Here is a 72,089-nt window from a genome sequence, read left to right as displayed (position 1 = left end):
GGGTTCTCATCATGGGAACAGGATAAGCTCCGCAAGGGGGGCCCGCATGTCACTGAGTAAGCAAGACGTAGGTGTCGTGTCTCTTGTGATCCACGCTAGGTTGGATCTCAAGGGGTTTCCGCTAGGTGAAACGGGATAAGCTCTGCAAGGGGGGCCCGCACGTCACTGAGGGAGTCTGATGTGTCTTAGCTAGGTTTTCATCGGTTTAGTAAGGGATTGTACTCGGGGTTACTCCACCCGGGACACTCCGTAAAATGAATCAAGATAATGATTGTTTGTTCAACGCTAACCTAATGAAGATTTGACTATGTATGATACGATATGAATGTGATTATGATATGATGTTAGCCATGAACAAGTTGTGCAATAGAGCAAGATATGAATGATATACTGACGACGATCTTAGATTTCCCTAATCGTCCGGTTTAGGATAATATGTTATGTTTAGGCCTCGATGCGTTTAGCGAATCTTTGCATAGCGGTCTTAGGTTCCCTTAACCGCCATGACACGTATGATGTTAGTAAAGACCTATGACAAGTAAGATGAACCTATGACGGATCTAGTATGCACGACCGTCTAGGAAAGCATGACCACACACGTATAATCAACTGTCAGGTTGTATTGTAGACACTTGGTGACAGTAGGTTTCCCCCGAGGTTACCTATAGCCTTGGATTAGGTAAAACTCACTGAGACATTAACTCTCATCCCAATCCTTATTTGTTTCAGATAAACAGGTGGGCATTGCAAGCTCGTAGCCGGATGGATAATCAGCAAGTGCTCGTTCGTAACCGCTGCAGGATGTTTTACGGATTCAAGGATGTATCACTATGTTTTGGTTATAAAGTACTGTATTAGTAAATGTACGAACGTGATTGGTTGTATATATTATTCATTCGAAGATTTATTGTTGTAAATTTTAATGTATCCAGTATCAAGTGAATGCACATGCTAAACTTCCTAGGTACGTTTAGTATGGGTGTTACATTTGGTATTAGAGCAGGTCGATTCAGATCGTGCCATGGGTCATTAAGTTACAACTATGGTAAGGGGACCATTGGGTTCCGGGTAAATGTCCTAGTTGTTGATGTTAGTTGAGCCTGATCAACTCAATATAACATTCGACAGTTAAGATGGATGCTTGAGAGCTGAATAGGACCCAGGAGGAACGAAGTATGTGATGGAGATGAACTGAGAAATGTGAACTCGGAGTAAGAATAGTAAGAGTCTAATCGTGCCAGATGGTGGCCGGTGAACTAAGCATTCGAAGTTTGAGTCCTCCGGAAATGCAAAGCAGTGTTAAGATGGAGTGTTCCGACAACGTTAGGTGAGATGTTAATGATACTTCGTATACCCGAAAGAGAAGAATTTGAAATTGGGCTTCTTTTGCTTTTCTTCACTTTACTCACTAATGAAGAATAAACAACAAAAGGTAGAGGGGGTTATGTGTGTTAGACATTGAAACTTTTGTGACTTCCCATTGAGCTCAAGCAAATAAAAGACACTTGACATTGCCATCGACAATTCATCCAACGATGAACATCAACAAAGTACTTTGTAACACTTCAAAGGTGCTTTGATGAAGTCCATAGACCGGTGAAACACTCAGATCACTTTGTGGAGGTAAGAGTAGATAATTTCATCAATGGCAAAAAATGGTGGATAAGCGCAGAAATGCTGATGTATGTAAACTGAAAATAAAGACTCAAAGTTATTTGCAAAAGAGAAAGAGAATAAGAGAGAAATAAGGTTATGAATGTTGGGAGTGGAAACCACTTGGGATTTATTTATAGACATATTTTTGGTTAATGTTAGACTCCTATTATTGCACTAAAAATATTATTCTACTTAACCTGGTTCTCCAAAGCACGAATGGTGGACACACAACCATAAATTGGATCAGATATTACTTTGAACAGGACTTGGTTGTGTTTGTTAATAATAAAAATGAAGAATAATGTAACTTTGAGTCTTTATAGTCATCAATATAGGCACCATGGAAGCTGATATAGCGCAAAACCTCCTAGCATTGTATTTTTTAGTATCTGATGTATGCTGTAATAGCTAAATAGCAGAGAAAATCATTGTACATTAATTGTACATTTTCAAGTATAATAAAATCATTGTGCATTTTGACTTGCCATGTTTTACAACCCATACCTTGAATGATAATCTTAGAGTTCTCATTGAAAACTGATTGTATTCTACACTAATCCCTAGCTTGTTAAGTTGATAAGCTATGTGGTCTTTGGTCTGATATTTCTATGTAATAAATCTCTTTTTAGGTACTATAAACAATCAAGAGATTTTACTATAGTAGTAGGAACGCGAGTATCGAGGTTTGGCGACCCGATTAGAAGGAAGAATCAATATTTAATATGTTGAGCAGGGATATTTAAAATTCACAAATATAAACTGCTTGAGGACTGGTGTTACAGAAGAATCGAACAATTTAAAAACGCATCATATGAAGGAGAGTAATGCGAACCAATTTGGATTTGAGTTAGTAGTTAAGCTTTGATATTTTGACTAAGATAAGTAATTGAAAGGAACTTTATTTTGATGGTAACCTTAAGATGTCGATGTTTAAATATATGAATGTCAACTAAAGATTTGTCTGAACATTGATAGAATCTACCTTCTAATGTTTGCTAATGTTAAAGTGATTGTCTCTGATAGCTTTCATGAATTTGACAATAGTTAATAGCATGCATTGCAACATCAACAATGTAGCACTGACACTTGTTTCAACACTGACTTGACACCGACACTTGTGGCCATATTCAATCATTTCTAGTTTCTTCAATTATTACACTTGACACCGACACTTGTGGCCATATTCAATCATTTCTAGTTTCTTCAATTATTACCGGTGTCTGTGTTTGTGTTAGTGTCAATGTCGTGTCTTTTTCTGTGCTTCATAGATTAAAAATCTCTTTAATATCACCATAACAGTTGGAAGAGTGTTATTTAATTACTATCTTTATGTTGAACCTTGGTTTCATGAAATATGATTATATTTCAATTGAGGCATTAATGCTAGAATTTAGGACATAGAAATTATAATAGTCCATATATTTTACATTTCATATAATCCAGAAATTTTACATTCCATCAAGAGGCTTAACAAAGGAAAGCAAAGCGATATAAGCATTATCCCTCTGAATAATGCTATAGGGGATAAAGGATGTAATAAAAGAAGGAAAAAAAAAATGGAAATTCATTGACGACGATGGTGAAGTAATATTATTGAATACTTGGTGAATCATGCTTTGTTCTTAATCATCTTCCTCAAAATGAGACATCCTGGAGTTTTGAAAAGGCTACAAGCTCTGTGATGAAGGTGTTGTCTCCATTGTGAGGCCAAAACCAGGGTTGATGTTGTTCATGTTCATAAGGTTGGTGGTGGAAGCAGATGAGTTGTTGGAATATGCTGGCTGCACAAATTGAAACGGCGGCTGATATGGGGTTTGAAGAGTACTTGCATTTGCATATGCAAGCCTCTTATTCATCAATTGAGTTTGCATCATTGAGACCTCTGCTTGCATAGCTGCCACCTGAATCAGCCATAAGGTAAGTTATTCATCTTACCGAAAATATTCTGCAAATGATTTATTAAAGGCGAATAGAAGCTGCAAAACTATAGAGATAGATAAATATTCTACTCCACCTGTTGCTGCAAAGCAAGAATGGTGGACACACAACCATAAACCGGATCAGCTAGCCTAGCTTGAATCTCACTCTTAGAAGTCAGTTCATAAAACGAGGATGTCTAATTACATATACATCCAAAGCTCTATGAAACTTGATAACGTAAACTTCAATATAACTTTAATACATTCATTCAAACCAAGTGTGGGTTGTGAGCCTAACTTCTATATTGTCATCTTTAATCGGGTTTTGATGGTATATTAAATAGACTTGAATCTCACTCTTAGAAGTTAGTTCATAAAACGAAGATGTCTAATTACATATACATTCAAAGCTATATAAAACTTGATAAAGGCGAGTTCAATATAACTTTAGTACATTCATTCACACTCAGTGTGGGTTGTAAGTCTAACTTTTATAATGTCATCTTTAATCGGATTTTGATAGTATATTAAATAGACTTAAATCTCACTCTTAGAAGTTAGTTCATAAAACTAGGATGTCTATATACATATACATCCAAAGCTTTATGAAACTTGATAATGCAAATTTCAATATAATGTTAACACATTCATTCACGGCTAGTGTGGGTTGTGAGTCCAACTTCTATATTGTCATCTTTAATCGAATTTTGATAGTATATTAAACAGACTTGAATCTCACTCTTAAAAGTTAGTACATAAAACGAGGATGTCTAATTACTTATACATCTAAAGCTCTATAAACTTTGATAACGTGAACTTCAATATAAATTTAATACACTCATTCGCGCCTAGTGTGGGTTGTGAGTTTAAATTCTATGTTAATCTTCAATCGGATTTGTATAGTATATCAAATAAACTTGAATCTCACTTCTAAAAGTTAGTCATAAAATGACGGCGTTTAAGTAAATATACACATCCAACTGTTCTTTTACGTACGCAATCTGAAACTCTAATACAACTTTACGATACATTCTTTGGATAATGTAGGAAACGTGAAGGGGTTAAGAGTACTCATGTATAGTGCATACATGGCTGTTATAAAAAGCATGAAGTCATTCTCAAAAGCTTAGCTTTTAGGAGGAAAAAAAACGCTTATAACTTTTACATGCCAACAGTTTCACTATACCAGAATGAATATTGTCAGCTGATTGCCTTATGATGCACTCATTTATATATCTTGCTTGTGATGTATAATCACTTTAGTCATATTTAAGGGCTTTTGCCCATATTCATTATTCTATTATCTTTTTTTAAAAAAAAAAACTTTTAAAAACTCATTATAATGTTATTTCTTTTTCTTTCTTTTTTTAAAAAAAAAATACAACTGCAAAGAGATTGTTTTTACCAACTACTTTTGATATATATATATTGGGTACATAAAAGTTTAGACTATGGAAAATGTGAATTTCTCTTCCCACTCCCCACAGGCCCACACTTCTCAGAGATCTCTCGTTTGTTCAAATTTTAGAATACAAACGTGTAAAAAAGGTTCTAGAAACAACCCCTTTTTACACGTCTAGATTCTAAAATTCAAAAAAAACCAGGGGTCTTTGAGAAGTGAGGTGGTGAGAAAAAAAATTCACATAGCAGATATGCATGCATGCAGAGCCAGGGAGAATATGTATAGTCCATCAACAAAAAAATTTGGATTCTAAGAATAATGATGTTCACACTTCACTCAATGCTAGGACACACTAGCAATTTATCAATATAACCTCATCGAAAGTTAACTGCCGATGGATTTTAACCGGCGGCGGTTAACTGTCGATGGCCATTTACGTCTTTTTCTGGTGTGTTTCATCCTTGTTAGAAGTATACAGCAATTTTCGAATTCTAATCCATGTCAAGCCCAACTAGATTATTTTTTATTTTTTTGGTCTTTTAGGTTTAATTTAGTTTTTATTTGTGGGTGATGTAATAAGTATATTTAAGTTTTATAGGGATAAAAATATATTTAAGTCTATATTCAATCATGGACAATCCTTTTTTTTTTGTGTGAACCAGATATCATATGTGCGTAATATGTGCGTAACTGCATAAACTAATCTCTCAAGTCGTGTACAACCGTATGGGTGGAAAAACTCTTCCTCACAATCATGACCAATCTTGATTAAGACTATTATAGGCCTCAATTATTAGATGCCAATCATAATGCATTTAATCTCGGTGAAGGTCTACTATCATAAGCCTCAATTATCTTTATTTTCTCAACAAAGAAAAACATAAGATGTCTTTTATTTTTCACAAACCCTTGAGACATTGATGCTCAAGCCCAAAAAAATAGGCAACATGATTTTAGAAAAGCACATGGTTTCACTACCTTAACAAAGCATGGTGCATTTATTGACAACATTTTTTCTTTCATTAGAAGCTCAATTGTTCTTGGGAAAAAAATGTTGCAACATGGGCTTACATACTATTTTGATATTGTGATCTACAAAACTCACATTCTCTTAACATTAATCTCTTACGCATATAGTAAAGCCTATATCAACACAATTAAATTGAAAACATCTATGTGCATGTTTGGAAAACTAGCATCACTCTTTCTAATGCTTTCATACTTAAGTTTAGTGTATGTTTGAATTGATGAGTGATTTTGGTATAATCATGGTTTTCATTATGATGTTGGTAAAACTATACTTGCAGTTTAATAAAATCACGGTGCCACCATGATTTCACCAAAATCACCGTCAATCTAAACATCAGCATTGGACTTGAAACAGTGCAACCGAATCAGCATTGGACTTGAAGCAGTGCAATCGCAAAGCCAACAGCGAGATTGATACTTAATGGAAGTTCGTTCGCTGAGCTGGTAAAGGCAAGATGGGAGAGTTGTTACTACTAAGCTATGAAGCACGGAGACTCCTCGGATTAGTCGTGTCCCGATGTCGAACATGTCTTGTTGTTTTTTGGATTTCCAAACTGTTGTATTTGGATTTCCAAATTCTATTATCTACCGAAGTTGTTACTAGGTTGAGTCACGACCAGGTCGCTCTCTTTAAGACGTTTCGTGGCACTACCCAAAGTTGTGCAAGGTAGACTATCAACCACGCCGCCTCCAGGATAAAACAAGCCCAGATACAACTGTGCGGTTAACTACTGCACTGTAGAAAACCGTTCGAGAATTACACCTTCAAATATGGTACTAAGACCACTCTTTAATACTGAAACCACTTTAATATGGTATTGTTACCACTCTATTATGGTGCTAAGACCACTCAAATATGGTGTTACCACCATTTCTCCTCAAATGAAATTATTGAATAATTTTTATATACCGTTAAGATCATTCTTGATTCCGACGGGACATTGTTTATTTCAAATAGGGACTATGATCTTAAAAGTACTCTTTATTCCGAAGGGACATATATTATCGAATTCTAACCTTAATTTCTCCAAAGTATCAATATGGCACTACGACCACTCAAATATGGTGTTACCACCATTTCTCCTCAAATGAAATTATTGAATAATTTTTATATACCGTTAAGATCATTCTTGATTCCGACGGGACATTGTTTATTTCAAATAGGGACTATGATCTTAAAAGTACTCTTTATTCCGAAGGGACATATATTATCGAAGGGACTATGAACTTAAGACCATTCTTAATTCCGAAGGGACATTAAACCGAAAAGGGACTATGGTCTTAAGAACACTCTTAATTCCGAAGGGACAGAAAGGAGTAGAAAAAGGAGAAGGACTTGTCAAACGCAAAATTCAAAAAGAACTATGTGATGTTTAGAGTTAAGCAACTACCTCAAGTGAATGACTTTGCATATGCCGCACAACTTTAAGCACTGCTTTGCATATGCCGCAATAAATGTATGCCCCTGCCTCACCAATTTGATTCACGCCCAGCAGGCATCAAAATCCCACAACATACCCTAACAGACAACCCACAAGCGGACCTGCACAACCAGCCTCACACAGGAAAAACCAGCAGCCAAATCACTACTAGTGAGAAAACAGAAACCAAAATGTAAAAACTAGTAAAAACTAGTGTAACATACTTGTTCACTTACAATTGAGATTATTACTTCAATTAGAAAGATATTATCACATTTATCCATAACTATCTAAAACTTTTATGTTTACGCCAAAGTCCAATTCAAAACAGAAATGTGTGAAAAAGACGCAAGAACGCGAAACAGGGAAAGCTGTCACTAAGTAACTCACTGTAAGCGAGTTTTTAGCCATAAGCGAGTTCCTTCCAGAGAGAACTCGCCATAAGCGAGCTTCAAGTGAGTTTCCTCCTGTTCTTACGGGTTTTTCACCATTTTTTAACTCCAACTGTGATTCCCCAAGACCCAAATTCATCCCCAAAGTTTGTTTATACATTTATGTACTTAAAAGGCAATCAAAACCATATAGAACTTGAAATCAAAACATCATTTTAACCCAATTCAACAATTTCAATAATGTTTCACCAAAACTCTCAACAACAACTCAATTCACACCACAATTCCGTAATTATGAAAATCCATGGTATCAATTCATCAACAACACATCTCATAACAACAACAACAACAATTAACCATGAATTCATCAACAATCCAACAACAACATCGTTCTTCATCAATTTTTAGCAAAACACAAAGTATGCCCATATATACATCTTAAGCATGTAATTTCAACATCAACAACTTAAATTATTATCAAATTCACATACCCAAACATTACATCAAAGTAAGAGCACGAATTTCACCAATTAAATTCACAATAATCACTTTTCACAATTAAGCACTTATGGGTTTAAGTAGAAAAGATATTATACTAAAAGATTATGAGAGAATACTAGCCCCCTTACCTCAATTGGATCACAAACCTAGTTAATGCTTCACTTTAGCTTCAATTCCTTGAGTCTCTACCCTCTTCTTGCTCCCAAGTTCTTCTCTCTTCAAAACCCTCTTTCTAGCTCTTTCTCTCTCTACCTCTCTTGAAATGTTGTGAAAATGAACAAATGATTCTAGTGACCTAATTTTCCTCAATGACTAAGGTTTAAATAGGCTCCTCACTATTTGCTGTAACCCTTTATGTCTTAATGGGCTCAACACACTCATTAATCAATTCAAAATGTTTCTACTCACTTAACGGTTAAAAATAACGAAGAGTTACGGGTTCTTAATTAATTACCACAACCCACTAGTAACTTAGTAAAATTAATGGTTCCCACTTGAAACACTAAAAATAATCCTCACAGTGAAATTACTAATTTACCCTTGCTCACACAATGACCAAAATACCCCTAAGTTCAAAATGACCAGAATACCCTTCTAACACCGAATTCTAATAATACAACCAAAATACACACAGAGACAATTAATCATATACGAGCACATACATACACACATAAAAACAATTAAAATAAATCTAGCGAAAATCGGGTTGTTACATCCAACATCTATATTTTCACTTTTGATCACTAAGGCACTCCTCACCTATAAATACGAGTGGTTTTGAAGGTTGAAAGTAAGAGTTTTGAAAGCAAGTATTCTCTCAAGTGAAAATCATCACTACATACAAAGCTCTTCACAAACAAAGCAAATTCCAAGCTCTCTCATTATATCTCTTAGATCTTTTCTTTCGAATTTTCGTATGTAAATTTCAAACAAGTGTTGAGAATTTATTTGATCCAAACCAAATCTCATCTTACAAAGTGTATTGTAATTCTTAAGTCTATCCGTAACGATAGTCTAAGAAAGAAGTGTAACAACCTTTCTTGTGCGAATGCAAAGAATTGCAGAAGCATGCCGAGGTTGATAATACATGGTGTAACGGACTGATCTAGTGTGATCAGGATTTTATAGTGCTAGTCAGAAGTTTCTGTTAGCAAGACAACTATAGTGGATAATCTCACACGAGGTGTAGGGACTAGAAGTAGAAGTAGCCGGGTTTTGTGAAGCGGGATAACTCTCTTGTGTTATTCTTCTTCTCTCTCTTTATTTAAAGTTACACAATACACACACACACACTATCACACATATATTAATATTTATTAATCTACAGAATATTCTGGTCCTAATTAATCACTATCAAATTAATCCAGAGTTCTCTGGTCCCTAATTAATTATTAATATTAATATTAATCTGCCTCCAGAACATTCTAGTCCAAAATAAAACAACTGCTTAAATATTTAACTGAAGTTTAAATTCAGCTTATAATATTATTTTATCATTCTGTCTTATATTAATCATTCTCCAAAACATTCTGGTCCTTGTTAAAATAATCTTATATTTCAACTTAACATCATTTTTGTCATTCTGTTTATAATCATTCTCCAGAACATTCTGGTCAAATCAATTAATTGTTATATACTCTAATCTTGTTGAACTAACATACACCAAGAACTTTCTTGAGTATATAAATCTAAACTTTAGCTTTCAAGAATAATTTTAAAAGGGTCACAATTCAAACCCCCCCCCCCCCCTTGTTGCGACGTTTATTGCTACTTCATCCTTCCCTTAGTTTTCTAGGCAAGCCAGTGTGCATATTTCACAGCTACAAAAGAGGAGGGATTTATGTTAGAGTATTTGTATAAGCTGCCATTGTGGTTGTATCTCAAAATCCTCGTCAGTTTCGCTCTGGTTTAGATGAAGGTGTTCCTTTCATTTTTGTCGGATTCAGGTAGCTCATTTGTGACGTGGAGCGAGATCTTATGATGTGTAATCTTGTATTTTATCGGCAGTTCCATGGTCAAATTTCTGTAGCTTTTGTATTGTGTTGGAGTTGTGGTTTGCTTGTATTTGCGATGCTATCCTCTTTCTTTAGCGAGTTTTTCGGTCGTCGTTTGTCTAGAAGAAGTTAGGGAGGTCATTTTTGTTGGAACAAAATGTGTTTAACATTGCCACGTTAAGTTTTGATGATAACAAAGTATTAAAATTTCAAATGGATATGCTAATATTTGTTCAATTGTGCAGGACCATAGGCTAAAATTTATAAATATTAAAACAAAGTATTGGTTCTGGAAGAACAATTGAGAGAAAAAGAAATTAAAGAGAAGCAATGTTGCAAGTCAGAGTCTGAAGACCATCAAAAGCTGACTGTCAAAGTCTAAAGTCACCAGAGTCTGAAGACCATCAGAGTCTGGAGTGAAGAACCTGAAGTTAGTTAAATAATTATTTGAAGACACAAGTGTGCAGAAGGAATAGAAGACTGGAGCAACGATTATTTTCTGAAGAATTAGAAAGCACTAGATGCTTATCCACTGAAGAAAGTCAGAGTAAGGACAATAGTACAATTGTACAACCACTATTCCAACATTTCTTGCGCATAGTACAAGCTACAGTTGTGTCTTTGCTGGTTAATTCTTCATACAAGGAATGATTTTCAAATTATTCCCTCCTAGGACATTAACCAAATCAAGCAACAGATCATTGGTGATTGATCAAGCTTCAGTAACGACTCTTTGATGTGATGGCACCTCTACAACGTCTCTTTCATACCTCTATATAAAGGGATGAAGACTTGAAGTTTAGTAGAGACTCAACAACATTTTTAACTGTGCCAAAACTCTGCTGAAATTGTTGTGCATCAAACACTTAGAATGTCTTAATAACTTTCATATCTTAGAAATTCTAGAGTCTTAAGAGTCTGATTTGTTTTGTATTATGAACACTACTGATTGTATATCAAGTGTTCAACCAAACTTATTTATGTGTAATTTGTTTGTTTATAAGTCTCTTGCTTTTGTGCTCGAGCATAGGAAATCTCTTGCTTGTGTGCTTTGAGTATTTGAAGTCTCTTGCTTGTGTGCTTGAGCATTTGTAATCAGATTTGGATTATAGTGAAATCTCCTTGGAAGTGCAAGGGGGACTGGACTACTTCCGGATTGTGGAAGGAACCAGGATAATTGTTTTGTCTCTCTCTCTTCTCTCTCTCTCTCTCTCTCTCTCTCTCTCTCTCTCTCTCTCTCTCTCTCTCTATCTTTACTTTATCCGCTGCATTAGAATCTGAACATTGCTCCAGAATCTGAACTCTATCAGACTCTGGACTTAGTTTAAAAAGAAGAAAAAGCTAACACAATTCAACCCTCCTTCTTGTGTTTTTCTCACCTTCAATTTTGACTCAGTAGTAGCTTGTTTTCAGTTTAATCTCATGGTTTTTTAACTGGTGTTGTGATATTATATCTATGACTGAAATCGATTTGCAAAAACTGATCCAATGTGAAAGATATTGAGCAAGTGGTCCATATTAGAATTTGTCTCCTAAACTATACCCTACAACCTTCCTTCAGACAATTTCTCTCCCTCCATATTTTATTATAAGCCGTTTTAGAAAAAAATATTTTGATTTTATTATAAGTTGTTTTACAATTTCAATATATCATTAATTATTTTTTTATCATATCCTTTGCCATTTATTCGTCTCTGTTTTTCATTCTTTTAATTTATTTTTCTCGTATCATTAATGAACGATAATTTCTCTAAATAAAAATGAACCATAATTTTGTAAAATCGTTTATAGTTTCTCTTTTCAATACAAAATTAATTACACTTTTTTATATGTGTGAAAATGTAAAAACAACATATAATAAAATACAAAAGGTGTAATTTGCTAAGATATTATATGATTGAAAAACATTTAAATACTATAATAATATGTAAAAGATTAAAGAAAATAAAATATATTTTACGATTTTTTTTTTCAAGTAGTTTAATAGGATCCCAGTTGACCTTGTAAAGAGTAGAAAAATTCTGGATTTGAATTGACAATGACTCTTTTATATAATTTAATTACACATCTGTTAATTGTTAAACAGGGAGGACACAAAATAAAATAAGTAAATGTCCAAAAATAGCAAATGACATCATGTGTCCCAATTATGGACAATTATATGACCTGACACGCGTATTTATATTTATGGTATATGTCACTATCAACTAACTTAAAACTTACGGTCAAGTGAAAACATTTCTATACATTGACTTCATATTTGAATCACAGTGTTGAGAAAAGTTCATAGAGTCTAAACTAGTAACAAGGGGACATAGCTAGTAAAAAACAACAAAAGCGAACAACCCAACAAGGTAAAGAATTCAATATTAGATGAGCAAATACACACACCACGCACAATTTAGCAAATTTGTCTACGAACGTGAAACTAAATTAAAAAATTAAAAAAATAAAAAGTTATGTATAAACTTATAGTAACAAATCCAGATTTTGAGAGCGGCAAATAAACTCGACCGCCAACACATAACCAATTCATTAACAAACTCATTGTGTCCAATAATGAACTTTAAGAGCCATTTCTAGCTAATAATCCAATGCCAATCTCATATCAAACCCACAAGGTGGCAAAAGAATATGTTATGCGTCCGTGAACCTCCCGCTTCGACGGCGGGGTGTGATAGAATGTTTGATTTTATGTAATTATGTTAGTAATTATGTTTGTTATTATTTTGTAATTACTCTCCATTATTTTGTAATTACTCTCCTAGGTTTGACTCTACCTATTGTAATTATATATACTCTTGATCATTATCAATGAAAGGCACGGAATTGAGTACCTTTAATTTTCTAAAAAAAAAAAAAAACGGTTTTGACGTGTCCGTGCTTAATATCAACATGTTTGGGTTTATGCAAAAGAGGCGTAATCCAAAATGAGCATCTTTGTGTGTTTTGCTATGGGGAAATCGAAATTGCAAGCCACCTATTTGCTAGTTATTGTATATGATATATATTTGTTACAGTTGCTATTTCATATTTCATTCATTAATAAATTTGGTCTAGAGATTATTATTGAAAGATGAATACGAATAGTAATCCATTGTTTTTTGCCATGCAATATCATTTGTGTCGGGTCTTAAAAATTCTGATGTGGCACTCTCCATATTGCATTTCTACTTCTAGCAAATTCTTAGTGTAATTTTCTAGTGCTGCACCCTTTTCCTATCAACACAAATTAAATCCCATTATATTCTACCGTTACCATGATCAAATGTTATTCAATCCCTATGATGTTTCTATCAACACCATGCTCAAAGGTCATTTTTGCCGTGCACAACTGTGATGAAAATACTATCCATGCCCTCTTCTTTTTTCTTATCTATGCTCAAAGGTCATTTTAGTAGTGATAATTTAATACAATGTGGGATATGATACAATATACATATAAAAACTAGCATAAAGTATGGATTAAAGTCGTTGAAAAGTAGCAAAATCCTGGATTTTAGGATTTAAGTCGGGATTTTGACAACAATGGTTAGAATATCCGTTGCCTTACACTTCACCAAAAAGAATTGCATTAAAGTAGAATAAGATCGGACGAAATAATGAAACTGATTAATTGCAATAATATTTCAAGAATAACACTATTAAAAATGTGAAGATATAATAATGACCTGAGAGTTTCAAGTTTGGAACTATTCTTTTGTAGCAAGATAAAACGTCCTCAAATCCATGGCAAGTTGAATGATCTCAATTAAACACTAGAAAATAACAAAATGAGCTAGTGTCTTTTTACATTATATAAAAGATTGGAATCCGACATCATGAGATTAAACACTTACATTATATAATCATCGTTTATGTAATTTAACACAAAAGAGAAACACATTACAGAAGCTCCAACACATCCTTCTTGGTTGTGAGTTTACACATAAAAAGTTATCATCAATGGTATAATATATGATATATGACCAAAAGAGTAATATATGATAAAAGAAAACACACTATCAAATTAGATGAAATTTATTTACAACCTACCAAAATACAAAAAAATAAATAAAAACTCAGCAGAATCATCAAAACTAAAAGCACGTAGCCACTATTAATCCATAATCAACATTAAAATCAATTTCATTATCCTTTGCCACCTTTTTTGTTGCTGGAGCCAGAACTTTGACACGATCACCGAATTTGTAGGAGAGGTTTAAGGTACCCTTGGATTTGGCATAGGGTTTTTTCCTAACCTGGTAACTGATTTGGTGGCCGGCAGCAGCAGGGTTATCAAGAAGTTCCTTGAGAGGGATATAGACGGTGCCGATTGTGGTATTCCATGGGAGGAATTTCTTACGGGAGATGAGCTTGACTTTGAGAAAGATGTCATAATATTTAGCTGGAGATTCGTTGACAGTGAACTTAACGGGGAAGTTCCAAACGGGGTTTCTTCCATGGTAGGTGGTGGTAATTTTTCGGTTGAATGGGTCATTGGAGATTGAAACAGCAGCGTATACAAAGATATTAACATCTTTGAGATCTTCTGCGGATATTATGTTGAGTTGTAGGGTTCTATAAGTCATGGAATAGGATGAGTGAGTAGATTTTTTTGTCTCGATCTTCTTTTTTTCGAGAGGAAGCTCGATGTTCTTCTTCTTATTATTATTAATAGGCTCCATGATCTTCTTTTTTTGGAGAGGAGGCTTGATGTTCTTCTTCTTCTTATTATTATTATTAATTGGCTTCCAGCACAAGATTGTGCAGAACAGTGCAAAGCCAAACACCAAATATATAATCATCCTTGTACCCTCGAATCTGACACACGTACACCAGCAGGTAAAACCAGAGAGAGAGAGAGGGAAAGTAATACGGGAGAAGAATAAAAGAGCTTGTTTTTATAGGGTTTTGAATAATGATGATTTGTGTGTGATTATTGTATTTATAAGGTGAAAATCTTTGTTGAGGAAACATCCTTGTATGTTCCTTTTCCCTCAAAAAAAAAAAAATCCTTGTATGTTCCTTTCTTATATCGTGACAAAGCCCAACCAAACATAATTTTAGAAACAACCAATCAAAAAAATTTGTTCAATTTAATAAAATAAAAAAATAAAAATAAAATGGTCACGTTCTCTCACGTTGGATTTAATTTGTTGGTTCTTCCTAAGACAATATCCTTATTTTTCACTTTCTTATTTAAACAAATCCAATTCTTATCCCCCACATAATGAGGAAACAAATAATTAAATAAGTAGCAGAAAATCATTGAAGACAAAAAATGTCTACACTCTGCACCACTGACATAAAGCACAACTATAGGATTTTCACAACTTGACCTTTAAAGAGATCTTCATAGTTAATATTTCAAGTATTAGCAGCCTCCCAACATAACTTTTGCTGTTTGGTTGTGTGTATTATCATATTTGAATAAAATATTCTTCCTTTTGCCTCTTCAAAACAAAATTAAAAAATAGGCTAAAATATGGTATTGGTCCCTGCAAAATGGGTCAGCTTTGGTTTTAGTCCCTCCAAATTTTTTTATAGTTTTTGGTCCCTGCAAAAATAGGTCAGTTTTGGTTTTAGTCCCTGCAAATTTTTTTTATAGTTTTTGATCCCTGCAAAAATAGGCCAGTTTTGGTTTTAGTCCCTGCAAAAATTTTTTTATAGTTTTTGGTCCCTGCAAAAATTTTTGTTTTTGGAAATAGTCCCTGACCCCAATTATGTGATGATTTGTCACTTTTGTGCATATGTGGCATATGTGTTTACTTAATAAAAAGAATATTATTTTTTATAATTTATATAACAATAATTATTTTTTAATTAAAAAATAATAATAAAACAGATACAATAATTATTTTTGGTTTAAATGTGTAATTGGTCCCTGCACTTTTTTTTGTTTGGCATTGGTCCTTGCACTTTGTAAAAATATTGGCATTGGTCCCTGCACTTTTTTTTGTTTGGCATTGGTCCCTGCACTTTGTAAAAATATTGGTATTGGTCCATGCACTTTGAAAAAATATTGGTATTGGTGCCACGTGGCATGAAATGATTGGGACCAATACCAATATTTTTCCAAAGTGCAGGGACCAATACCAATATTTTTACAAAGTGCAGGGACCAATGCCAAACAAAAAAAAGTGCAGGGACCATTGCCAATATTTTTACAAAGTGCAGGGACCAATGCCAAACAAAAAAAAAGTGCAGGGACCAATGCCAAAATCTGTTGAAAGTGCAGGGACCAATTACACATTTAAACCTAAACCATTATTTTTTAATTTATAAAAGTGACAAATCATCACATAACTGGGGTCAGGGACTATTTCCAAAAACAAAATTTTTTGCAGGGACCAAAAACTATAAAAAAAATTTGCAGGGACTAAAACCAAAACTGACTTATTTTTGCAGGGACCAAAAACTATAAAAAAAATTGCAGGGACTAAAACCAAAACTGGCCTATTTTGCAGGGACCAATACCATATTTTAGCCTAAAAAATACCGTTCACGAGAAGTTTGAGGAACCGGATCCTCTCCTTCAAAACTTGTACCGTCTCCGATCCTTAGCCATTGGATCAATCTAACGTTACACATATTAAAATACAAAATAACTCAAAATTCTATTTGTTTGGTTGTTCAAAATTTGTAAATCTGAAATAACTCATTTTTTCCAAACATAAACTTAGCCTCAACATGTGACCTCAACGAAACTTACACCAGCGATGAGGGATTTCGTCGACGGTGACGAGGGAATACAGGTTAGGAAGGAGGAAACTATTAGAGGAAGAAGAGCATAATAAAGATAGTTCATCTAGTTTACTTGCATCTCAAGTTAACTAGTTTAGTTTTCTTACTATAGTTGATTTAGCTTGTACTTAGGCTTATTGTACTTTACATTTTGCCTATAAATACATCATGTAACTACTTTCACATCTATGAGAAATGAGATCATTTTCACACTTTGCATTCCATAACATGGTATCTAGAGCTTTTCTTCTCATTTCCATGGTAGAAGTTTGTTACAAAAGTTAGTTACGATCTGTTTCTTCATCTTCTTCGTTGTTCTCCATTGATTTTTACAGAAACCTTCACGGTTTTCTTCTCTCTTCTTGATTCTCTCGTTGATATTGCATTTTGATGCAATTTGTTTCTCCTCTGTTCTTCGTATTTGTGCTTCGTTCTTCAATATGCCTCGCCAAAATCAACCTGATACGGAATCGGTGTTCTATGTTCATCCAAGTGAAGGACCGAATTCAGTGCTCGTTGCTCCTCCTTTGGATGGATCCAATTACCTCGCATGGAGTCGTTCCATGAATCGAGCTTTTGGTGCGAAAAATAAATTGAAGTTCATTGATGGATCCATGGAGATTCCAGATGAAGATGATTTGGATCACAATGCCTGGGAACGTTGCAATCACCTCATTCAGTCTTGGATCATCAATTCAGTTACGCCTCAAATTGCTCAGACTTTAGTTTTTCGTGAAAATGCCATTGATGCTTGGTTAGATCTCAAAGAATGCTTTTCCAAAGTAGATCGAATTCGCATTGCTACACTTCGTTCTAAGATCAACAATTTGAAGCAAGGTTCAAAATCAGTGTTGGATTACTTCACTGATGAAAACTCTTTGGGAAGAGTTGAATTCTCATCGTCTAATGCCTCACTGCACTTGTCCACATCCCTGTCGTTGCGCAACCATGAGGGAAGCTCGTAATTTCAGACTTGAAGATCAACTTATCCAGTTTTTGACTGGCTTGAATGATCAATTCAATGTGATTAAGACTCAGGTACTTATGCTTGATCCACTCCCTTCAATTAACAAAGTTTACTCTTTAGTTATCCAAGAGGAAAGTAACAATTGTTCATTACATTCCTCCATTGATGAACCTTTATCTGTCATCAATGCTGTTGATTCACGTAAGCCTCAAGGCAGAGGGATAGGTTATTTTTCTGGATCCAAGCCACCTAGACATTGTTCATTATGTGGCAGGAACAATCATACTATTGAATATTGTTATCAGAAGCATGGATTCCCCAATCCAAATTCTCAAAAATCAAATTCTTCTGTAAATGCCTCAAGCAGTTTTGATGAAAATCAGGCTTAATCAGGAAGTTGCAATGATGCATCTTCATCATCCACTACCAGTATTTCTCAAGAGAAGTATGACCAGTTTCTTAGCCTGTTACAATAAGTGAATTTGATTCCTGCACCAACAGCTTCTCCTCCTTCAACTACTAACTATGTTCATACTTCATCTGCTTCAAACTTTATCTCCAAAAATGAGTCAAGTATATCTCCTTCTATCTTTTCATGTTCCATATCCTCTAAATCTGATATTTGGTTGTTAGATTCTGGTGCTAATGAACATATAGTGTCATCTTCACATTGGTTCACCTCATTTCACAAAATTGCCCCAAAACCTGTCAATTTACCTATTGGATCATCTGTTCTAGTTGAATATATGCTGGCACTATACACTTTACACCTCACCTTTATCTTGATAATATTTTGTTTTCACCCTCATTCAACTTCAACTTAATTTCCATTTCTAAGCTTTGTTCCTCTCTACATTGTTTTGCCACTTTTCATGGCATTAAGTGTTTATTACAGGACCTTCATTCCCAGAAGATGATTGGTTTGGGTGAATCATTTGCAGGTCTCTATAGACTAGTTTTAGATTCTACTGCTTTTCCTTTACACAATAATTTTTCAATTAATCATGTTTCCACGAATAAAACCTTAACCATTCCTTCTTCTGCTTTATGCCATTTCAGATTGGGACATGTTTCTCATAAGAGACTGTCTCACATGACCAACCTTTATCCTTCATTAACCTTTGATCACAAAGCCACTTGTGATATATGCCATTTTGCTAAACAAAAACAGTTACCTTTTTCAAATAGTTTGTCTATTGCTTCCAGCAAATTTGAATTGTTACACTTTGATATTTGGGGCCCTTTGTCCATTACTTCTATGCATAATCACAGATATTTTCTTACTATCCTTGATGACTATAGCAGATTTGTATGGATTGTTTTGTTAAAAAATAAGTCTGAAGTATCACAACATGTCAAAAACTTTAATACCCTCATTGAAACTCAATATCATATCACCTCTAAAACTATTAGAAGTGATAATGGTCCTGAGTTTCTATTGAATTCCTTTTATGATTCTAAAGGTATTTTTCACCATAAGTCTTGTGGTGAGACACCTCAACAAAATGGTAGGGTTGAGAGAAAACACCAACATATTCTCAATGTAGGTAGAGCTCTTCTTTATCAGTCCAAATTACCTGCATCTTACTTGTCATATGCTCTCCTACATGCCACCTTTATCATCAACAGAGTTACTTCCCCTACACTCAACAACAAATCCCCTTATCAACTGCTTCATGATAGGGTCCCTGACATTGATTCTTTCAAAGTTTTTGGTTCATTATGTTACTCTACTTCACTTCATTCTCATAGAACCAAATTAGATGCCAGAGCCAGAATATCTGTCTTTCTTGGTTATTATGTTGGTTTTAAAGGATTTTTCTTGTTAAATATTCACACTAGGGAATTCATATCTCTAGAAATGTCAGTTTTCATGAGCACATTTTACCTTATCCCCCATCTTCATCCTCAATTACTACTGATTGGGATTATCTTCCATCTGAAACTTCCACTACAAGCAACCCCTCTGATGCTTCATCACCGGCCACTTCCACCTCCTTTCATTGACATTGACCCTCCTCCTCCTGATAACACTCCCTCCCCATCACCCATTCCTCCACCACCCATCTTGAGAAGATTAACCAGATCTGTTAACCCACCATCACATTTACAAGATTATGTATGTAGTCTTAATAATGCTTCTTCTTTACATACTCATGATGTCTCTTATCCCATTCATCATTATATGTCTTTTACCAATTTGTCACCTTCTCACTGTGCTTATTCTTTGTCTCTTGACTCCCACACTGAACCTACAACATATGCTGAGGCAAGCAAATTCAGTTGTTGGAATCAAGCTCTGCAAGCTGAAATTACTGCTCTTGAAAACACTAGGACATAGAAACTGGTTGATTTACCACCAAATGTCAAGCCGATTGGTTGTAAATGGATTTACAATATCAAGTATCATGCAGATGGCTCCATAGAAAGATACAAAGCAAGATTGGTTTCCAAAGTTTATAATCAAATTGAAGGTTTGGGTTACTTTGACTTACTCCCCAATTGACAAACTTACAACTGTCAGAACTGTTATTGCTTTGGCATCTATCAATCATTGGCACATTCATCAGCTGGATGTTAATAATGCATTTTTGCATGGAGATTTACATGAAGATGTTTACATGCTTGTTCCACAAGGTATCACTACTTCCAAACCAAATCAAGTTTGTAAACTAGTGAAATCACTTTATGGATTGAAACAAGAAAGTAGAAAATGGTATGAGAAGCTCACTTCTCTACTTCTACATCACAACTATACACAGTCTACTTCTGATCATTCATTGTTCATCAAAAAAACTGATACTTCCTTCACAACATTACTTGTTTATGTAGATGATGTGATAATTGCTGGTGATTCATTATCTGAGTTTCATTCCATCAAAGCCATTCTACACTCCTCTTTTAAAATCAAGGATCTTGGTCAATTAAAGTATTTCCTTGGATTAGAGGTTGCTCATTCTTTTCAAGGTATTTCTCTATGTCAGAGAAAATACTGCATTGATTTTCTTACTAACACTGGCTATCTTGCTTGCAAGCCTGTATCTACTCCATCTGACCCCTCTTGCAAGTTAGATAATGATTCTAGTGCTCCTTATTCTAATGTACCATCATATAGAAGATTAATAGGCAGGCTCATCTATCTTACTAATACAAGGCTTGATATCACTTTTACTACACAACAATTGAGCCAGTTTTTAACTTCTCCTACTGAACAACATTTCACCGCTGCCACTAGAATCTAAAGATACCTCAAAAAGTGTCCTGGTCAAGGTTTGATGTTCCCTAGAGACTCATCTCTTTGCTTAACAGGATACTCAGATGTTGACTGGGCTGGATGTTTAGATTCCAGAAGGTCCATTTCAGGCCAGTGTTTCTTTCTTGGCAAATCACTGATCTCATGGAGTACCAAAAAGCAATTGACTGTCTCCAGGTCCTCTTCAGAAGCTGAATATCGTGCTTTAGGTGCAACTACTTGTGAGCTGCAGTGGCTTCTTTCTCTGTTAAAGGATTTACAAGTTCCAATTGATAAATTCCCTGTGATCTATTGTGACAACCAATGTGCTTTACACATTGCAGCTACCCCAGTATTTCATGAAAGGACCAAGCACCTTGAGATTGATTGTCATTTGGTTAGAGAAAAACTGCAAGCAGGCATCATGAAGCTTCTCCCTGTTTCTTCATCTGATCAGCTTGCATACTTCTTCACTAAACCATTGCTTCCTCAACCATTCAACACTCTATTATTCAAGCTGGGAATGTTGAATATATACCATTCTCCAACTTATGGGGGACTATTAGAGGAAGAAGAACATAATAAAGATAGTTCATCCAGTTTACTTGCATCTCAAGTTAACTAGTTTAGTTTTCTTATTATAGCTGATTTAGCTTGTAATTAGGCTTATTGTACTTTACATTTTGCATATAAATACATCATGTAACTACTTTCACTTCTATGAGAAATGAGATCATTTTCGCACTTTGCATTCCATAACGGAAACAGAAGTCCTCCACCTAGTTACTGCTGCCACCCACAATAGCGACACGACTATGCCGATGTGGGTACGTGAACGAACTTTAGAAATATGTAGGAATTATATTCTTAAGCTCAACAACTGAAATATCCTTCCTATATATACCAAACAAACGCCTGGTTTTATAATTTGAATTGCACTACCCAAAAACAGGCACATCAAAGATGGAATCCACAAACACAATAAAACCCCCAAATTCCATCTATTGTAGTAATGAGAGTGCATATGTGAGAAAACATAGAAACTTAGAGGTGGCAGCAACAATTTTCATAGGTTAAGAGTGGAGACCTAGAATGGAAGAGGAAGAAGCTTCTAGTTGAGTTGAGTTGCAATATCCCACCCAAGTTATTTGAGAGTATTAATGTTTAGGATTTTTTTAATTTTGTTTTTAGTCTTTTTAATATTTGTATCGTTAGATTGATTCTGGTGCGTTTGATTTGTTGAACAGTATGTATAGGACAAAACAAAATAAGACAGAATAGTACAAATAACACATGATAAACTCTTATGATATTGAATAATTTTTTGTCATAGACGATTTTTGGTGGAAAAAAACTATTTTTGTATTTTAGATAACTTGTGTTGTTTTTCGAGTTTAGAAAAGTACCTATTATCAAAATCGAAATAACCACCGAAGATATTACCTAGTTGAGTCATGACCAGGTCGCTTTCTTTAAGACGTTTCGTGGCACTACCCGAGTTTGTGCAAGGTAGACTAACAATCGTGCCGCCTCCAGGATAAAACAGCTCAGTTCACATATTCGATTACGTAGTGCACTGTAAGAAATATGGTACGAAGACCACTCAAAACCGAAGGGACGAAAGAAGTATAAGACAGAAAGAAGGACTCGTCAACACAAGTCGAAGGAGGGAGAAGAGAGGAAAAGCACAAGAAGCATCAACTGTGAATTTTTGTGTGTGAATGTACTGTGTGAGCTCTCTATTTATAGAGAAAATTCACAACTAATAAGTGAAAAACTTTGGGAACAAGTAATTCACATATAAGATCTACAAAAGTGTCTCAATAATTCACATATTAGATCTACAAAAGTGTCTCAATTAAGTACCAAAATATATTATATTATGTACTGAAATATATTTCAGATCAAGCACTAAAATATATTAGATTGCATACCAAAATATTTCAAATTGTGTTCCAAAATATTCTAGATTGCGTTAAAATATATTTTAGCAAAACTTGGGGACTAAGAAAGCACTTTCTAATGATTAAATTAATTATTTAATTTATCATTTTCAAATAATAAAAAATATATAAATTATTTAGTCCTTACTTTGTTCACTTAATTATGCACCTCATTAAAGGTACACCCCCATTATATAAACACTACTAATGTAAGATCTATCCGACCTGGGACTTTCACTTTTTTCAATTCACATTACATTAGTTCTATCCATTTTGGAAATTTGTGTTTGGTCAATTACTCAATTTTCACATATGTTCTAACAACTTGTATGTGGGACAAAAAATTGTGTTATAGTTTAGTAAGGGAAAAAAAATGTCTCAGAAATAGAAATAGTGTTACAAATTAAACATTGTACAAAGAATAGGAGAAGGAGAAAAATATCTCTATAATCGAACCCCTCAGACTAAAGCGAATCAGGCCGTCCTCGTGAGTTTAACTCAGTTGATATAGACAATACATAAGATATGTAAGGCCCGAGGTTCAAACTCCGTCCATCACTAAAAAGCAAACCAGGCCAGCCAGCTTATTTGACATTTAATTCAGCGGTTAGCAGTTAGCATGAAATTCACGTTTTTAGTCACAATGGGGTCCGTCGTGGCATCTAGTTTGTTTCCTACAAGAAACAAAGTTACGTGGTGCCGTTCCATGATCTGTGACTAGTGACTACGACTCTTCCTACGTTTTCATGCTTTGGTCAAAATTTGCAAACTACAATCCATATTCTCCTTTTCCTTTCAATTTCCAAACCCAAACTTAATACTACAACGTTTTTTTTTTTTTGACAAGATTAATACTACAACGTTGTTAGTATTGTTTGTATTTGAGATTCATTTAAGAGCAAGTAGTTGATTGTGGGAGTTCATTACTCTAAATATATTTTGTCTTTATAAGAAATTTGGTTCTTATGAATCACTAAAGTTTATTTAATGAGCTGACTTATAATGTTTATTCATTCAATCTTATTTTATTTTTGAAGAAATTCAATCTTATTTTATCTTGGTTAATTGATACTCCTTTTTTTTTTTTTGAAGGATGGTTAATTGATACTCCTTATCAATCAGCTTTGGTAACTCCTCATCTCAACCATCAAGTCATCTTTATATTCCAATATGTTTATAAGGAGTTGATGATTTATATTTTATTATATATATATTTTTTTTTGAAGAATATTATATATTATTATATATAAGGTACATTTGATTTTCTTAAAAATAAATGATTGGATAATACAACTCAAATTGTACCACGTTCGATTTAAGAACTGGTAATGTGATTGGATAAAAAAAAGGAAACAATGACTAGACAAAAATTAGGTTTCTTGTCTCTCACTATATTATGACATAACTTTTCCTCTTAGTAAGTTATCTAAATTATTATCAGGAAAAAAAAAAGTTATCTAAAATATTTACAAAAATCTTTTTTTTTTCTCCTTATTGATTTTGTGTGGCATCACTTTGAATAAACCTCTTCTTGTTTATTTTCGTTTTCTTTTTAAAAAAATATCTTGTTATTTTCAATAAACTTCTTCATTGTTATGTTTCAGGCGTGTCCTTTTCAAGGATTTAGTTTATTTTCGTTTTCTTTCTTCCTTTTTTTTTTCCTCATGTAACCAAGAAAATTTAGGAGACTAAAATGAAATGATATAAATTTAAAGAACCAAAATGATACTTAAAACTAACTTAAAGAGAAAAATATGGATATATATTAATTTAAAGAACCAAAATGATACTTAAAACTAATTTAGTTTATTTTATTTTATAAGAAGACTATATATCATTTAAAATAAAATAAAAATAACCAAAAAAATAAAAACAAAAAAACTATAGTCGTTGTATAAATTGATAATTTAATTTAATACAACAACCACCACCTTGACACTCGTGTCATTGATACAGAGAAGAAGAGGAAGAAACAGAAGAAGAGAAAGATGAACGTGGATCTGGAATCCTTGGCAGAAGCCACTTCCGGAGCTATAGGATCATTGCTTAGCACAACAATTCTCTACCCTCTTGATACCTGCAAGACAAAGTATCAAGCTGAGGCACGTTCTAAGGGTAACAGAAAGTACAAGTATGTTTAACAACCCTTTAATTATTCATCTTCTTTGATCCTGTTACCCTTTGTTGTAAAGATCATGCTTTTGTTCTTGATTCGTTCTTGATTTTGTGTTTGATCGTTGTTTTGGGTGGTTTTCTTGTTTATATCGATTGCTGAGTTGTTTTGATTGGTGGATTTTTTATCATTTTGATTTTGATGATGTAAAGATTGTGTTTTTTTGTTTATGTTTGAAAAAAATGTGTTCTTTGAATTGTGCTATTTTGTTCTATGTTGTGGTGGGAAAAAAACTCTTGTTTCCTCTGTTTAAGAATGTTTTTGTTGTTGTTTGTCAAATAAAAATGTATTCTTTATGTATCTCAAAACAAACAAAAGCTCTTTTTGAATTGAGTAATTGTATTGTAGTTCTTAATTCTGCATAATTGTCATGCTTTACATGTTTCAAATGTTTGCTTTGTAGCATAAGTTTCTATGTTTTTGTATGTCAATTATCCAAGGAGTATGTAGTTTGAGCTGTATTGTCAATTTGTGTGGGTTATTCCATATATGGTTTTGCTCTGGCTTTAAATAGACCCCCCAATAGTGGACGGTGGGATTGGTCCTCGGTACTAGTTTGTCCTTCGACCAGATACCAAGTTTTATTAAAAAATACTAATATATTACTTTGAAATATATGCTTTGTTGTGTTCGAAAAGTTTTTTTTGGGGACGTTTGTGTCGCACAGGTGTTCGACACCGGCACTTATTGGACTAAGAGTCATGGCTAATCCTAGAAGTGTAATAGTGGATTGGTGTGGACATTGAAAGGTTGAATGCTGTTAGCTTTGGTTTATATTATACTACTTCTAGTTTTCTCAATCAAATCCTTCAATGAGAGTTGAATTGCATTTCTTAACTCTTAAATAAAAGAAAGAAACCTTTTACAATGTCACCTGATCACTAGGATTAGATTTATTGGAGAACCAGAGGTCCATGGTTTTGGCGAAGGTTTTTTGAATTTATACTTGAAAGTAATTTGGATCAAAGCTTGTGGAATGTGTCAATGCGTCAGGTTGGATATAATCAATACATTTCACCATTCAATTGAGGAAAATCATATCTTATGAGAAACAATTGAATGGTTTAAGTTTCTTAATTATCAATTTTTCTTTTGATTGTTTGTTGCATGTGTGGATCTGTAATTTCATAGAAAATATGTTTCTGTAATTATCAGATTCGATTGGCTGAGTATACAGATTGATTGATTTTACTCGATGAAAATTGCACGACAAAATTAGCCACCAGAATGTATATCTTACATTGTTGTCAAATAGTGGTGCTATAGGATAGCAGAATTTGAACAAATTGCCACTGTTTTGCAATACACTGTTTAGTACAAAGTGCTGTCAAATAGCGGCGCTATAGCATTGTAGCATAGCAGAATTTGAACTATTATTTTCCACGGTCCTCGATTGACATCACCGATTTCTTTGGTTTATGTACTTAATTACATTGTACTTGTTTTACCTTTGCAGGAATCTCTCTGATGTGTTATGGGAGGCGATATCTAACCGTCAGATTCTTTCCCTTTACCAAGGCCTTGGAACAAAAAATCTTCAATCCTTCTTTTCACAGTTTGTCTACTTCTATGGTTATAGTTACTTTAAAAGACTGTATCTGGAAAAAAGTGGGTATAAATCCATTGGAACAAGAGCAAACTTGTTAATTGCTGCTGCTGCTGGGGCCGTCACTGCCATCACAACTCAGGTGAGGTAGCATTACCTTTTTTTTTTTGTTGATAAAAGAGGTAGCATTACCTATTTGTAGTTTTAGTTTTAGGCGTGCATTTAAAATATATCTTCTATGATGTTTTGACCATAGCTAATAATCGTTATAAATTGGCATTGTTGTTTTGGATAGCTCAAAATTGTGATCTAAATCTTATGGTTTTGCTTTATGGTATGATTATTTTTGTTGGTGTTTCACTGTTGGAATGTTGAACCAAACTTATTCATCTCTTCCAACATTACGTTTGTCTGAGTGGGATTAATCTCGGATCACTTAAGCAAGGTCTCGGGTCCGAGCCTTGTGGATGGGAAAGACGTTGTTGGGAGGGGAAATGCCACTATAAAGGTGGCCAGCTTGGTTCCCTGATGGAGGTGAATATTTCGCACCTATAACATAGTTACAAAAAAAAAATAGATTCATCTATGTGATTTATTAAGTTCAATCATTTTATACAAATGAAGTGTTAAGTTTCTAATACTCATAGACGATATAGATATTTAACAAGTAGATATAATAGATCACGGTTGCAATTATCTGTTACTATCTACGAACATATTATTTTTTGTTTGGTCTTTGTTATGTTGTGTATAAGAGATAATGTAATTTAATAAAACTAAGTAATTTTAATACAAGAGTATCTTATTGATGACTGTGTAGCCCCTGGATACAGCCTCTTCAAGGATGCAGACAAGTCCCTTTGGAAAGGCTAAAGGGCTACTGAGAACCCTTACAGAAGGCACATGGAGTGATGCATTTGATGGCCTTAGCATTTCCTTGATGCTCACCTCTAACCCTGCAATTCAGGTAGCTCAAGCTAGTTTGTCTCAACCGGAACCATCATTTGTGTGTTTTTTTTTTTTTTTAAGTTGCATTTTGTTTAAAAGGCTTCTTTCAAGACCAATATAGCTTAACTTTGAAATATCATGTGCTACAGTATACAGTGTTTGATCAGCTGAAAAACCGAGTACTGGCAAATAATCAAACCATAGCTGAGAAAGGAGTATCTCCAGCATCGCTGTCTGCGTTTATGGCCTTTCTTTTAGGTGCAGTTTCAAAGAGTATTGCTACCTGTCTAACATATCCTGCTATCAGGTATATAATTGTTCCTTCCAACTTGTTTTGATCTGCGGACTTAGTTTCTACTGCACTACTGAGATCTTTTTTTATCTTCGTATAGGTGCAAAGTCATAATTCAAGCTGAAGACACGGATGAAGAATCTTCCCAAAAACTGACAAAATCGCCGAAAACTGTGTCCAATGTTCTCTGCGGAATATGGAAACAGGAGGGCATATTGGGCTATTTTAAAGGATTGCATGCTCAGATATTGAAAACTGTCTTGAGCTCAGCATTGCTCTTGATGATCAAGGAAAAGATTTCTGCTACTACTTGGGTTCTTATACTTGCAATTAAAAGGTATCTATTACTCCCAAAGGGTAGGGTTAAAAACGTGTAATATAGTTGTTATTGATGAAGAAGCTTCGATGCAATGTGTGCATTTTGACAAATACATCCATTTCGTTAGAGCTGAGACGGAGTTCTTTTTCTGGCTTCTCTTTGGTCGTATGCCCTTCGCTTGTTGATGTAGAACAACTAGTCCAAGAATCTACGCAAATGCGCAATAGACCATAGCAAGGCTGAAAGTCTTAATAAAATGCATTCGAGTTTTGATCTGTTATATTTCATATAATAAATAATAATGTTACGTCTTAGTTTTTGTTTATAGTTGATTTTTTGGTATGTTGTGGAAGTCCTACATCAGAAGGATATAAGTTAAGAATAGTTTAGGTGCTTCATAAATAAAATAAGCACCCTCTTTTATGTAGTAACTTCAGTTTCAGGTTAATAAAGTTTGTTATTTTTCTTATTTTCTGGTTGATATTTTTATAACATTTAATTTTGTGTCTTCTACTCTTCTATTCAAGTGAGTTTCTCTTCTAGGGGTCTGTTTGGATTGGACTTATTTGAGCTTATCTAATGACATAAGTACTCGTGAGATTTTTTTGAAGAGTTCATGAAAATAGCCCGTGATATGTTTCATAAGTTGTTTCAGCTTATTTTCATAAGCTGCGTAAGATAACTTGTGGAAACAACTTATAGCTTATATATAAACCGAGTTTATTTATTTTATCTCTTGTTATAGAAATAACTTATATCTAAGCACTTATGTGAACATGGATTAAAGTACCAGCAATTAGAAGAAAATATATTAAGAACAGAATAGCAAATAGAATGATTCCACTTGATACCTTTCTGTCTCTATCCAACCTCCTTTTACCAAAATCCATTTACGCAATTCATTTCCCACTTATTTCCTCTCACTTCTAGAAACATAATTTTCCCATTTTGCCCCTCTATGTCTCCAAACAATTAAACGGGGGTTCTCTAACATAGAAAAAACCTACCTCCGTAGTTCTAAGTGAATTTTTTTTTTGAAGGACCGTAGTTCTAAGTGAATTGAAAGTTGTATTTCTTGCACTTATATTCTTCTAAAAATAATAACTTATTTAAAATAAACAATTAAACGGGAGTTCTCTAACATAGAAAAAACCTACCTCGGTAGTTCTAAGCGAATTGAAATTACAAAATATAAAATCATAAAATTGTTGAAGAATACTTGTTTAAATTGTATATGTATTATCAAAAGGCCATTTTTGTTTTTGCATAATCTTCCAACATACATCATACTTCATATTTTATCTTCGATATCTGCAACAATATTTATTTAAGGCCCAACTTCCTTATCCAAATTGAATAAGATAAATGTTATAAAATAAATAATATAATTTTCTTAGATTGATGTTCACATTGAATACACAAACAACTTAATATGCCAAATCAAGGTTGTAAAAAACATGGATCAAAGAGCTGCATTCACGACTATAGCTACTTAAACATGCAATTTTAAAAGACAATATGAATAAAGTTGAAAGGAAGATGAACAATTCCATTAATTTTCCTAAAAAAAAAAAACTTCGAAGTTATATCGTTATGGAGCATGTCATTGAGAATTATAGTAGCCTTTTCACTTTTTGAGTTACAAACCAGAGTAGAGATAAAGATCTCATAAATGATTATGTTCGAAGTCAAACCTCTGTCATTTATATTTATAAAGAGCATATTAAAACTTCATCCCAGTTATTGAAGTTTCACAAATATGTCACAACATTGCTGGATATCTTTTTGAACAAGATCTTTAAAAATGTAACGATCAGTTCTAATTAACAAGAAAATCAATTAGAACTATATTAAGTTAATCGAATAATATGAGGTAGATAAAGATTAATTACGAGAGGATAATGTAGTCATTTCCTAACTAAATAGAAGGATAAAAGACTCATTTTCATCACTAATGGTAGTAGTAATTGTTTTGGTTAATTGGAATCAAAATTTAAGGATCAGTATAGGACAAGAAGCTTTAAAAAAAGACTTAGAGAATTTTGGATTTGGTGTAAAGAGGACTTCACTACCAAAGGTGAGCTCTAAGTAAGACCCGGATTTTAGATTGGAAATTCTTGTTAAATAATTATATGATACGTCATATATTTATCATGTATATAAGTGTGTATGTTTTCGGGTATATGATCATATATGACAACATGGAATGGTAAATTCCCTAATGTTTTGAGGGAATTCAAATATTTTTATATGAATTTTATGTTTGGATGATAATTTAGAGAATTTTCAAAAATTTATATAATTTTTAGATTTTTTTTCATTGATTTGCCCTAGATACAAAAAAAATTTAGGGGTGATTTTACTACGTGCCTAAAAGTAGGGTATAATGGTATTATATTTTTTACAGTAGGATAGTTTGATTTTATTTTTCATAATTGCGTTATTTTAAAAATAAAAAAACTTATATCAAAATTTCAAATCTTATGTAAACATGTAGTTGGACTAAGTTTGAGTAAGACTATAAACATAAAATTTACATATGTTACATGCATAAATAAATTTACTTGTATTGAGTTTGCGTAAATATATTCAATTTGAATTTACATAAACGCATTTGAATCGATTTCACTTAATATTCTCAAACATCAAAAGAAAAAAATAAGACAAAAAATAATTGAACATGTCACTAACTTTTGTAAATGTAAAGCCTGTGAAGATCTTGTGCAATTCTTTCAACTGTTTTCACATTTCGACATTTTCACATTGCAATTCTTTCAACTGTTTTCACATTTTCTGATAAATAAATATGAGACAGAAGGAATTTTAGAAATTAGAATTATTTAATTATTGTTAGAGGTTGTCTAACTGGAAATTAAGATGTTTAACAAGTAGAAATCTTCCACTTTTTGTTTAATGATTTTTATCTCTTTTTTTTGAAGTTAGACTAACCCAACAAAATTGACGACAAAATAAAAAGAATCAAACTAAAAAATTTGAGTAGCATGTTACAAGGTTCCAAGATGTCGACCCCACCAATGTGGCAACCCAAGTGAGTTATGTTATTTTTTTTTAAATAAACCAAATAGTATAGGTAAAAAAAAATAACGTTTTTTTTTTAAATATATATAAAAAGACCTAATATTTATTTTTTTCACACGGAAACAAGAAATAAAGCTTAAATTTGAAGCAGAGTAATTTAGCGTAAATTTAAAGCAGAGTAATTGAGAGCTTAAAATTGAAGCAGATTAAATACTATTTATTCAGCAGTGATCGAACGTTCTTCTTCCTCCTTCAGCACTTTCACTCTCACTCCCATAGTCACACTCTCGCGCAATTCGTTTCATATAATTTACCAGGTACTGTTACTCCCAATTGGGTCTTCAATTTCTTTAATTTTATTTTACGTTTTTAATTTTTGGTTGTTGCTTATATCTTTTTCTGATTTTTTTTTTTCCCTAGTGCAAAAATGTCACAAGATGTTGTTTATCAACGCCCTTTGTTTGGTGGAAAAATATCAAGCACGTTCCCCAACAGGTTCCAGGTAAAACATCATTGTCTTTTATGTTGAAAAAGTTTTTTGGCTATGTAGTAGCACTGACACTTCTGATCAAACGTGTCTGACTTATGAAGCATGGACACATACGCGACACTACAGTTAATTGACACTGATATTTGAGAAAATGACATGATTTAATGTAATTATGTGTGTCAGTGTCGGACACTGATGCACCTTTGTGACAAGAAGTGTCGGTGCTACTGAGTGTTTGAGACACTATATACCGACATAGCATTGTCATACATGGTTATATTGAATTGCTCTTATTTACTAAAATTATTATGAGTGTCTATGTGTCGGTGTCTTGTTGGTGTTGGTGCTTCATAGAATTTTGTTGATAGTTTTCGGTGTTATTTGGTTTCGTAGAATTTTGTTAGTCGTTTTTCTTGAAACACTATTTTTGAAGTTTTGTTTGTGTAGCACCACTTCAGATTGAAGGTGTCTATAATGTCCGACATCTATTGTGTCTGGCACTGAAACATGTAGTTACATTCAATCACTTTTATATTTTTCAAATTATTATTTGTGACTCTGTGCTGTGCCGTGTTTATGTCAGAGCTTCGTAGACCTTTGTTGATGATTTTTTGATAATATTTACACAAACTCTTGGAAGACACTTTAATTTTTAGTTTTTATGAAGTTAAAGTTCTTGTTATTTCTTGTAGGATGTCAGTGATATACGACAAGTTCCTGATCATCAGGTTCGTTGGGCATTCTCTTTGAATTTGGTTTATATTGTATTGTTGTGTTCGATCTTGTTTACCAAGTTAATTTTTGTGTGTTGGTGATTTATATAGGAGGTGTTTGCGGATCCTAGCCGTGATGAAAGCTTGATCATTGAGCTTTTAGAGTTTAAGCCTGATGTTGCTGACAATGGAAGTGCTGCATGGTTTCTTCAAGACCTTGCCAGGGAGCAGGATGCAGAAGGAACTGTGGTATGTTATTGTTTCAATTTGGTTTCTTCAAATTATTACAATGAAATTTGACTTTGTAATTGGTATAGAAACTGGATTATGTTGTGTTAGTTTATCATATGTGGCGGCAATGAATGATTAGGGAATGTGTGGCTGATACAATGAGTAAAGGCGTGTTTTTTGAACTATTGGGCCCCTAATGAATGAATTGTACTGACGAGGTTTTTGTTGGTTTGGTTCAGTTGAAGTGTGCTTTCATTTTTACTATTTTTATTCATCAAATCTTCGTAGGAAATTAGTGAAGGGATGCCTGCCGTAGACGGCAATGGCATGGTTGTATGGCGGATTTTTGGCATTCTGCCATCCACCATGGTCAACACTGTTCATATTTATATCTAGAGATTTAGCTGTCAGCAATTTTTGGTAGACTCTATTTCGTCTTTCAGTTCACTACAATATTGCATCTAAAGATTGCCCCTTTTTTGATGAACCAACTATTTCAAATACTCAAGTTGTTAACTGAAGATACATTCATGATTTATATTATAATTTATATCTCTAAAATTCCTGTTTATGTTAGAGTCCTCTAGGCTTGAAACTTAGAGACTTAGACTATGCATAGACCCATCTACCTTTTGCGGATACTTAAAATCTTGTACTAGAAGAATACAGACAGTGATATAAGAAAGCTCTAATACCATGTCATGAACCAATTATTCCAAAAGTTCTCGCAGCTATGATATAAATATTATGTCTATGATACTTCTGATGCTTGAATTATTTGACACAATGTAGCTAAAGAACTACAATTTCTCAATGTGTGCATGCATTCGCATATGTATTGCATCTCAATACAAAGGGACAATACTTTTGAGGATAAATTTCCTTCTGCTCAGTTCCTTTACTGTTCCATGATCATCTATGCCCTTTAAATTATTTCAGGTTATTGAGCAATCAGGAGTTCTTGAAGCACCTGGTTTGATGTATAATAATATACCGGCTGTTGTAACAACTGCAGTAGGCCAAATGGTAAAGTTTTTATACTTGTTTTGACTTTTATACAATGTTACTACATCATTTTGTGTTATCTAGATGAGTTTCAGGACTAATGTGCATACATTTTTCTTATGCTTCTTTGGATTGCCAATTAGATATTGAAATCCACTTGCATGCCTTTTTGTCCACCATATTTAGCATTGACAAAGTGATGATTTTAAGAACTTCTGTTTCACTAAATGTTTGCATTGATGCTTTCTACAGTCTAAGTAATGTGATTCTCTAATCCTTTTTAAGGCTTCCCATTTTTCTATTACAAACTACAAGCCAACTTTCAATTAGTCTTGTCTTTGTCCCGTGAGTTTGTGCCTACGTTATGAATTCTTGTCTTGTGAACATAAAATACTTCTGAATTTTGTGACTTCGAGAAACCAGAAACTGGCATTTTATAGTGGTTTGCTTTAGAACTGTCATTTGGATTATTTAGATTTTCAATCAGTTATTCTTCTTGAAGCTGCTCAAACAGAAAAACAACTATGTGTTTACTTCTACTGTAGGTCTGTTGAGTGTTGACCTAACAACGGGTTTGTTGTGCTAGTTAACTGCTATGTTCTTTGGTAGTTTGCGTTTCAGATGTTACTCTTTTTACCCTTCACTAACTCCTTTTCTATCAAATATTGCCAGGCGATTTCTAAGGGACGACAAGGACGGGAAGCACAAAATATTGTGAAAGTATGTTCTGTTTTGCTGGGCATTTTTTTAAATTTTGCATTTGCTAATTTGTCATTTTTTTCTTCATAATAATTAGTTGGTCATGTGAATTTGTCATTGTTTCCTTTAATCAGGTTTATTTGGCTAATTTGCGTGTTAAAGGAGTTGACACTGATGTACTAATCACTGCATATGAGCCAATTGTTATCAAGTAAGTTTCTGAAATATCTTTTTCTTGAGATAAGCTCTTTGGAGAACTGTCTTATAATTCTGCTGTTTAAACTGTTTACTCATTGGGTGACTTGAATTTTATATGGGCATTTCATTTGATTCAGACTCCTTTCTTCATTTTTTATTTTAAAATTGGATCTCTTGTGTACATGTTAAATTTGATCATTTTAAGGGTGCGTGAGTGTCTGCATCTACAGTTTAATTGAACGTTTATTCAATAAACTATTCTAGACAGCTTAATTAAATATTTATCCATGTACTATTCTGGCGTGTCTATAATTATTTTGTGTTTAGATAAACTGACAACAGTTTTATAATCATGTTTTAATTTAGTTTTTTCAGTTTATTCAAATCTTAATACAAAAGCTTGCTATGATGAGTTTAAATCAATTTTAAATAAGCTTTTCTAAACCTTCTCTGAACCGAACAACGTTAGAGCTATGCATTAGAGTTAAATCAGAAAAAAAAACGAAATGTTGGCTGCATTACATAATTGGGCCGACTTTGTGGAAGCTAGGTTCCAAGTCATTTAAGCATGTGTTTGGTTGATCGGTGGGTAATCGCCATCGTGAATTTAGAGCTTTCACTGAATTTTAGAAGCTCCAATATGTAGTTTCTTGTCGACCATGATTTTCCACTGTGATTCTGGTGTTTTCCAAAACACACGCTAATTCTATTTTATTTTATGATTGCAGCCCTTTTAGTGAAAGTGCGGACACAGTTGGTGCGGGCATGGCTGTTCCTGCATCACAAGCTGGATGCATGTCAATGGATGAGGTCTTTAAACTTGCTGTTACAAGCTTCAAGGTTTATGATTGGAGTCTTTTTGATGCATCAAGACCCTAAGTGTGTGTGCTAAGCAATGTTCAACTATATGGAGTTGGAGTCTTGGGAAATTTTAGAATGATCATCATTTGGGTGAAATTTTGAACATAGGTGCCATTCCCATTTTCTGTTTTGGTCTTCCTCATGGGATTTTCTTTGGCCAGAACTTTTTTTTTTTCTTCGTATTTATTAGTATCATCAAATTGTTAGTCAGTAGGATTGTCGGCGAGTATATGTTCAATTATTTAGAAAAATTGGTAAAAATTTTCCTTTCAGGAGACGCTGGATTAGAGTTTATTCTATGTCTCTCTTAGACATGGTATGGTTCATGCAATATTGAATTTTGGTAGATAAAGTATTTTGCAGACAATTTTTATTGAAATCTTTGCAGTAAAAATATCAAAATCATGTGATTTTACTATCCTGATCATGAACAGACTCGGTTGGATTGAGCTTGCCAGTCATGAAGGAAAAATATAGTTTTCCAATAAAAAATCATTACCTAATGAGATACTTCGAATACTTTTAACTTCAAAAATACGAAACTGGATTCATCAACAAAAGCACGCAGTCGCACATTTAGGACAATTTGACGGTTTTTGATGTCCGACTGCATGACTGTGAGCTCCTGCTGACTGCATGAACCCGAATCTATGTCTCTATGGGATGTAGACCTTTTGTTTTAGTGCATCAGTCCTTGAATGTGTAACAAATAGTTACAATAGCTCCTCAATATACTGAAATTTCAAAAAAGTTCATGATTGTGCATTTCATTAGTCAAAATAGTTTCTGACGTATTATAACTCTTTTCTTATAGAGAGTGAAATGATAATAAGTACATATAAGGATTGATACAACAATAAGTAATTATATTGAGAGATTGATATGAAAATATTAACAGAGCATTTTAATGTAAGAGACGACATTTTAATGTAAGAGACGATTTTGACTAACGTAATATATAATCAAGGAATTTCGATATATTGAAGAAATATTGTAGCTACCCATTACACATTCAGGGACCGAAATAACTATTTGGCTTTTCCTTTTACTCAAAGTTGGTCTTGGACCTGGAGAAGATTTGGCAACTTTTTCTTTCAGCCTCTAATTATTATTTTTAAATCACTTTTACTATGTGAAAAAAATTGTGTTTTATCTAAATACAGATTGATAAATTTGAAGGGGGTGTGATTTTAAGAAAATTATCAGGGTTAAAACTTGAAAGTAGTTATCAAATCTTTCAAAAAATGTGGTTCTTCAAAAAAAAAAAAAAAGTTTTAAAAATTAATCGATACGTTGTCGGGTCGGGTCAACGGATCCAAATTTGAACCTTTGCTATCCGAAGCAATCATCACCGAGTTTATACGGGTTGGATTTTTTTTTAAGGAAATTATGAAATATTGCTCAAAAAAAAAAAAAAAGCAATTATGAAATATAACAATATTAAGGTAAACATGGTTTATTTTTGCTGATAATACAACACAAGGGTCCATAGCTCAGTGGTAGAGCATTTGACTGCAGATCAAGAGGTCACCGGTTCGAACCCGGTTGGGCCCTTTTCATGTTCTTTTCATGTTAATTTTTACATTTCTTTTAAACACGGGAAACGTATTGATAAATTTAAGACAAAATTTGATTGCAATTTCTTTGTTCTTTTCATGTTAATTTTTACATTTCTTTTAAACACGGGAAACGTATTGATAAATTTAAGACAAAATTTGATTGCAATTTCTTTGATGCTATTTTTTTTTTTTCAAGTCCAAAGGTATATACAAACTATTTAGTTTTTGCCAAATTAATTTGACAAATCAATTTAAATATAATAAGTTTAACTGCAAATATTAATACTTTTTTTCCTTTTGATTTTAAATATATGTCGCAGTCAACAACTATACAGATGATAATACATAATTTTGACAATTAATATATATTTAATTAGCTATCATAAAAAAATTGATATTTTGAAAATATTCTTTAAGGCAAATCAAACATCTTACATACTCACTACAAAAAAAACATCTTACATACAAACATTTGTATTTATATATTCGTTTAAAAAACTATTTTCAACGACAAATGGCATAGCGAAATACTCATGATAGTAATAATGTGGCTGATTTACAAGTAATTACTTTACTCAACACAATCTTCCGTGCATTGTTAGCACCTGCTATTTAATTGCTTATCTTGGTTCGTGATAAATTCGTGAGAATTTTTTCGCTATATATAACATAGCCTTATAAAAAAAAAAACATAGCCCTATAATTAATGCACAGTAAAATTGCGACATGTATTTATGAATCGAAAAAAATATAGTATAATTGATAAACAACCTAAACAACACCTACAAAATAATACCCAAAGTTTGCCCACGAATGTATAAGTTTGACCTCTCCAAAATCACTAATTTACTTTTTCCACTCTATGACTTTCTTAGTGTCCTGTTTTTTCTTCCACAAAATACATTTTGTTAGGTGGCGTTACATCAAATATTTGGACGGTTTGTGGTATGTTTAATGTTCTTTTTGGTCGATTTAGGCATGATAAATGTTTCTTTTGATTGTAGTTACAGTCTATAATAAGTTTATGGCTATAAATAGTTTTGCATGCTTCAACATATTCATTCCTTCCTCACTTCTCATTCATTCTTACATTTTTTCTGTTAGGGTTGTTTTATGATATTATGGTCACTACTGACCGCTCATACAATCCTTAAAATTACTTTACAATTTTTTTGCAAGGATTGTAGTCTAGAGAAACCTTTGACATCAATCACAACACATTTTTTGGTTTTGCTAAAATTCGTATTTCAGAATCCGAAAATCCCTACAATTTGATTCAGATTTCATAATCTGAATAAATAGTATTTTGATTAAGAAAAAAAGAACGCGTGAGAAGTCTTCGAGGCGGGAAAATAATAGTCAAACACTAAACCTATAAAGCCCAATTGGAGCCTAAGCATGTTTTCAGCCATCATCTTCCCTGCAAGTTCTACCTTTATTAGGCATACAATGAGAGTTAGAAGTCCATTTCATATGTACTGAGGTTTTAATTAAGCAATTTCACAACTGATGATGATGTAAAATTGTAAGTTAGTAAGTGTGACAATTCAATTCCATTAGAGGTGGCACTCTTTGGACCTCAAAAGTTACAACTATGATATTTTGGAGAGTCAATCACGTGTCATTGAACTAGTTTGAAAATAATGTATCATATTGGCCGACATTAATAATAATAATATAAATAGATGAATTTTCATAAGATTGCAGTCTTCTTATGCCAGATGGTTTCACACATTGTGAATGGAAAAAAGAATACCTCTGAAAATTATAGGTGAGCAATCAACGTCAAATCATTGTCAAATCTCTCAAGATCAGCTTCTACTACACTGACAAAAGTTTAACTTAAGTAGTACGCCCTCCCTCCCGAATTAATTGAGCCCTTGACTCATTTTACACTTATTAAAAAAAATGTATAAATAAAGGGGAAAGTGGAATATATTGAATTGAGAATGATGAAAATAATATTGAAAATTGAAATGGCTCAAATATTTTGGGACACTTTTTTTTAGTAAATAACTCAGTTAATCCGAGACGGAGGGAGTACTATGTTAGTGCAGAAATCAAGATTAAATTTCCCATGAAATTCTATTTCAAGAATTTTAAGAAAGTTTTTTTGGTTAAAAGAAAAAAAGAAATAGAATTTTAAGGGTGTGTATGGTTTGAAAAAGAAGTTGGAAAAAGAGAAATAGATTTGAGAGAGTAAGGGAAGAGAAAAACAAATAAAAAATAGAGTATATTTGATGTATTATTTAATGTTGTTTTTGGATCTATAATATGTTGTATTTTGGACATTTCAAATCTATTTTGAAAAAGAAATTTTTAGTATTGAATTATTATTGAGTTGAGTCACGATCAGGTCGTACTCCTTAAGTCATTTAGTGGAATACCCAAATTTTTGCTAGCTGACTATCAACCACGCCGCCTCCAGAATAAAATAGTCCAGCTACAACTATTTCGAAGTCCTATTGCAATGGTCCATTTTAGAATTACACCTCCAATATGGTATAATGACCATTCAAATTTAATACTAAAGCCACTCGAATCACTCTATTATAGTACTGCGACCATTCAATTATGGCGCTAACTTCGTCCTTGTTGGTCTATACAATGGTAACATAACAAATCTAGACGGGGTGAATAGATTCCCTAAAAAAATAGATGGTTTAGCGGGGTGGGGTGGGGTGGGGGTGGGGTGTTTGAATTAATTACCTAAAAAAAATTAGACGGTTTCTGATTTTTTATTTTTTTTAGATGCGCTTAACTATTGGAATCAATACAAAAGCAAAAGGGATAAACTAATCAAACTAGTATGGACACCCGTGCCAAGCACGGGTCAGAATTTCGTCATACTTAAAATATTGGGAGAAAATGTAATATCATTCTCATTTGTGTAGTTGTTGTATGTTCAATAGGTTTATCAACGCCAGTGTTAACTTCCTCATAAAGTTCAATGATGGTATCATAGTCTGGTTTAATCTCGGATGCATAAAGTAGGCTTGGCAATGGGGTGAGATTGAGACAGGTTTTACCTTCCCCCGTCCCCATCCACGACTCCCATATACTTACATGTTACCCTACTCATACCGAACAGGAATGAGAAATTGAATCGCATCTCGTTCCCCGACGGGTTCGGGTATCCACGCCCCATCCCCATCCTCGTAGCGAATCATTTTTTATACAAAAAGAAGTTTTTTATATCCCCGAAGGCAATGTTGTAATGCATTTTCAACAACATGCTCACTTTAACATTTCCTTGACTGAATAATTTGTTTGCTCCCTCAAATTTCAATGGAAATTATTATAAGATGACAAATCTAAATGAGTAATAAAGTAGTTTTCTATATTCAAGATGGGTTTGGGTATGCATTTGGGGTGGGTACATATATCCCTGTTATCCATCCCGTACTCGTGTTGTGAAATTTGAGAAAACCCAAACCTTGTCAAAGTAGGGAAAACCTGTTGAATTGGGGTTGGTTCGAGAGGGTAGTCACGGGTACGCGTTTTGCTGTCATGCGTAATAGAAACATAGAAATGATATGACCCATATACGTAAAGTTTTAAGGTTTAGGGTGAACATGTGGTGTCAGAATCAATTGTGTTGGTTCTCTTAGTCTGATGTGATAATCAAATTCAATGTAGGATCCCCCGAAAGTCACAATATTATGACGAACTTATTTTTTATTTTTTGGATGTCATTAATTTAATTTTTCATCTTTATATTTAGTTTTTGTATGTCATTCTCTTTCGTATGAATTTGTTCATTCAACCTCTATTATTTTAAATTCATTCTTCTTTTTTTTTGTGTCAAGTGATAATGGAAATTTGCAGATGTGTTATGCTAAGTTGACAAAATATATGTTTATTACGCATTTTAAATTATGTGTTTTTTAATTGAGTCTATTTTTTGGTAAAATAATTACACAAAAATCTCAAACTTTTTCAACAAACTCATAAAATTACCAGCAACTCATATTATTATTTCCTATACTCACAAACAAACAAACAAACAAACAATACTTATTTTTTCCCCTTATCTTCTTTCATGTTCAAATTCCTTTTTATATATGTTTTTTCTTCTAATATTGTTTCTTTCTTCTTATGAAAGAAACGAACAAAAATCTCCCTCCGTTAAACACCCCCAACCAACCTTTCTGAACATGGTGTGCCTCCGTTTCGACTATATCACGTAATTACGGACGTGGAAAGTTACACAGTTGATTAACAAATGTTAATGTATCAAGTGTAAATTAAAGTTATATATTAGATGTAAGAGTAAAATTTGAACAATATATATGCGGGATGACCCATACAACTAATGTCTTATGGTTTAGAGTGAAGACATGATATCAATCTCAGTTATGTTGTTTCTCATAATCTAATATGGTGATCAACGTCAATGTATGATCCCTAGAAAGTTCCAAAATTATGATGGACTATTTTGTTAGTTTTTAGATGTAATTTATTTCATTTTTTATCTTAAATTTTAGTTATTAGATGTCATTCGCTTTCATGCTATTATTTCAAGTTCCTTAACTTTGGTCGTTAGTGGAACCTGACGATGGAAAAATATAGATGTGTTAAGTTGAGTTGAAAAAATATATGATGTGATGTTTTTTTAATTAAGTATAATTTTTGGTAAAATAATTAGCTCAAAATCCTCAAATCCTTCAACAAAAAAAAAACCGCAAAATTATTATCATCTCGTTTTATTCTATATACACTCATGGTTAACATTCCTTATTTTACCTAATCCCCTTGGAAGTCCAAATATAATGGTGATCTGTTTTTTATTTTCTGTTTTTGGATATCATTTTCCTAATTGTTTTATTTTTAATTTTAGTTTTTATATGTCATTCACTTTGATACTATTGTTTTATTTAGCCTCCATTTTTTTAAATTCCTTCAATTTTGATCCTTGGTGGGATCTAATTGTGACAAAATATAGAAGGTTATGCCGATCTAACAAACTATTTGCTTATTAGACATGTTAAGTGAATATGTGATATCAATCTCATTTGAATTGATACTCTTAGCCTAATATAATGACCCAACCCAATGTACCATTCACCCCTCTCTCGAATTCATAATGTTATGATGATAATTAGTGTTTGGGTCCCATTTTTTAATCATGTAATATAGTTTTTGGATGTCATTCTTTTTCATGCTATTTTTTTTACACGATGCTATTTTCTTTATTAAACGTATTTTATTTCAAATTCCAACACATTTGGTCTTTGGTTGAATGTGACAGTGAAAAAATGCATGTGTTATGATTAGTTGACAAAATACATGGTTATTAAACATTTTAAAATGAGGTGGCATTTTTCATTTAGTTTAATTTTTTTTTTTGTAAAATAAAAAAAAATCGCCAAGTTCTTATGCTCTCTCTCGGGCTTTTAGGGAGGAGAGAGCTTTGGGGAGTTTAGTTTTCTTCATAATACAAAATTCCATAATTTTGGGAAACTAAATCGTGTTGGAGGAGGAGTTTCGAGGGTTTAAGCAAATTTTTGAAATCTAGTCCCATCAAAGTCCTCCTCTCATTTCTTTTCCAATCTCCCAAACAGAGCTTTAAACAAACAAAAAAAATTCAGCAACTCACTTTATTCTCTATACTCTCACGGACAAACCACACACTTTTTTTTCTTATCATTTATATCATGTTAAAATTTAATTTTCATATTTCCCTCATTGTCTCTATGTCATACTTTATCTGACTATGTCTCCATATCACTTACGCATAGAGTCTAACACTTGAGGGATATATGACAATGTGTTACGTGTGAGTTAAAGTTTTAAAATTAGTGCAAAAGTAGGTGTTGAACAACATATAAGTGAGAGAAATTTTCTACTTATTGAAATAAAAATTAATTATTATGAATTATTTCGTAGTTATTATAAATTATTTCCTAGTTATTATATGTTTGACCGAGCAATCCCAATAAGCAAAAACAATTAAACCAATAGCATTTTTCAATATAAATATCAAGATGAGAAATTATTCGGGTATAAAGAATAGGTCATTTATCATGATTAATTTGAAATAAAAATTCATTTTCTAGTTCATCGCAATTTCTCAACTCTAAGGGGTCTAGTAGTAAAAAGATAGACTTTGGATTTAGAGATTATGGGTTTTGATCTCTCTTTTATCTCTAAGGTCTTTCCTACCTTGTACAAAATCAAAATTCTCTCAACTTTAGAGATTATAGGTATAGGTAAATGTTTTTGTGATCTCTCTTTTATCTCTAAGGTCTTTCCTACCTTCTACAAAATCAAAATGCTCTCAACTTAAATTTTTTTTTTTACTAAAGAAATTCATTGAGATTTTTATTTTTTTAATAAACGCATTAAATGTTATACTTCAAGAATCATTATAGTTCAATGATCATTAATGAGTTATCCCATATACATTTTTATTCATAAAATTAATCACAGAATGTATTAAATAATTTTTTTGTATTAAAAAACATTTATTGTAAAAAAAAAGCATTTATGTGCATTATGCTGTTAAAAGATATGACATACTTTTTTTTTTCAAGACAACCTATGTAGATATTTATTAAAATTGGAATCCGAAAAATCATTGGGTTATTGCTCAAATTTGATTTTGAGAATCATTCAACCCTACTTAAAAAATGTTGTCGTTATTACTATTTATATAATTATATAATTTTTCCCATGTTCTTGAATAACCTTTTTTTTTTATTTTAAAAATGCCAAAATTGAGACTTTCATTTTGAATAAAAACTTGAGGCTTTTCAATGACTACTTTCAGAATTTACATTTCAAATAAACCCATTTTTTATGATAAAAAATTTTATGTGAGTTAGGTTCCGGAAACTCATCAAAGGCATGACAGACCTCATGTGTCAATGAGTGCTTACCGAGTTATATAGATCATACACCAAAAAGAGGTTCCCACGGGAATTGAATCCCAACCTTGTGGTCAACTCATTACCATTTTATTCAACCTTCATAAGCAATGTTATTATTAATAGCAAAAAGAGTGAATCAAAGACATGTTACCACACTTATGAATTGAAAAGGCTAGCACATACTAATACTATTACTATCATTCAATGCTCCTTTAAAATGTTGTCGTTATTACTATTTCTATAAATATTTGATTTTCTCATGTTCTTGAATAATTTATAAAAATGTTTGTGATTTATTTAAACAATTTTACTAAAAAAAATTACACTATGAGAGAACGTCTTTCATTCGTTCAGTTAATGACATTCAGATCTCTCTCAGTTCATTCTAGTTTGGTGATTGGGTTAATTGTTGTTCATGCATATTTCTAAAACATGTGACATTTATTTAGCATTTATATGATTTATACACAAAATTATAGTAATAGAACTCTCCATTTCTTGTAAGAAATAGAATGGTGGGGATTTTAACCCACAAAGAATATGCTAAGGACTAATTTTTGTTAAAAAAATAAAAATAAAAATATGCTAAGGACTAATTTAATTGTAATTTGTAAGTGATTATACAGCGAACCATATTGACATATAGCAAGTTGATATACAGAACAAAATTGTTAAAATATAGAGACTTAGTTGATAGTAAATTATCAAACACAGAGACCAATTTGACAGTTTAACATAGAGAGAAACTTTTTGAAAGACTCATAATTTCAATGACCTTTTTGAATTTTAATTTTTATAGTGAGGAGATATCATTGATAAGTCATATTTTTTTTGTTCATGTAGTTCTTTTATTTTTTTTATACGAATTGAGATTGTTCATGGAAATTTTTTGCAAGTCATTTGTTTATTATAAAGATTAGTGATTATGTTAGTTTTTCGAAATTGAACCTAAGACCTCCTTCACGTTGCTTAGTGGTTATGTTATGTTACCATATAACATAGTTATTTTTGGACCCGTAAGTGTAGAAAAAATTACGTCATGTAGAAGAATAACATGAGAATTACATATGCATAGACTGAAACGTTTAACAATATAATTTGCATTTCATATATATATATATATATATATATATATATATATATATGATTTTGAAAATCTAATACTACAACAAACGTAAAATATATCAAAATCAAATATCCAACTTGAGAAAATTAATTCTTAACACCAATGGACGAAGGACATAAACACGTGATTTGATGTTTTTTCCTTTCTCAACAAAGCTATAGTGAAATCATATAGGTTATGAAAGAGGAAATATATACAAACTCTAAATAAGTAAGTTTCATCTAGTCTAGTAATATACGCACTTAGAAAAACAAATACATGATAAATGAGTTTCTTCGGAACCATGTCTAGTACCGAGAAGGGGTGCCAGTCATGTTTTGTGAGATCGCACGACTATACTTCTTGACTCTTTGGTTGATCTCAGACATATTATTCAATTTTGGTGCCATGCCAATTTTTCAAAGTTAGATTATATGAAAGGAATCAGTACGATGAAAATTATGTAAGACAGATCAACTATATATATGAAAAAATGCTATCAAATTACGTTTGAACCCCTAATCATAATACATAATGATATGATGACGAAAATGCAACACATGTCAGAATCTAGTTGGCTTACAAAATCAATTATGATACATGTTAAAATATGATTGGCTTATAATACCAGTGATGATGCAATTAAAGTGTATTTAAGAAAGTAAAACACAGTTTTCATTAACAAAAAAAAAATGAAAGGAAGAAACTACAATTTTTTTTTTTTTGAAAATGAAAGAAAATACAATATTAAAAACGTACGATCCTCCATTTATCATGCATGATACTATGCATTTATTTTTTTTAAGGAGATACTATGCATTTATGTATTTCCATATAACACTATTTGCCACCTAAAAAAATGTATTTCCATATAACACTATCCCAATTGGTTAAAAATAAAAAGTAAACGTTAATTCGATGTTATTTGTATAAAAACTAAATATATTGTGCAGAATAATGGTAATGGAAATTTTAATACTTTAATTTTTATGAACTAATTCAACCATATATTTTGTTTTTTTTTTTTATACTTTTTTTAGTTTCAATAATAAATAATTTATATTTTCATATATGTAGTGAATGGACTTACCTCGTATACATCAAGCAACCATTTTGATTTGATAGAGAGATACGAAGTTGACACAAAGAAAAAGAAATAAAATAGAAAGTCAACTGCAAAATTGTAGTTGTGGTGTGAAAAAAGTGTTGGCCAATAGGTTTAATTTATAGTAGATTTCAGAGGACAATTTTGTAAAACAACCACATTTAATTTGGCCAATCATATTTGAGCTCATATCTTAGCTATTAAGCAAAATATAATAATGTTTTTTTTTTGTTTTGTTGAACGTTTTTTTTAATTCAAAATTAATCAATAATTTAATTCAAATCAGATCCAATTGCATTTTTTCTCCAATCAGCCTTTATGTTATTATTTTTCCTGTCCCATAACCCCGTGTAAACCTCTGTATTCTTTCCCTCCTCTATTTCTTCTTTTCAAATTAAGCTAACCATTTGTCAACACAAAATCAATTAGGGAAAAATATTAAATTATTGATTGATTTTGGTTTACGAAAAGAAACACCAAAAATACTTTCATATCAATTATGAGATATATGGTAATAAAATTCTCTCACAATAATATCAGTACATTATCATCATGAAAATAAGAATAAAAGTTAGTTCATTTCATTAATTTCATTACCTCATAAAAAAAAATTCATCGATTGGTCAAAAAAAATCTGATAGGGTATCAATCGGTCAATGTTACAATAATATTTTGTATGAGAAAAAAATATTATTAATACTAATATTGCATTAAATTATAATATAAATGAAATGATATATATAGTCACAAATATAAATATGGAATGTTATTGAAATCCAAATGCTTGAGAATGCTATATGGAAGGTTATTGAAATCCAAATGCTTGAGGATGCTTGTTTTCCTAAGAGTGCCACATGTCAATATAATATGAAGAGAAATTAGTTTATCAAAAGTGCCACATGTCAATGCAATAGGAAGAGAAAAACATTTCCATAAAGGGCCATGAAACAGGTCGTAAATTTATATTATATAGATAATGTGTAGACACACAAATTCAATGTTTTGAACAAATAATTCACCATTGTAACAAATCAAACTTCATACATTTAACAATTACAAAGCCAATTCAACCACAAATCAAACCAATACCTTAAACAATTAAAATGCTAACAATAAAAATCACAATGATTTGATCTATGATGAAATTAATATTTAGTTAACCCCAATTATGATAAGTAATTCAATATTGAGTGAATACACAAAAATATTCCAAGAAAAACAAAGTTTAATACATCCAATCAATTAACATATTGTAATTAATCTAATCAAAATCTATCATTATCAAATCATAAAATGCTGAATTTAAAAGAGAAAGGAAGAGAAAACACACACATTTATAGTGGTTCATCCAATCGTCCTCTCTACGGGGCATGTCTACTCTTTGTAGAAAATGTACGGTATTCTACTATTATGTTGTTGAAAGAGTAGTGATATTTGTACAATCATTTGATGACAACTTTTGTGACAACTTTCTTTTCTCATTTCTTATTGGTCAAAAACAATAGAGATAGAGAAATGAAAAAAGAGAATAAGAATATCATGTGAGTATGTGAGATAAAGTTGTCCAAAAATTGTCACAAATGGTTGCACAAATATCACCTCTCTTGTTGAAATATAAAGTGGATTACAAAGATTCTTTCGGTTTATGGATTCAACCGATCCAAAACCTTCTATGCAAGGTAACTGCTCTAAACCCTCAAAACTTCAAATCTGCTTGAAATTGGATCTTCTAAAGTCTTTGAATCTCAAGCTTATGCACTCTTTGAATGTTCTTGACCAAGAAATCTTCAATTCTAAGAAACTTGCTTCAACTCACTTCAACTTTGTGTCTTGAGAAACTACCCCCACAATTATCTTTGGAGGTGAAAATAAAATCCTACTTTTTCTTTAGATCCTTGATTCCTTATCACGATCCTCGAGAGAAACCAATTGGTACAAAAAGCCTATAGCATCCTATCAAACTAGGCCTCAATCCATATCATGATCCTTGAAAAAATGTTTAATCAAGGGTTTGTAGAGAGAGAGAGAGAGAGAGAGAGAGAGAGAGAGTAAAAACTCTTGAGAGAGTATTTGTAAAATTGATTCACTAAAGAAAAAGTGAGGAAAGGCAAGTATATATAGTTAGAGAGAGATAAGAACAAGTTTGAGCCAAAAATAAATAGAAAACGCGCACTTGATTCGATTTGTGGTTTTAATGATTCGAATCATTAGTGCAAATCTGAATCCTGGGTTACGATGAAGATTGATTTGATTCACAAGACACTGATTCGAATCATCAATCACTAGATCAAGATTGATTTAACTCACCATAATTTTGATTTGAATCACTCAATTACAAAGAGTTTTTCGATTAAATTGATTTAAAGCATTATGTTCTTTGCAATGGTTGATTCAAATCACTTTGATTCGATTTATTTTGTTCTTTACTCAAACTGATTCAAATGAATCATGCAAAACAAAGATTAAAAGAAGAAAAATGGTTCGAATCATAAATTTACAACGTAATATCTGACTCGATTCAAACGTGTAAAAATGAAGATTTTAAGGAGCATTCAGACGCTAACTTGTTTTCATATACTTTTCAACTATGATTTTATGCAAAATATTTTTTCTGAATCATCACTAGTCAATTGATCAAGAGTGAAATGGTGATTTACAAAAAATAAAGACATCAACAACAACAACAACAACAACCACCAAGCCTTATCCCACTAAGTGGGGTCGGCTACATGGATCAAATGACACCATAGTGTTCTATCAAAAACCATATTTGGATCCAACTCATTGACCTCTAAATCTTTTGGAATGGTTTCTCTAATGGTTTTCTTAGGTCTTCCTCTACCTCTTTTAACCTGACTCTCCTCCATTTGATCTACTCTTCTTACAACGGCATCTACATGTCTTCTCTCTACATGTCCAAACCATTTAAGCCTATTTTCTACCAACTTTTCTATATATTTAGAATATATTATTATATATAATATATTCTAAATATATGTTCCATATTCTATACTAGTATTGGTATAAAATGAGTATTAAAGAATACTCTTTGAATCGAGCTAATTTATATTATTCCAATCCAACATTTTTATTTGTTACAAAAAAACTTTTTGATTTACCTGTAAAAATGGATTGAGCTAATGAAAAGGCTTTCAATGCTGTCCAATATCCCTTTTTTCCAAAAAATTTTACGAATATTTTTTTTTGATATAGAAGTGCGCTTTTTTGGAACTGCCATACAATTAGGATAGTTTTTTTTATTACTATAGTTCGATGTGAAAGACATTTGTTATGTAAATGAAAACGAATTATTCTGTAATTAGCCGTATGTCTTATTTATCTTAATTCCCTCTTTCTTTCTTTTTTCTATCTAAAGTAAAACCATTGAATATTATAAACCTTTTCCAAATATTTCATAGATAATAGATCTATTAGCAGTATTTGATCCCTTTGACCCTGTTCTTGACCCAATGTGGAGACAGGGTATGTTCGTTATACCCTTCATGACTCGTTTAGGAATAACCAATTCGTGGGGTGGTTGGAATATCACAGGAGGGACTATAACGAATCCGGATATTTGGAGTTTATTGGGTGTGTGTGGCCGCGGCACATATTGTGTTTTCGTGCATGTGCTTTTTGGCGGCTATTTGGCATTGGGTTTATTGGGATCTAGAAATCTTTTGTGATGAACGTACTGGAAAACCTTCTTTGGATTTGCCAAAAATATTTGGAATTCATTTATTTCTTGCAGGGGTCGCGTGTTTTGGTTTTGGCGCATTTCATGTAACAGGATTGTTTGGTCCTGGAATATGGGTATCTGATCCTTATGGACTAACTGGAAGGGTACAATCTGTAAACCCATCATGGGGTGTGGACGGTTTTGATCCTTTTGTTTCGGGGGGAATAACCTCTCATCATATTGCAGCAGGGATATTGGGCATATTAGCGGGCCTTTTCCATCTTAGTGTGCGTCCACCTCAACGTTTATACAAAGGATTGCGTACGGGAAATATTGAAACCGTTCTTTCTAGTAGTATCGCTGCTGTATTTTTTGCAGCTTTTGTTGTTGCTGGAACTATGTGGTATGGTTACAGCAACCCTAATTGCCATCTCTATATCTGGTTTAATTGTCAGTTTTACTGGGTATGCCTTATATACTGCTTTTGGGCAACCCTCTCAACAACTAAGAGATCCATTCGAAGAACATGGGGACTAGTTGAAGTAATGAGCCTCCAATATCGTAATATTGGAGGCTCATTACTTCAATTGAGGTAATTCAAAATCATTTCGTCTTTTTGGTTGGAACTATAGGGGGTTCTTTAAAAAAGATAGCGAAAAAAAATGATTCCTAAAGTCGAGACTAAGAGGAATGTATAAACCAATGCTTCCATAGATTTGATCGTGGTTTACAATTATAGCTTTCATACCTGTTTTGGGGGATTATCTCCTGGACGAGATTTATATAGTTCCCTATATAAAATTCAAATAACAACAAAAAAAAGTCGAATCGAAAAGGAACAAACCAATTTCTATCAGACTGCCTGTTTTTTTGTAGTTGGATCTCCAAGTTTTTGTTGGAATGCTCCAAATTCTACTTGAGCATCCAAATCTGGATCAATACCAGCAAAAACAATACCAGCAAAAAATAAAGACATCATTTAAAACAATCTAAAATAAACTAATAAACCTAAGGATACAATTCAATTCTAACCTCTAACGTCTCGAAAATATCAATATAGCCCTACGACCACTCAAATATGGTGCTAACACCATTCTAACTTCTAACTTCACCAAGTATCAAATGGTGAATACACTCTTAGATCATTCTTAAAAATACTCTTTATTTTTAAGGGACATAAATACTCAAAGGTACTATGTGTTAGACAAAAACTGATTAATAGTACAAAGCCCTTCAAGTTTTGTTGATAAAAAAGCAATCTACGAAGCATATTGAGAATAATTAGGATTCTCTAATGTATGTTTACTTGTGCATGAAATTGTAGGTACAAGTGAAGTACTACCTACACACCAAGTCAAAGTTGTGGACATGAAGTCAAAGCTCTGCAGTACTAGTCAAAGATCTGGGCATGTGTTACATACGCTAAGTACTTTGGAAGCTCTCAAACTTGATGAGTTATGTGTCATAGATTAAAGCAAAGCTCTGCACCAAGATTAAGGTCAACTGTGGAAGTTAATCGTGATGAACAATCCTATGTCATAGGATCCTCTCTACCAAGCATTTGGCTTAAGTAATTCATCATTGATGCGTGCAATGACCGATATATCAAAGAAGGAAAGTTTATTCCGACTTAAAGAATACAAAAAGAATCACAAAGCTATAAACATTATGGTGAATGCTTTGGAATTCAAGGAATTTAAAGATTGCTGATAAATCCACTCTCAAGAGTACCTTTGATGCTCTTTGTGCTACTTATGAAGAAAACTAGAAAATCAAATAGGCGAAAGCCAATTTGCTGGTGCAACAATATGAAACCTTAAAGATGAAGGAAGACGAAGATATTGAAACCATGTTCTCTAGGTTTCATGTTCTAGTATATGGCAGGCAGGTACTTGGCAAGAGTTACAATACTAAGGATCATGTTAATAAGATGCTTAGAAGTTTACCAGACAAATGGATACGCAAGGTTAGAGCCTTTCAGGAAGCTAAGTATTTGAATAAACTGGGATTAGATTCCCCTATTAGCAACCTGATGAGTCACGAGTTGGAGCTGAATCATGATGACGCTAAACCTAAAGTCAAGTTTATAGCGCTCAAATCCAAAGGAAAAATGGTGAAAGCTCTGTAGGTTCGAGATGAAGCTTTAAAGGAATTTGATCAAGATGTTGAGGTCTTCGGTGATGATGAATTGGAGTTCCTGACAAGAAGAGTTTAACAATTTGGATGCAGAGAGGTAGAGCTCCTAAAAAAGGTGCTTTCTCTTCCAGAGGTTCAAGCTTCGGGAAAAATAAGGAAGAACCAAAGAACTAATTTCACTGAAAGAGGCTTGGCCATTTCAAAGCTGATTGCCTTGGTCTTTAGAATGACAAATCCAAAAAGGAAAGCTTCAAAAACAAATCCAAGAAGATTCTCATGGAAACATGGTAATATATTGATCAAGAATTAGAAAATGATGAAGAACTAGGCTTGGCACTCATGGCAACATCCTCTGAACTTGATTCAGATTCAGATAGTGACGATGATGATGGGGTATTTTCTGAACTCTCTTGTGCTGAACTTATTTCTACCATTAAATATTTGCTAAAGAATGTTCTAGGTAAAACTAGAAAATACAATGTTTTACACAAATTTTTAAAGAACTTCATGAAAAGGAAGTTACCTTGAACCATGAGATTGAGAATTTGAAAAATTAAAATGATATTTTGAAAGCTTCTCAATCTGTTGTACCTAGAAATTGTAATTCTAAAAAGAACGAACATGCCTTTCAAGAATTTCTCTCAAACGACATAGAAAGAAGTAAATTGGCATCTATAATTTATGGTGTAAGCAGGAAGAAACTAAAAGATATTGGATATACAAGTGATGAACATAAGACAATGTGGTTATGATGTTGTGTTTCTTAAGACACTGTGTAAAGTGATCAATCTTGTTGATGGATCCATATTCTTCAGTGGTAAGAGGAAAAACAATGTTTATAAATCAAATTTTCTGATATGGTGTAACATAAGATAGTTAGGCCACACTAATTGGAGGTTAATCTCTAAACTTAGAAGGCTAAAACATGTCAAAGGCTTGCATGATTTGAACTACAACTGAGATGCTCTTTGTGAGGCATGTCAAGAAGAAAAATTGGTTAAAACTCATTTCAAAATAAAAAAAAATTGTTTCTACCTCCAGACCATTAAAGTTTCTACACATTGAGCTCTTTGGGCCAGTGGATACTGCCTTGATTAATGAAAAAAATATGGATCAGTCATCGTTGATGACTTTAGCATGTGGACTTGGGTAAAATTCCCTAGAAGCAAGGATGAGTCTTATGATGTGTTTAGTATCTTCTGCAAACATATTCAAAATGAAATAGAAACAACTACTTTGAAAACCAGAAGTGATCATGGCGGTGAATTTGATAATGAACATTTGATTTTTTTTTTGTGAAACACGTAGAATGCTCCATGATTTTTCTTCCCCTAGAACTCCACAACAAAATGGGGTTGTGATGACAGATCATCTTACGTTATTCTTAGCATCTTTTTAGTCATTTTTATTTAGTTTTAATCCAAAATAGAGGAGTATTAAAACAATTTCATATGATTTTTAGGACATTTGTAATGTTTTCTATTTGAGTCATGTAATTATAGTTTTTCTCAAAACATAGTAATTCTAGGGTGTTTTGATGTAATTCAAGAAAAAATCATGCATATCGGAAAAACATTACAGCTTGAAGACTTGTGAAGATCTTGAGAAGACAATGAATGAAGATTCACGAGGCCTCAAAAGACATTACAACGGGAGAAATTCTGTTCCTATGTCTCAAGACATCTTGTATGGAAGGAAACACCTAAAAATATGAAGATACAGGCGATTATGCACATAAACGCACACTCATGCTCCCCGGGCATGCTGCCAGGCGCCTTGAGTATCTTCCATGCACCTTGAGCATGGATTTTTAGCCTATGCACCCTAACCATGCACCTTGAGCATGCTGGGAGCATATAAGGACTACTTTTTCCACCTTTTTAGTGGAAAAATCCAAGTTTTTCAATCCAAACCCAGTTGGAAACTTTCATATAAATACCAAACCTCTCACTCATTATTTCTTATTCAGAACAAAGTGGTTTAAGAGGAATGAAAGCACTATAAGCTTCAAGGGAGGAGTCTCTTCACTCTAAGTCTCTAGGGTATGTTTTATTTCTTTTGTAATTTATTTTTAATTTCCACGAGTAACTAAACCCTATTAGGGTAGGGTTCTAAAATGAACCTCAATTTTATTTGTTAGATTATTTTAATTTAAGTTCTTTATACATTATTTTATGAATCCTATTTAGTTTTGCTACAGCGTAAGACTTTGCTTCTTTGGACTGAACTAAACCTGAGATAACAGTACTTAGGAAGGTGACATACCTAATATTGGTGCAAACCTACCCGAATCAAGAAGTAACTAAGATAACTGACTACAGTAATTAGGGAAACATAGTAACTCAGAGATTTAAATCAGCATAGTAATTTTATTCTTCTCACATCCTTGGAAAGGTTGACGAGATAAGGTTGTTCAATTGTAGAACTACCGAGAGAGAGAATATTCTAAGATTCGAGTGATGTGGATTCCTCTAGGACATAATGAATTTAAATACCCATAGTCTGTCCTTGATTCAAATACCTTTGAGAAAGTAAGAACCTAGATGTAACTTTACGCGTGAAAGTGCTTCTCCCAACATGATTGACGACCCTAAACACTAAACCGTGTAGAAACTCGGATGTAAGGTTGCAATTGACTGCTAAAGGGGAATTAACCAGACCTCTCATAAAGTAAGGCCCCACACGTACAAACCCATGTGATCAGTAGGTGCAACTTGACAGCTGGTAAGTAGTAAAACCCCACGAACTCATCACTTAGATAGAAGACGTAAAAATTGAATAATGCTTGACCATTAATTAATTCCAACATTAATGAGTAGAGGGGATACAAAGAATCCTAACCACGACTAACATTTTGCAATCAAAACAGCTTAATTCCTAAACTCTTGCTCTGCTGCAAACAAACAAACTTGCAAAACCCTATTTTATTTTTTATTTTATTTACTGTTTTTCGTTCCCAAATAAGTAACAGGAATTGCCTAGCTGGAACAAAAATCCATGTGGATACGATACTGTACTTAAACTTTATTACTTGGTAAACGATTTGGTACACTTTATTACTTGGTAAACGATTTGGTACAGTTGCCTAAATTCGACCATTAGGTTGTAGACAGGAAAAATATATCTTTGCAAGAAATGGCACACAGCATGATCAATGAATCTAAAGATTCAAAACATTTTCAATGCTCAAAGGCATACAAACTCTATAATTCTAAAACTGAAAAAGTTGAAGAATCAATACATGTCAAGTTTGATGATAAAGAGTCTAACAATGTAAAGTCATAGCAAGTTGAAAATTTTGTGGATATTGAGATCATATGTCATTCATCACATGAGGAACAATTTAGACCAGAAAAACTAGAAGCAACTATAGATGATGTTGGTGCCTCTAGACTACCTGATATTGACACATCCTCTAGAAAACAAAGAGACATTTTAGATGTTGTTGCTCCCTCTGAAAGCTCTTTTACATACAAAGGCTCACATCTAGAAGATCTCATCATTGGAAACAAGAATGATCCTAGAAAGACAAGATCTGCATTCATAAATGAATCATCTATGTTGGGACTTCTGTCAATGATCGAATCTACAAAGGTGGATGAAGTTCTCAGTGATGAAGGCTAAATGTTAGATATGCAGGAAAACTGAATTAATTCCAAAGGAGTGATGTTTGGGACTTAGTACCAAAGCCAGCAAGAAAGAATGTCATTGGACCAAAATTAGGTATTAAGAAACAAGCTAAATGAGCAAGGTGAAATGGTAAGGAACAAGGCTAGACTAGGAGCTAAAGGCTACAATCAGTAGGAAGGTATTGCTTTCATTGAAACCTTTACACCTGTTGCTAGACTAGAAATAATTAGATTGTTGTTATCATATGTTGTAAATCATGATATCACGTTATATCCATTGGATGTCAAAAGTGCATTCCTTAATGGTGTAATCAGATTGAAGTCACAAACATTTATGCATATAATTTTAATCAAAATTAAAATTTAATAAAAAAATATTGCTTATAATTTACACACGTTAGCACAATAAAAAATGAACATACAAACACGAAGTGTCTATCTAAACGCTTGTAAATCTAAAAAAACACAAGATAATCCGATATGAGTTTTTTCAGAAAGAGCAACTTAAAAAAATTTATGTGCATTTTAATTTTGCTAATGAACTATATATTAGTAACTTCCAAAAAAGTAAAAACCTTAAATAAAATAGAAATTTCAGTCCCGTGAGCATATCTCAATTGATAGAAACATTGTATAATATATACAAAAGTCGGAGTTTAAACTCTAGATTTTCCATATATTTATCATAAATGGTTATTATTTTTAGTAAAATAAACGAATTGTTCCTGTGAGTTTACCTCAGTTGGTATGGACAAATGCATAATATATGCAGGGGTCAAAGTTCGAACCCCGAACATCCACTTTTTTCACATTTAAAATATGTGAGCTTCGGCCACTAAATTAGTCGATCAAAAAATAAAATAGTAATAAATAATTTTTTAACGACTAAACTACTTAAAAAACCGTTCATGGTACAAAATAAACGAGACCTTTGAACGCTTTGAAACAAATCAACTCGTCCAATTTCTTCTATTGTGTTTTATAAGGATTTTTTATCGGCTAGAATTATAGAACAGCGACCAATTATTAATTATTGATGAATAACATAAAGCATTTTTTTGTCCTCGTGAGCTTAGCTCAGTTGGTATGGACAATGCATAAAATATGCAAGGTCCGGGTTCAAATCCCGACCACCACAACAAAAAAAAATAATAAACCATATTTTTTTGAAGGATATTTCTCTCTTGTATTAATAAAGCATATTTCTCTCTTTAAAAAAAACATAAAGCATACTCCCTCCGTCCCGAATTAATTGAGCCCTTGGCTCATTTCACATTTATTAAGAAAAATGTATAAATAAAGGGGAAAGTGGAATATATTGAATTGGGAATGATGAAAGTAGTGTTAATTAGAGTTATAAAGGGGAAAAAGTGGAATATATTGAATTGGAAATGATGAAAATAGTATTGAAAATTGAAATGACTCAGTTATTCTGGGACACTTTTTTTAGTAAATGACTCAGTTAATCCGGGACGGAGGGAGTATTTCTCTAAAAAAGAAACATAAGCATATTATTTTTGCACCAAATATCCCGGTAGCTCAAGAACAGGGACCACCATCATTGTTTAATATGGAGATACAAGGACCACATTATTCATTACTGTCATCACTTTCATGTATCATAATTTTTCCATCACTTGTATTACGATATTTAGCATCTTCAGGAGTCCAGGTTGTCCAAGAACTTCTACTTTGCTTCTCTTGTTTATGCTTTTTTAATCGGATAATTTATACTTGACACAACCCCCATATAAAAATAAGTAGAAGAGAAATAATTATGAAGTAATTAAATTGTTTCACTTTTAACTTTGACCGTGTCTACAAATAAATTTTAGGGTTAATATATGTTTACTCCCTGTAATATTAGCGATTTCCGGTTTACCTCATGTTAAAAAAATTTGTTTAGATTTCAACCCTGTAAATTGAAGATTTTTTTATTTTGGACCTTCATGACATCAAATTACAAAATTTAAGATACTTTCACCCCTGTAATTTGAGAGAATTTCGGTTTACCCCCTGCCATATCATTGATATTTCGGTTTACCCCCTTGTCATATCGTCGATTTTGTACAGTCAAAATTCATGAAGATCCAAAACCAAAAATCTTAAAATTACAGGGTTGGAATCTAAACAATTTTTTTTACAGGGAGGTAAACCGGAAATCACTAATATTACAGGGGGTAAATATATAATAACCCTAAATTTTATATAGGGTTGTGTCCATGTAAGACTTGTTCTCTTTAATCATATGCGTTATAGATATGCAGGACTAAATAAAAAGGTCGCAAACTATACATGTTTAGGGAAAATGTTCAACTAAAAGCGTATCATATATATAAGACAATGCGTATGGTGCACTCGAAAATTCTAGTGTCTTGGTACATCTGGTCTTTGAATTAAGGGTTCATATATGTTTACCCCCTGTAATATTAGTTTGAAATTCTAGCGTACTTGTTTTATTAGGTTCTGTCAGATGTTTAAACGTCTGCGATGTTCCGATTAATGTTTCAACATCATGCGATAAACAGAAAATAAAACAAGAAAATAAAGTGCAGAAAAATAAAGAACACAGGAAGTTTGTTGACCCAGTTCAGCACAACACGCTTACATCTGGGGGCTACCAAGCCAGGAAGGAAATCCACTAGTGTAGTCCTTATTCAATAGCTCTCAGCAAACTCCTCGTTTACACTATATGACCTAGGACCTACCCATCTAGACTTCAACCTAGGAACTCCTAGATCTGAGATCCCATCTCACTATCCCAATGGTCAGTCACTGCCCCATTGACCTATCAGACCTCAAACACAAAAAGATTAGAAGTTACCTTCCAACACAAACAACCAAACATTGTTTGACAACTTCGGTTTGATGCACAAGAGTATCAATACTCACAAAACTAGTCCTAAACAAAAACACGACACTAGCAAGAACACAGTAAAGATCCTAAACCTGCATATCAATCGATACAAGAGTAGAATACATGAAGACTCAAACCCTAAAAATCTAAACTTTTTAGCGTGATGGCTTGAATGAGCAATTAGGTCTTCAAGTCTTCCTTTTATACTGAAGCAGCTTGGGCTAAATAATCATTGGGCTTCAGTAAACTTGCAGATCGGTTCAGCAAACCTGCAAAACAGAATCAGAAACAATTCTGGAAAGTCCTAATATGTCGGAACCTATTAGGAAACATTCCAAATCGTAACAAATATTTTCCTAAAATAAATTATCTATTTTAGTAATATTCCACAGCTGATTCTAATAAGATATGCGCGTTACTTGGTCAGTAAGTAAAGGAAATATGATTTCCTTAATGGATAAACTACGCTCGTACAGATAAGGCAGAACCAAGGCACACTGAACCATGCCAGGATGTTGGAACATTGTATCCAACATCTCACAGAGCTGCCTAACCACATGCTGGAACATTGGTTCCAACTTACAGAACAAGGATATTTGTTTTAGCAATAATGCAGCCAGTACAAATACCCAACAATCTCCCCCTTTGGCAAATTTTTGGCTAAAACAAATTAAGCCCAATTCTTATGAAACTGAGGGATACATAAAAATACCATTCCTCCAAAAGCATGAGGACACACCTATGAAGAAACAGCTAGCACACAAAATCCAAAGAGACACCATAGATACACTTCCTCAAGTCATCACGAACACATATTCAAAAAGAAGAAGTAGCAGATAGTATCACCCTAGAAGAAAACAGAAAGTGTGCATACATAGAATACCTCACAGATCTTCAATCACAGCATAAGCTGGCAGAGGTATTACACTGGATCAGAGACATGCAGCAGCGGATCAGATCAGTAGCATAGTCTCAAGAGCTAAGGAAAAATAAATTCCTGAGCTACACCTAGGGAACCTAAGTTCTTGTACAGATGATGAAGAGAGAACCAATTTCTCTCAAGAGCAGAGGAAAAATAAATTCCAAAGCTACAGTCAAGGAAGATAACCTCCAACACAGAAGTGGAGAGAAGCAAGATCTCTCAAGAGCAGAGGAAAAACAAGTTCCAATGCTACAGACATAGGATGTTCCAACATCCTTTAGCACATCAGACAGGAGAACCTGCCACACATAGAGGCAAGGGAAAAAAAAAATTTCCCATACCTACAGAGTACTGTCACCCACCAACCATAGAAGCACAGAAACCTAAATTTCTATACTTACATGTGACAGACTAGGATGTCTTCAGATACCTATCACCTAACAGCAACAGAAGTCAGGAAACACAAGTTCCCAAACTTACAAGTGATAGATGTAGATGTTTAAACCTTTGACTCAACATCCTTCGCCCAGCTTGGACTTAGCACAAGCACACATAGAAGTAGCACTCCACCTGAATATAAGATCTCATGAGTGACTACTTACAGGAATATTCCAATACTCTCCCTGAATACATGCATATAGAAAATCTGGACAGATAAACTCCTAATGCATAGACATAAAAGATTCAGGATCTGGACACATATATTCAAGGAATATTCACAAACTAGCAACCATCAGCAGATACATGCTAGCAGACCTATCAAAGGTCACACACATCAACTTTGACTTTAAGAAGTCATTCAGACAGATTCCATAATATAAGACAGTAGTAGGGAACCTGTACACTAAGAATCCTAAGAAAAATAAACTCTCAGGATTACACCAAGATGTTGCAGCTTGAGTGCCAACATCTCCACAGAGTCTCAAAGACATGTTCCAACCTAGGATAAAGCATTTGCAGGGAACATGTACAGCATCTGAGAAAGCCAGAGTTCTCAGAAGCATAGAGATGTTTTAACACAAGTGCTAACATCTACATCAGTCTTCATAGACATGTTCCAACATATCAGAGAATGTCAGCAAGGAACATGTACAAACAAAAATGACTGAGAACAAATTCTCAGAATAACATGAAGACCTATTAAACCATCAAGATGTTGCAACATGAAAGCCAACATCTACACACAAGCCTGAAATAGTTGTAACAAAAATGCAACAACATATAATATGAATAATAAGCAATCAGGCATACACAAATAGGCATATTAAAGATACATGCAGAGCACATATACAGAAGGGAGTATAAGCAGAGAAACATCAATTTTTCTCCCCCTTTTTAGCCACAAAATATGCCAAACAAAACAGGATAAAGCCGGAGACCAGAAGAAGATTAGGATATTACACATCAAAATAGGCACACACACAGGTGCACAAAAGTTCAGGGCATAGCCCACAAAATAAAAACATCATTCAGTAGTTCCAGAACTGCTATTAGAACCCCCTTGCTGTCCTCATTATTATTTTCTGCTTTATCTACTCCTTCTCCTTCCAAGGAGTGAATCATCAGTTCAAACTGAGCTTTTCTTTTATCCATCAAGACACAAGTGTCTTTAAGTGCCGCTATAATATCTTTCTTTGTCATAGTAGGTGTACTTCCAGATGTTCCAACAAGGTCTGAAACATGATCAGTACCGACACATTTGGGGTGCAAGGTAAGAGGTTGTTCCCTCTTTTCTGGAACATTAGCAGCAGTTATAAGTCCTGGATGTTGTTTTAACATAACGCCACACAGCAAAGTAGGAAAAGCAATGGGACACCTTACAGCATCAGTTTTAGCATGCTTGACAGTTTGTTCAAAGATGTACTGTCCAAAGTGCATTTTAGTCTTAGTGCCTACACAGAAGATAAATTTTCCAAAACTTATAGCAATATCAGAGGTATGATTTGTTGGAACCCAATTGGATGCAACTATTTGATTGAGAATAGCATATTTAACTGACAGCTTTCCAGAGGAAATTTTTCCCTTTTTAGGCCAAATTCTTATACGATCAGCAGTGATTTCTTTACACATTCGGTTATTAGTTACTTTCAGCTCAGCATCATTAACCTCTTCTATCCCCAGAAATCTGTTGATGATATCAGGAGAGAAGTTGACAAATTCACCCCTAACATACACCTTCTGATACTCCTGACTCAGAAAATTATCACAGTCTCTAGGCATATTTACCAAGAATTCTCTTACTAGTTTTTCATAGCAATTACCAATATTGCACACAGTTTTCAGGAGCCCTGCTTCTTTGATCATACTAATTACTTGTTCCATTTCCATAGCTTCCTTGCCTAGTTCTATCTCCACAGCCAACCTTCTGTGAAATATGTACTTCCATCTTAGTGCATTTTCAGGAAAGTGAATTGATAACTTATCAATAGGTACATTTGAAACAGTCTTCACAACTTTCCTCTCAGCAACCATATTTGAAGTAGATACGTTAATGTTTGACACATCTTCTTCAACATAGTAGTCAGACTCATCTGAAGAACCCACCTTCTTCCTCCTTGTTCTTCTGTCAGTAGATTTTACTTTTACCTTGCTCCAACTTTTCTTGGGACCGATACCAACAGTCTTGTTCTTTGATTTTGGAGTTTCACCCTCATGGTAGACTACCTTCCTTTTGTTACTCCTAAGTCTTTTGCCTATACATTCAACTTCTCTCTCTGGAGTTGAAATGTCACCAGATACTTTGTCATGAATGTTCACCAGGTCCTTTTTGACCTTATTTGCACAGATATCTTTCTCTGGACCAACTTCAATCCTGATATGTTCCTTTTTCTCAGGAGAAGTTTTATTAGGAGGAAGTTCAGAAGGAATTCTCTTGTCTGAGTTAGTCTCCTGATTTGACTCATTATTATCAAGGCCTCCATTAGTCTTACACCCAGATTCTACATTTCCTTTAGAGTGGACAATAACAATCACCCTATCAGAATTCTCTTTCTCTGCTGAAGTGGTCTCAGAACCAGAATTCATATTTTCAACAGTGATAGCAGTAGACTCATGGTTATCAAATTTACTCAAGGATGTTTCATCATTTCCCTCAACATTCATGTCTCCATGTTCTTGTGCAGGAACATTAAAGTTTGTCACCTTACCATCATTAGAAGGATCCATGTCTATGAACACAGTTCTATTTAAAGCACACAAGTTCTCCAAAACTGACTTTTCACTAGATACAGATATATCAGAAATTAGAGAGGCATTAGAGTTACCTTCATCATTCTCAGAAGAGGAAGTGGTTTTGAGGAATCCTTTAGCATCAATACTGTTAGCATCTTTCACATAAGTCTCAACATTGGGTTTGACAGCAGTAGTAACACATGGAGTTTCTTGGTCAACTATACATAAGGTTGTCACAGGTGTTCCCACATCAGATTTATCACGTTTCTTCTTTTTTGGACTGGAGTTAGTGGGTGATTTCCTTTTAACCTTTCTGGGCAGAACAGTAGTGATTGGTTCGACCATCAAAGGAACTGAAGTGTTGGTTTCTTGGTGTTCAGTGGCCATGACTTGTTTGAGAACAGGGTCTGAGTTTTTGCTGGTCTGAAACTGTTGGTTCTGATTGGTGAGAAGGTAAGGATGAGCTGTTTGAAAAGGGTAAGGTACAAAAGGTTGTATGTATTTGAACTTGGGAGGATTGAGAGAAAAGGTAGAAATAGTGAAGGAGTTTATGTGTGTTGTTCGCGTGTTTATGTGGGTTTGAGGCTGAAGAACCGGATTAGTGTGTCCTAATGAATGTGGAACCATGTGCACAAAGTTGTTCAACTCCTTAAGTGGACAGGTTTCAGGTTTATCATTCAAATCAACAGGTAGCCTGTCTTTCAAGTTTTTAGCTACAATACTACTTGATTGTTCCTTATGAGTGCAGAAGAACTGATTAACCTTCTTATCATACATTTCATTAGGATGTGACCTATTATATTTATTGAAGGTGATTAGATGTTCCAACATCATGTTTGACATACCAGTTAAGTTACCTGTCAGACCTATTTCTTGTGGTGCCCTCAAACAGTTATTTCCCTCAGAGTTTACACCCCTTGGTGCTACACCTTTTTCAATATGAGGCAACACACATTCACCAACAGTTGGAGTTGTTTTATCAGTTTCCCTTTTAACCTGATTCATAGCTTGACTAAGATGTGAGTTCAACAGAGTTACCTTGTGATTTAATTCTGAAATTTTGGCTTGATGACTGATCCTATCATTCTCCAATTTACTGGTGATATTTTTCTGCTCTTCAAGTTATCTGCATGCGTTGTAGTTTCTTTCAGCAAGACATTTGTAGGATGCAATGAGTTCAGCAACACCCAAGTCTTCTACACATGAGTCAACATCAGGAACAATCTTGCTAGTCAAGGCTGCTATGTGCTTAGCAGATTCTCTTTCTCCATCTTCTTCAGATTCATCATCATCAGACCAAGAGGCAGTCAAGCTCTTCTTCTGCTTCTTCAGAAATGTGGCACATTCTGTTTTGATATATCTATACCCTCCACATTCATAACATTGAACTCCTTTGTAGTGAGAGTCTACTCCTCCATCAGGTCTTGCCACCTTCTCTTTGGTAGACTGATCGTCAATGTTGGGGCGAATGTTCTGATCATTTGGCATGGACCTTCTATCAATTCTTCTTAAAATCTTCTTGAACTGTTTCCCAAGAAGTGCCAGTGAATCTGCCATGTCTTCATCATCTTCTTGCTTTGCTTGTGACTCATCAGATTCTACACAAGAAGCAAAAGCTATCCCCTTACCTTTCTTATCAGTTTTCCTGTTGACAATCATTTCAAAATTCTGCAAGGACCCTATCAATTCATCAACCTTCAAGCTTGAAATGTCCTGAGCTTCTTCAATAGCTGTAACTTTCATGTCAAACCTCTTAGGTAGAGATCTGAGGATTTTTCTGACAAGTTTTTCATCAGAAATTTTCTCTCCAAGTGACTCAAAAGAGTTACCAATATCAAGGATATTCAGATGATAATCCTGAATACTTTCATCCTCCAGCATTCTTAAATTCTCAAACTTTGTAGTAAGGAGTTGGAATTTTGCACTCTTTACCTTAGTAGTCCCTTCATGAGCAGTTTTTAGAATCTCCCAAGCATCCTTAGCCACAGTACATTGCTTGATCAATCTAAACATATTCTTGCCAACACCATTGAACAGAGCATTCAATGCCCTTGAGTTTCCAAGAGCCAATTCATCTTCAGCATCAGTCCATTCTTCTTCTGGTTTTAACATATCAGTCCTGTTACCATCAACATCTAGTTGAACAGGATGTTCCCAACCTCTCAGAACTGCCTTCCATGTTTTGTTGTCAATAGATTTGAGAAAGGCACTCATGCGTGATTTCCAGTAATAATAGTTGGACCCATCTAACAGAGGGGGCCTGTTTACAAATCCACCTTCCTTGTCTATAGTGCAAGAATAAAACTCCCTGGAGCTCACCCTAAAACAGGCTGGGTGCCTGCTCTGATGCCAATTGAAATTCTAGCGTACTTGTTTTATTAGGTTCTGTCAGATGTTTAAACGTTTGTGATGTTCCGATTAATGTTTCAACATCATGCGCTAAACAGAAAATAAAACAAGAAAATAAAGTGCAGAAAAATAAAGAACACAGGAAGTTTGTTGACCCAGTTCAGCACAACACGCTTACATCTGGGGGCTACCAAGCCAGGAAGGAAATCCACTAGTGTAGTCCTTATTCAATAGCTCTCAGCAAACTCCTCGTTTACACTATATGACCTAGGACCTACCCATCTAGACTTCAACCTAGGAACTCCTAGATCTGAGAGCCCATCTCACTATCCTAATGGTCAGTCACTGCCCCAATGACCTATCAGACCTCAAACACAAAAAGATTAGAAGTTACCTTCCAACACAAACAACCAAACCTTGTTTCACAACTTCGGTTTGATGCACAAGAGTATCAATACTCACAAAACTAGTCCTAAACAAGTATCTAAACACGGCACTAGCAAGAACATAGTAAAGATCCTAAACCTGCATCACAATCGATACAAGAGTAGAATACATGAAGACTCAAACCCTAAAAATCTTAACTTTTTAGCGTGACGGCTTGAATGAGCAATTAGGTCTTCAAGTCTTCCTTTTATACTGAAGGAGCTTGGGCTAAATAATCATTGGGCTTCAGTAAACTTGCAGATCGGTTCAGCAAACCTGCAAAACAGAATCAGAAACAATTCTGGAAAGTCCTAATATGTCGGAACCTATTAGGAAACATTCCAAATCGTAACAAATATTTTCCTAAAATAAATTATCTATTTTAGTAATATTCCACAGCTGATTCTAATAAGATATGCGCGTTACTTGGTCAGTAAGTAAAGGAAATATGATTTCCTTAATGGATAAACTACGCGCGTACAGATAAGGCAGAAACCAGGCACACTGAACCATGCTAGGATGTTGGAACATTGTATCTAACATCTCACAGAGCTGCCTAACCACATGCTGGAACATTGGTTCCAACTTACAGAACAAGGATATTTGTTTTAGCAATAATGCAGCCAATACAAATACCCAACATAGTTAATTTCGGTTTACCCTTTGTAAAAAAATTTGTTTAGATTCCAACCCTGTAATTTGAAGATTTTTAAGGGTTAATAGTGCTTTACGCTCTGTAATATATGTCATTTCCGGTTTTCCCCACTGTAATTTTTTTTTTTTTTGAATTTCATCCTTGTAATTTGAAGATTTTTTGGTTTTGGACCTTCATGGCAAATTTCACCCCTTCTAATTTGAGAAAATTTCGGTTTACCCCCTATAATTTGAGAAAATTATGGTTTACGTCCCTATTAATTTGAGCAAATTTTAGTTTTGGTTTACCTCCATGTCATATCTTTGATTTTGTATAGTCAAAATTCATGAAGGTCCAAAACCAAAAATTTTTAAATTACAAGGACGAAATCCAAAAAAAATATTTTACAGGGGGAAAACGAAAATGACCTATATTACAGGGGTAAAGCACTATTAACCCGATTTTTAATTTTGGACCTTCATGAATTTTGACTATACAAAATCGATGATATGGCAAGGGGTAACCTGAAATATCGATGATATGGCAGGGGGTAAACCGAAATTCTTTCAAATTACAAGGGGCGAAAGTACCTTAAATTTTGTAATTTGATGTCATGAAGGTCCAAAATCAAAAAATCTTCAAATTACAGGGTTGGAATCTTAACAAATTTTGTTACAGGGGGTAAATCGGAAATCGCTAATATTACAGGGGGTAAATATATATTAACCCTTGAATTAATTCGCTAAATAAGTTGTTTCTTTTTTTGAAAAATTTCTATCATTTACAATAATAAAAATATAGTATGATTTTTATAAACAATGAAATGATGATTTTTCTACGAATGGTTTGTGAAACCCGATCTCTGACTACTGAATAGATTTTAGATTGATTTCCTTGTTCCTCTTTGTCGTACGGATTGGCTTTTGGCTCTTTTAGGATCTGAATTTTGAGAAGTTTGTCTTGCCCCAATATTTTGGGATGTTTATTCTTTTATTTGAAGCTTTGTTATCACTTTATAATGGATTGAGTACTCCTTGTATCCACTTTACACACACATATATTGTTGAAAATTGGCTTAAAATTGATGTTGAGGTTTCAGCAAAATCGTAGCACGATTTGGAAAATTATAGTGCGATTTAGGTTGAACAATTTGGAGAAAGTTAATGGAAATATATTGGCGTGATTGGTAGAAATTATGGTGCGATATTGGATCAGGTTCAGTACTATACTAGCGTACAAACTCCAAAATGTGACACGACCTAAGAAAATCGTGGCATGATGATTTTGGCTTGATTTGAACATTGTATAAGGCTTCATTCTTTAATTTATTCGCAAGAGAGAAAAAAAAGTTTTGTGAGAAAGAATCTTGGTAAAGCAAAAGAGGTAACTTTAGGGTTGAGGGTATTTGGTGAAAGGTTTTTGGGTGGGAAGCACTTCATAAACACCTTCAGTAGTGAGATCTCGTTAGAGGAATGACAAAAACTTTTCTTTATTGTTTAATCTTAGGATTCATTGTAGGTTTGAGTGAATTGAAAAATGGGTAGAAATTAGGGTTTGTTCTTTGTAAGCTTGTAAGATAATTTCTTATAACCTTTGTATCACTCTTGTCATTGTGGATTGGAGAGCTACTCTCTCTCCCCAGATTTAAATTTGTCTGAACTAGGTAAATAAATATTGATGTGTTGTTTCCTCTCTTCTTTTCCTATCGTTGTTGCTTTGGTTATTTTTGCTGTGTTGCTTCACACAAAGATCTAGGTCTGTTTGTTGTTGTTCTTGGAATTAATTTGCTCTTGATTACTCCTTCAATTTTCACCACACATCTAAGTTTATTGGTGTGATTTTATTGTTCGAATTCACAACAATTGACACCTACGTAGTGTAAAGGGGTAAATTGGTAAAGTGAGTATCATGGGTTCAAAGTGAAGTAGCAATAAACGTCACAAGAAAGGGGGGTTTGAATTGTGACCCTTTTTAAATTTTAATTCTGAAAAGAAAAGTAAGTAAATATACTCAAGAAAATTTCTTGGTAAAGTTAGATAAAGAGATTAGTATAATAATTGTTTTATGAAGGACCGGAATGTTATGGAGAATAATTCTTTAATTTATATTTAAATGAAAATATTAAAGTAGTATTAATAATTACTATGGACCAGAGAACTCTGGAAACTATATATATATATATAGGGGATGTATCAAGTGAGAGGAGATGTTATTGTGAGAGGGTGAGAGCATTAAATAACAACCACAAGATTAAAACAAACGGTTGAGATATTACTTTTCTTAAGCGTCACCTTCAACCCTTCCCCTTGCATGCACAAACACAATTATGTTTAGGGATGGCAATTGGACCCAGGCCCTATGGGTACCCGCAAAAAATACCCACAATGGGTAGGGTAAAACCCCGCATTTATGGGTTTGGGCACGGGTCCGGGTAATACCCACAAATTTAAATGGGTATGGGCACGGGTAAGGGTACTATACTGCCCATACCCGCAACCCCGCATATACATATCTATATAATATCATAAATAATTTATTTATTTTTGGTGTATAATTTATTTATTTATTTAGCTCTTTGAGCCTAAACCTAAACTTAAACCAAAAAACTGCATAATACAATAATAACTTCATCATGCCGATGTACAATTTTTTAGGGATATTTTGGATTTTTTTATTTGACTAAATACTATTATTCGTACTATTTTATGAGTTAATTTTAAAAAAAATTGGACTGTAGTTTTATTTCAATTGTGATGTTTTTATTGTCTTTTCATAGTTAAACTGCGGGTAATGGGTGCGGGTATGGGCACTTAGGTACCCATAGGGTATGGGGAAGGGGACTAAAGTTGTTGCCCACGAGGGTACGGACACGGGTACGGGTATTTTTTATAAATGCGGGTATGGGGAAGGGCACTGTAGTACCCTACCCATAGGGTACCATTGCCATCCCTAGTTATGTTTGCTCCTTTCTATCTTCTCTCTCGCACATGAACAAATAATCATTAAAACATGGAATCTGAGATTATATCCCCATTCATTGTGAACAAATAATCATACACCAGACAAAGTAAGAAAAATAAAGATTCTGAGATTGATCCTTAAAACACATGGAATCTTAGAAAATTGAAACGACAGATTATGCAAGAAAAGTACCAATTTTGAAACAAAACCCATTCCCAAAATTCATATGGAAAATAAGAGGAAGCCTTTTATTTTCAAATAATGAAAAACATGTCTGATTTAAACAGGGATATTTGGGAAAATTGAAAAAGGTCAATCTTACTTAGTTAAATCCGAAGAAAATAATAATAATTAGAATCTACAAATTGAAGATTTAATTCGGTATTTTGTAAAATTAATTTCCCCTTCAACCAACATGGCTTGTGATTTGTACATGGATTTATCGGTTTCTCAAGTTTCAGAAGATGAAAAGATGTGAGACTGTGAAAGTGGAGATGAACAACATAAATGAAAAGCACAAGGGTACGAAGGTGCAACTTAAGAAAAGTAATATCTCAACCATTTATTTTGATCATGTGGCTGTTATTTAATGCACTCACCCTCTCACAATAACACCTCCTCTCATTTGATATATCCCATATATATATATATATATATATATATATATATATATATATATATATATATATATATATATATATAGCAGTTTATATTTGGATCGGAATATTCTGGAGAACAATTAATATAAGAGCTGAATAATAAAATGTTAATATTTAATTAAGGACTAGAGAACTCTGGATTAATATAAAGTAGTTAATATTAATTATTAATTATGGACCAGAGAACTCTGGATATAAGTTAGCCGTTAGTTAAGGACCAGAATGTTTTGGATGGTTAATTAGTTATAGTGATAGTGTGTGTTTAGTGTTTAAACAAATAAAGAGAGAAAGTTAGAACATGACACAAGATATTTATCCTAGTTCACCCAACGTGGGCTACGTCTAGTCCCCACACTTTGTGTGAGATTTTTCACTATAGTTTCAAGCCACCAAATCGTCCTTAGTAGCACTGCAGTTCTTGATCACGCCAGATCATTCTATTACACCCTGTATTGTTAACCTCAGCAGGTTTCTACAATTCTTGATCACATAAGAAAAGTTCTATCTCAAACTATTAAGCCAAATAGACTTGAGATCTAAATACACTTTGTATTTGTAAGAGATTTATGTTGTGGATCCTATTGTCTCAACACTTGTAAGAGATTTATGTTGTTTGAGATTATGATCCTATTGAAGAGCTTTTGAATATTTTTGATTGATATTCACGTGAGAGAGATTTGATTTTGCTTTGAGAGATTATGTAATCTTGTTCGTAAGCTCTTGAGAATTAACAAGGATGTGTGCTTGTATTTGTAGAAGCTTATGTCTTGAAGCTTCATAGACAAAGACAGCTGTCTTGTCCTCTTGAAAACATCCCATGTGCGTATGTTGTTTGTTGCTTGGCGCGCAAGAATGCTCAACGGAACCCTTTGTGAGTTGCAGAACGTTCTTGAGGACATTCATTGAATTCCAGCTGTTTTGGAAAGAGCACATGCGTGACTGTAGGCCAACTGTGATATGGTGGAATTAGGATGACATCCTTATCTTGTTGTAGCTTCAGCAGACCATTCTTGAGAATGTTCTTCTTGTGTAAACTTGGATTTTCTTCTTTCTTTTAAGACTCACGTGAGCCTTTGTTCTTTTGACAATGAATATTCTTTTTGTTGTAAAGCCTTGCCATGACACAAGATTGCTTCCTTTTAGTGGCAATTATCAATGTAGCTCTTTATCCTCTTTTGGTGAGACAAAGGGGAATATTTTGTTCTTCCTTTCAATGATGTAGCAGAAAGTGTATTTGTGTCTTTTTGCTCTTTTGCTTTGATGAGATTATTTATAAGCTTAGAATGTTCTTCTCTTTAACAAGAACATTATTCATGAAACATTTCTCACAAAACGTATTAGTAGATAACAAGTTAAAAACTATAGAATGTTTGTGATCTTTAAAACATCAAATAGAGGATTTTGTTCTCAACAAGTGGGATGTTGAGAAGTTCGCCAGAAATAGTGATTTTGATTAATGGAAAGTTAAGATGTAGACAATTTTGACACAACAAAAGTGTGTTGAAGTTAAAGGGTGAAGCTACCACGAGATGATATACAAGACAAAAATTGTTATTGTGTTATGTCTGAGAGATAAGATTTTGAGGGATTTCACAAAGGAAGCTACCGTGACATCGATGTGGGATAAGTTGGAGTCATTATAGATGACAAAATCTTTGTTTCATAGATAACTCTTGAAACAACAACTCTACTTATTTAGGATGACGAAGTCTAAACTTAACACTGAGAAATTGGATGTTCCTTACGTGCAGGGTCTATACTATCTCGGTTGACTAGGTCTATCCCTTCAATGTTAGGTTGTACCTGCTGGTCACACGATGAACCTTATATGTGGGGTCTTACCACCTCAAAGGTAATTGAAACATAGACTTTATATTGGTATTCCTAAATTTCCAAAGGCATTGAAAGCTTATGTTCCTAAAGGAGTTTCCCATCTACGAATCTTACGACACTCATACCACAATCTTTCTCACTCTTAGTAGTTCTACAAACGGCCAGCCCTATCAGCGTCTACCTTACCAAGGGTATAGAAGAGCGGTTCTATTAGGCTCACTCTAGTTACCTCCTAGGTTCAGCAGATATTACTCAATATTAGTAATATCACCTCTTAAGTACTTACTACTAGGGTCAACTCACTTTCAATATCTTTCGCTAGTTAACTAATTACTTCCTAGATAGATAGATATTAATATGGAAGATATAAATATCAAGATATAAGCATCATGATAGCAATATCAATATTAGGACCTGTCACAACCTAAGTATCTAACATAGGGTTACAATCCTTTGAAATAAATTAATCCTAATAAAACTTAATAGCGAACAAAAA

The 72,089-nt window shown here is 33.4% G+C and overlaps 4 protein-coding genes, 1 long non-coding RNA gene and 1 other non-coding gene across 6 annotated transcripts; 3 read left to right on the top strand and 3 right to left on the bottom strand.

Moving 5' to 3' along the window:
• Positions 1–3,060: 3,060 nt before the first annotated feature.
• Positions 3,061–3,740, bottom strand: LOC146921440 (uncharacterized). Its single transcript, XR_015010772.1, has 2 exons — positions 3,671–3,740; positions 3,061–3,557 (listed from the first exon to the last, which is right to left on the bottom strand). It is a non-coding gene; the product is annotated as an uncharacterized LOC146921440 (long non-coding RNA).
• A 10,653-nt stretch (positions 3,741–14,393) lies between these two features.
• Positions 14,394–14,981, bottom strand: LOC146921439 (protein SRC2-like). The gene has a single exon (XM_085711313.1). It carries the CDS (start codon positions 14,979–14,981, stop codon positions 14,394–14,396), a length of 588 nt encoding a protein of 195 aa, XP_085567439.1.
• A 10,127-nt stretch (positions 14,982–25,108) lies between these two features.
• LOC146921438 (peroxisomal adenine nucleotide carrier 1) lies at positions 25,109–28,929 on the top strand. Its single transcript, XM_085714858.1, has 5 exons — positions 25,109–25,313; positions 26,812–27,043; positions 27,722–27,868; positions 27,999–28,156; positions 28,242–28,929. The coding sequence occupies exons 1-5, from the start codon at positions 25,171–25,173 to the stop codon at positions 28,516–28,518; spliced, it is 957 nt and encodes a 318-aa protein (XP_085570984.1). The 5' UTR covers positions 25,109–25,170; the 3' UTR covers positions 28,519–28,929.
• A 2,684-nt stretch (positions 28,930–31,613) lies between these two features.
• On the top strand, positions 31,614–36,048 carry LOC146921437 (ran guanine nucleotide release factor, putative (Mog1/PsbP/DUF1795-like photosystem II reaction center PsbP family protein)). Its single transcript, XM_085714857.1, has 8 exons — positions 31,614–31,816; positions 31,920–32,001; positions 32,682–32,717; positions 32,814–32,951; positions 33,873–33,959; positions 34,611–34,658; positions 34,772–34,848; positions 35,564–36,048. Exons 2-8 carry the CDS (start codon positions 31,927–31,929, stop codon positions 35,712–35,714), a joined length of 612 nt encoding a protein of 203 aa, XP_085570983.1. The 5' UTR covers positions 31,614–31,816; positions 31,920–31,926; the 3' UTR covers positions 35,715–36,048.
• A 1,130-nt stretch (positions 36,049–37,178) lies between these two features.
• On the top strand, positions 37,179–37,250 carry TRNAC-GCA (transfer RNA cysteine (anticodon GCA)). Its single transcript has one exon. It is a non-coding gene; the product is annotated as a tRNA-Cys (tRNA).
• Positions 37,251–63,853: 26,603 nt separating this feature from the next.
• LOC146921435 (uncharacterized) lies at positions 63,854–64,945 on the bottom strand. The gene has a single exon (XM_085711312.1). The coding sequence runs from the start codon at positions 64,943–64,945 to the stop codon at positions 63,854–63,856; it is 1,092 nt and encodes a 363-aa protein (XP_085567438.1).
• Positions 64,946–72,089: the final 7,144 nt, after the last annotated feature.

The sequence above is a fragment of the Medicago sativa genome, chromosome 5 (genome assembly GCF_051527215.1).
Source record: "Medicago sativa cultivar Bolivia chromosome 5, Bolivia_mono, whole genome shotgun sequence".
NCBI lineage: Eukaryota > Viridiplantae > Streptophyta > Magnoliopsida > Fabales > Fabaceae > Medicago > Medicago sativa.
Note: the sequence above shows the minus strand (reverse complement) of the source record. Positions and strands in the feature narration are given on the sequence as shown.

What these genes read in the sequence shown, in the direction of transcription:
- LOC146921439 (XM_085711313.1), bottom strand. Translation starts at nt 14,981, where the DNA reads ATGGAGCCTATTAATAATAATAAGAAGAAGAACATCGAGCTTCCTCTC.
- LOC146921438 (XM_085714858.1), top strand. Translation starts at nt 25,171, where the DNA reads ATGAACGTGGATCTGGAATCCTTGGCAGAAGCCACTTCCGGAGCTATA. An exon ending in CCTCTAACCCTGCAATTCAG is followed by an intron (nt 27,869 to 27,998) that starts GTAGCTCAAGCT and finishes CATGTGCTACAG; the next exon opens with TATACAGTGTTTGATCAGCT. An exon ending in CTAACATATCCTGCTATCAG is followed by an intron (nt 28,157 to 28,241) that starts GTATATAATTGT and finishes ATCTTCGTATAG; the next exon opens with GTGCAAAGTCATAATTCAAG.
- LOC146921437 (XM_085714857.1), top strand. Translation starts at nt 31,927, where the DNA reads ATGTCACAAGATGTTGTTTATCAACGCCCTTTGTTTGGTGGAAAAATA. An exon ending in CGTTCCCCAACAGGTTCCAG is followed by an intron (nt 32,002 to 32,681) that starts GTAAAACATCAT and finishes TATTTCTTGTAG; the next exon opens with GATGTCAGTGATATACGACA. An exon ending in AAGCACAAAATATTGTGAAA is followed by an intron (nt 34,659 to 34,771) that starts GTATGTTCTGTT and finishes TCCTTTAATCAG; the next exon opens with GTTTATTTGGCTAATTTGCG.
- LOC146921435 (XM_085711312.1), bottom strand. Translation starts at nt 64,945, where the DNA reads ATGAGTGCCTTTCTCAAATCTATTGACAACAAAACATGGAAGGCAGTT.